The sequence below is a fragment of the Microtus oregoni genome, unplaced genomic scaffold, assembly GCF_018167655.1.
Source record: "Microtus oregoni isolate MIOR12 unplaced genomic scaffold, Mior012 000098F_ref0000018, whole genome shotgun sequence".
In the NCBI taxonomy this organism is placed as follows: domain Eukaryota; kingdom Metazoa; phylum Chordata; class Mammalia; order Rodentia; family Cricetidae; genus Microtus; species Microtus oregoni.
This window is the reverse complement of record NW_024544711.1, coordinates 2,150,509-2,220,927: the sequence shown is the minus strand read 5'-3', so window position 1 is coordinate 2,220,927 and position 70,419 is coordinate 2,150,509. Positions and strand designations below refer to the sequence as shown.

Here is a 70,419-nt window from a genome sequence, read left to right as displayed (position 1 = left end):
TGCTCTTCTGGCCTCCCAAGGCACATACACATACATGCCTCCCAAAATGCACATAATTAAAATTTTTAATTAATATTTTCGTTTGGGTGATGGTAGTGCACAATTTTAATCCCAGCACGTGGGAGGCAGTGGCAGGTGGATCTCTGAGCTCAAGGACAGCCTGAACTACAGAGTGAGTTCCAGGATAGTCAGGACTACACAGAGAAATTCTGTCTCCCAAAATCAAAATAAACTATTTTTGAGATAGGGTCTCACTACATAGCCTGGGGCGCGCTATGACCACAAACTCTTAAAGATATGCTTATCTTTCCCTCCCAACTATGGGAACTAAGGGGGTATACCACCATGACCTACTAAAAAAATCTTATTTCTAAGATTTATTTCTATGTTCTGTAAATAATATTTTTATTTTGTGTATGAATGGTGCCTGATATATGTGCATTAAGAGCCTGTATGACGCCCTCTGAGGTCAAGAGTACCAGATCTCCTGGAATCATAGTTATAGATGGCTATGAGCTGCCGTTTGCATGCTGGGAATCGAACCTGCCAGAGCAGCCAGTGTTTTTTTTTTTTTTCCTTCTTTCTTTTTTTTTTCAAGACAGGATTTCTCTGTGTAGCTTTGGAGTCTGTGCTGGAACTTGCTGCATAGACAGACCAGGCTGGCTTCGAACTCACAGAGATCCACCTGCCTCTGCCTCCCGAGTGCTGGGATTAAAGACATGCACCAGCACCACCTGACTGCAGTCAGTGTTCTTAACCCTTGAGCTGTCTCCCCAGCCCTATTTCCCATTTTGTGGGTCTTTGCAAGTAAGTGCAGGTATTCAAAGAAGCCAAAGGCACTGGATCTCCCTGAAGTTAAAGTTACAAGTGTTTGTGAGTCACCAAACGCAGGTACTGGGGAATAGACTTGGGTCTTCTGGGAAAAGCGGGAAACAAAGCATTCTTACGCTGGTCGGTGGTGTCACACACCTGTAATCCAGCCCTTAGGAGACAGAGGCAGGTGGATCTTTGTGAGTTCGAGGCCAGCCTTTTAACCACTGAATCTTTCCAGGCCCCTTTTTAATTTTACTTGTGTGTTTGTGCAGGGGTGCGTGTGTGTGCAATGGCACACCCATGTGGAGGTCAGGGGACAACTTGGTGGGGTTGCTTTTTTTTTCCCTCTGCCTCTTTTTTTTTCTTTTGAGTTGGGGTCTCACTATGTAGACCAAACTGTCCTTGAATTCTCAGAGACGTCTGCCTCTGCCTTGTGTGCACTTGAACACACCTGGCTCTTGCAGGGCAAGATCCTGTCTTTTAAGAAATAAAGTTTGGGGCTGGAGAGATGGCTCAGCGGTTAAGAGCATTGCCTGCTCTTCCAAAGGTCCTGAGTTTAAATCCCAGCAACCACATGGTGGCTGACAACCATCTGTAATGAGGTCCGGTGCCCTCTTCAGGCCTTCAGGCATATACACAGACAGAATATTGTATGCATAATAAATAAATAAATATTTAAAAAAAGAAATCAAGTTTGTTGGGTAGTGGTAGCTCATGCCTTTAATCCTTAATCCCAGCACTCAGGAGGCAGAGGCAGACAGATCTCTGTGAGTTCGGTGTCAGCCTGGTCTCGAACTCCCATAGATCCACCTGCCTCTGCCTCCCGAATGCTGGGATTAAAGGCGTGTGCCACCACTGCCCGGCTGACTGCTCTTGTTTATAAATAATAAGTATATGAGTGAATCACTTAATAAATAACAATGATAATCCTCATCCCAGCATTTAGATTGAGAGTTCAAACTCAAACTCAAGGCCAAGGGCCATCAAGATGGCCCAACAAGAAAAGGTGTTTGCTGCCAAGCCTAATGACCTGAGTTCAATCCCCAGACCCACATGGTAGGAGAGAACCAACTCTCACAAATCGTCCTCTGGATTTCACACGTGCCATGGCACATGGATACACAGACACAGACACACAATAAATAAACAAGTTCAAATGACTGTACTTTTTTTTTGTTTTAGGGTTTTTTGTTTGTTTTCTCTGTAGCTTTTCTTTTTTTAAAATATTTATTTATTATGTATACAATATTCTGTCTGTATGTCTGCACCAGACCTCATTACAGATGGTTGTGAGCCACCATGTGGTTGCCGGGAATTGAACTCAGGACCTTTGGAAGAGTAGGCAATGCTCTTAACCACTGAGCCATCTCTCCAGCCCCCTCTCTGTAGCTTTTGAAGCCTGTCCTGGAACTCGCTCTGTAGACCAGGCTGGCCTCAAACACACTGTCTTTGCTTCCTGAGTGCTGAGATTAAACGCGTGCACCACCACTGCCCAGCTGACTGTACACGTTTAATTCCAGCACTTGGGAGAGAGCAGAAGGTAGATCTCTGAATTTGAGACCATTTTGGTCTACACAGCAAGTGCCTGGGCAGCCAGGGCTACATAGTAAGACCGAAGTCTCAGAGAAAGAGAGACACAGTGTGTGTTTGAGTCAGGCTTGGGCTACACAGTTCGGTGCTACATTTCAAGGTTCTATGTCAAAATCAACAGGGTTTGAGAGACAGTTCAGTGGCTAAACGTGCTCGATGCTCTTGCAGAAGACCAGAACTCAATTCATAGCATCCACACTGGGCGGTTCACAACCACCTGTCACCCCAGCTCCGAGGGATCTGACAAATTTTCTTGGCCTTTCTTGGACACACATACACACCACTCCCCAGTGCACATACACAGAAGCACACATACACATAAATAAAAAAAGGTTTTGAAATAGGATCACATTCAGTACATAGACCAGACTGACCTTGAACTCAGAGACACTATTTGCCTCTGGCTTCTAACTGCCGGAACTAAAGCTGTGAGACGCCAAACTTGGCCTAAACCTGGCTTTTTATTATGTGAATGCTGAAGACCCAAGCTGGGGTCCTCATGCTTGTCCAACAAGTGCTTTTCATACGAAGCCGTCTGTCTCTGACCCTGAGCCCGCTCCCCCTAGCACCGCTCTTTTGGTAGTACTAGGATTTATTAGGATGTACTCTAAGACAGGCGTTGGGGCTCCACCACGGTGCTCTTGACTCACAAAGCCCAGACTCTGCCAGTTCTTCTGCAGCAGTGACAGCAAGAATCTGACAGGCAGGCGGACACTGGAGAGGAGTTCATCATGTGTCATCCTCACACGATGACAAGCAACAGGGACGGGACTTTGCTCACCTGAAACTTGAGTGTAGACTTCACCAACTTAGACCACCATGTTCTCACTGTGTGTAGCAGGAAGGGAACTTATTTAGGACATGGCCCAGGATTCACAGGATCACCTCGGCTCCATCAAAAGTCACAGGCCAAAAAGACATTGCCCCTTGGCCATCATCTTCGGTGCCTCCTGAGCCCACACTTTTCCATGTGCCTTGGTGCTACGGGTGTCAGGTTCCCTGGAACTGGAACTGCAGACACGTGTGAGCTGCCATGTAGGTGGTGGGAACTGAACCTGGTTCCTCTGGAAGAGCAGTCAGTGCTCTTCACCACAGAGCCTTCTCTCCAGCCAGAGTCCCTAACTTAAGGAGAGATCCTCAACAGTCTGTTCGTTAGCTCAGTTCCCTGATTTATGCAATAATGTGCTTGATCCCGGAACCATTGATCTCGAGTACTCCCAGCATGCCTCTCAGAAAACACTAGGACCACCGCAGGACCAACCCATATCAGCAGGCTCATAAGGGTGGCCTCTTGGGAGATGCTGAAACAGTCCCAGGGAGTCCTGATGTGTGGGAGGACTTAAAGCAGAAGGTGCTCTGAGATTTGGGTACCACCAAATCTCAGTACTAAACCAAAGATCTATGGGTTCCAGACACGTTCCCAATTAGAAGAATAGGGGCGGGAAGGAAAAGATAGGAGCTTCCCACCTCTACTGCCATCTCCCTGAGCCAAACAGACACAAGGTTCTGAAGACTCACTCCCCTGAGCCACACTTGAGGGAAGCAACCTGCAGAGTTTTCGGAGAGTGGACAGGGGCAGGCTGACCGGCAGGAAGGTGTGAAGACAAAGGCTGACCTCAGCCAGGCCGACTGGGCAGCTGCCTACCCCCTCCCAACTGCGGCAAGCAGCTCCACAGGGCTGGGCGCCAGCTTCTCGCTCCAAACCAAGTTCCCGCCGGGCGTGCTTAAAGCAGCAGCGGTGACATTTCTGTCATCAGAAGCAAAAACAGGAACCCGGCCATTTTGAGCCATAATGAGCGACACTAGATTGGGTAGAGTCGGTTGTTGAGGGACACTAGATGGGAGAGTTGGTTCAGAAGCCTGCAGTTTCTTAACTGCCAAAGGCCCGAGGCAGATTATCCCCAAACGAGGGTTCCTGACAAGAAAGCTGGAAAATAAAAACGAAAACACCGCTTTCTTGTTAAAGTAGGGAAACTGAGGTAACAGCGTTGACACTAGCCGAATCTGGAAAAGGAAAAAACGGAAATATTGAGAAAAGCATTCAAGATGATGTCTGGAGGAATGTCCAGGTGGGAGCGCCAGTCTGAGGAGTCAGAGAGCTGACCTAGCAAGGACCCCATGCCAAAGGGTTCTGCACCCTGACCCCGACCCTGATCGCCCTCAGGAGGGCGCTTGCACCGAGTCTCCTGCTCCAAGCAGCGACAGGGTTAAGCTTCCTCGCGGTACTTGCCGCAGTAAGTGGAAAGGAAAGAAGTGTCAACTCCGTTCTCACCACAGCGGGGCTGTCGGATGGCACCTCCCCCCGCCCCGCGCACCCCGCCCGGCCTGCTTCCCCGCCCTCCCCTCGGAACGCGCGCGCACACACCTCCCACCGCTTTGCCCAAATTATTTTCGATCCCGGGAGACTCCGGATGCCAGACGCGCTCGGCGGCGGCGGCGGCGGCGGCCGTGCCTGATTCATTGCGCCAAAGCTGCAGATGCGACCTCCCGCCTGCGCCCCGTGCCCCGGCCCGCGCTGGGCTGAGCGCGCGCCTTAGAGAGATGGGGGGGGGGCAATTTGTAGGCGCTTTCCCCTCCCCACAAAAGGCGGGCCCTGCCTCCCCGGGGCCAGGTCCCCTGTCTCCAGCTCCCCGGGCTGCGCTAATTAGCTTCCTCCGGGGGCGCCACGCGGCGTGAGGGGCGGCAATTTCCCGGCTGGGCTGCGGGGGAAGCGCTCCTGCCGCCTGGGAAGGTGAAATGGGAAACTCGATTCAAAGAGACCTCCCCCACCCCTCCCGCCAAGCTCCGTAGAAAACGGGTTTGAAATTCCTCCTCTTTTTTTTTTTTTATTTATAGTGCACGGTCACCATGGCAACCGCGGAGGAGGTCACGGTAGCTGGGCCCCCGCGCGTCACCCCGCGCCTCGCCGGCTGCAGGCTCCCGGATTGCGGCCTCCCAGGCGCCGTGGCCCTCGTGGACTCAGCTCCGAGCTCTCCGCCCCCGCTCCGCCCTGCCCGCAGCTCAGGCCCCTCCACAGGACTGCCGAGTCCCAACCCGGAATATAGCACCTGGGCGCCAGTGCGCTCAGCTACGCTCTGCGCCCCCCCCCCCCCCCCGCGTTTGGCACGCGGGACTGCGCCATGAAACACGTGCCCAACACCAAGATAGGAACATGTGCGGCTCTTGCCGAGGGGCTCACCGCACTTACGGATGCCCTGGGGAATCGACCTATATTTGGTGCACAACTCCGCAGTCCTTGCCAAGAGAGCTCAAAGGACCAGATCTGGCGTCAGAGCCTAGCTCTGCCTAGCTGATTTAGGAGCTGTGTCACTGGTCAAGTCCTGGCCTTTCCGTGCCTCAGCTTGCTCATCAGCAAAATGGATCTGTGCAGTTTAAATACTTTTCAAAGTCCGTTTAATTGCTTAACGCGGTGTTTGCCAAGTGGTTCTAAAAATTTGCCGTTGGGGTCATTTTCCTACAGGCTGGAACTGCAAAGGTTCTGATTAGGGGAGCGCGCTCAGGTTGGAGGCTGCGAGGGAATCCTGAGGTCTCCAGCAGCCCTGCCTAGGCGCACAGGCGGCAGGTGAGGGAACCCGAGCAGGCTGCACACAGCGCCCGGGCCTGCCTGGGGATTGGCGGGCCAGACCGAGCTGTGGACGTTCGCGACATCCGCACCCGGAACCCTGGAAACGTGTCCCCAGTGGTGTCTTTTCCCGTCCACCCGCTGCAGCACCATTAGCAACAGGCCCGCCTGCCCTCCGTCGCAGGACTGAGGCCGCACCTGCCCCACCGGATGACTGCCGGGAGTCGGGCGGTGCCCCCCACTGCGCACACTTCCTCCCGGACCCCTGCGCCCCGTCGAGCGCACAGGGGGAGGGGACCGGGTCACCCCGGCCCCAACAGCTTCCCACAGTTTAAGCTGCCCGCAGCCGGGGAGGCAGGAAGTCTCAGAGCCGGGGCGTGGAGGCGGGGTGGGGGCAGGAAGTTGGGGGTGACTCTCCCAGAGACCCCAGACGGGCCCCGCCGTGGGAGCAGGGTGGGCGGGCGCGCAGGGATTAAGGGCGCCCCCTCCTCTGTAGCCCTAAGCCACGTGACTCTGGCTGGAGCGCCCCGCAGGCTGAGGGCGAAGGCCGCTACCTCCGACGACCCCCAGCAGTGCGCGCGAGGAGGGAGGGGCCGCCTTTGTCTACTTTGCCGCAGAAGCAGCCCCCCCACAACCCCTCCCCCCGCGCCCCGTCGGCCCTGCACAGCCCGGGTTTTCCATCCGGCCTGGCTCGGCTCGGCAGCTGTCAGGGGACCGAGCTGACCTTCGCGAGCAGGGAGTTTCAATTAGCTGCAGATCAGATAAGCGGGCGGGCCCGTCTCTCTGGGCACCGCGGGGGCGCAGCCCCGCCCCCGCCACGCCGCGCCAAACGCGCTCCAGATGGGAACAAAGATGAGGACGCAGCTCCACCTGCCTCCCCAGGGAGGGGAGGGGAGAGGAGGCCCCGCCGGGAGAAGCTTCCCACCCGAAGCAGGGTTGCGCACCCTCCCCAGCGGATCTGGGATCCTGGGTCGGGCCAGGTCAGGGCTTTGGCCAAGATGATCTTTGAGGTTCTTGCCTCCTGCGCTGACCTCATCTTCAGTTGGGCATCGTGCCCTCTCTCCCCCGGAAGGAGCATTTTGCCATCTCTGATCTCATGCCGACCTTCTCTGTGTGGCTAAAGGAATGAGTGGAAGGCCAACAACAAAAAGAAACTGAGGCACTCCGTGCTTCCTTGGTCCATGTCACGCAGCAAGCACACATCTTGAGTTTATTGAGTGCCTACTAAATGCCAGACACTGCGTAAACTCTGTGGGCACCAAGACAACAGCCTTGTCCCAGCTTCACAGAACTTAGATTCTTTTTCAAGGAAACACCATAATCAAATAAATCGCTGAAGAGCTAAGAAGATATTAAAATAGGTCGTGTGAAACTTACTTCAGGGAGGGTATACACCTCTCAGAGGAGATGACATCTGACCTGAAGCCTGAAAGACCAGGAAAAGCCAGTTAGCAAAGGAGAGGGTAAGGTATTCTGGTTCGGAGGATCATTTAAAGCAAAGGTCCCAAGACTCAAAAAGAACTGGCCTTGTGGAAGGTAGGGGAAGGCTTTTATGAGCATGGTCATAGGCCCAAAGTGGTCTTGGAGGTCTTAAACTCACAGAGATCCTCCTGCTTCTGCCTCTGGAATCCTGGGATGTGTGCTACTACACTTGGCACTGACTTTAAACTTTGTTTTAAGATTTTTTATTTTATGTGCATTGGCATTTTGCCTGCATGTATGTCTGTGAAGGTGCCAGGTCCCCTGGAACTGGAGCTACAGAGAGTTGTGAGCTTCTATGTGTGTGCTGGGAATTGAACTCAAAAGTCCTCTGGAAGATCAACCAGTGCTCTTAAAGATTGAGCCATCTCTCCAGCTCCAAATTAAAAGTTTGAAAGGTCCCTCTGCCACCAAAGGCAAACATTTTGGCAGGGGAGAGAAGGAGATTTAGGTTTGGCAGAAGGTCTGAGGAAGAGGGGGAGAGGCAGGTGAATTGGATTCCAGGTAAGGTAAACTGAGTGTAGGCTGTCCCCAGAGAGCATGGAGAATCTATGTAGGTCAGAGGCTGAAGGCACAGCTATACTAGGGTACTCCTGGTGTGTGACTGAGCTAGCGTCTTGTTCAGTTTCCTCAAGGGTTTAAGAAGAAAGGGAAATCTGGCAGGTTACTCAGTTAACAGAATGCTTGTAGCATTCACAGAGACCTGCCCAAACAAGATGTAATATAATAACATACATCCAGCACTTGAATCACACACACACACACATACACATAAACTAAAGACTGGAGGGTCGTCACAAGTTCAAGATCATCCTCAGCTATAAAGCCAGTCAGAGCTATATAAGATCCTGTTTCAGGCCATTGAAAGGGTCACTGTTGCCGGGCGGTGGTGGCGCACGCCTTTAATCCCAGCACTCGGGAGGCAAAGGCAGGCGGATCTCTGTGAGTTCGAGACCAGCCTGGTCTACAAGAGCTAGTTCCAGGACAGGCTCCAAAACCGCAGAGAAACCCTGTCTCGAAAAACCAAAAAAAAAAAAAAAAAAAGAAAAAAAGAAAGGGTCACTGTTAAGGATAAATAGGATGCAACCTGTGAAGTATTTCGCACAGCCTGGTAAAGAGCTACTATGTGACAGACATTTCCTGGGGAGACACAAGACACAAACACTCACACCTACACACCTCGATTAGGGGCCTGACAACAGACCAAAGTACCACCAAAGTTCAGCTTGGTGACCCAATTAGTTTTATTGGGATTCCTTACAGGAATAGGAGTGAAGGGTTATGTACAGGAGTGGAAATGACTCAGACAGCTGCATCACCAAAGGCCCCTCCTGCGTGGATTACAAATAACATTGCATAATCTGGCAGCTCACAGGTTAGAGTGTCCTTTCCTGGTTGCTCAGTTGGTCTGAGCTGATGACTGTGTTTCTGTTTCTTCTAGGAGGCTGGACTTGTCTGAAATCAACTGTGATGAAGTTTTCCTATTTATATATTCTCGAAGAGGGAGGGGCCTAGTGAATCTGCTCAGTTTCGGGGACTTCCTGAAGCTATTTTGAGTTCTTCCTTCCTTAATGGATTTCCCTGCAGGATGAAATATTTCAATCTGAGGAAAACTGCTACAGATAAGGACATGCTCTTGGGGCCGGAGAGATGGCTCTGCAGTTAAGAGCACTGACTGTTCTTCTAGAGGACCCAGGCTTGATTCCCAGAACTTACATGGCAGCTCACAGCTGTCTGTAACTCCATTTCCAGAGGATCTGATGCCTTCTTTTGGCCTCAGGCATCAACCATTTACTTTGTGTATAGACCTGTACAAAGGCAAAATACCCATAGACTTAAAATAAAAGTAGTAGTGATAACAATGATGATGTAAAAACACTGGTCATAAAATAGCACACATGGATTATCCCTGAAGAATGCACTCTGGAGAATGGGCACGAGGATTTGAGGCCTGTTTTTGTGTGTGTGTGTTTTCTGTGTAGCCCTGATTGTCCTGGAACTCATATAGACCAGGCTGGCCTCGAACTCAGAGATCCACCTGCCTCTATCTCCCAAGTGCTAGGGGTTAAAGGCATGGATCACAAGGCCCAGCCAAAAGTCTTAACATGCTCATAAATGTTGACTCTTACTGGGAGAATTGTTGTATCACCCACCTCTACAGACCTCCCTCTGCACCAAAATTTCCCCAGTATCCTGCCTGGCCTTCTACTCTACTGAGATCTTGTTTTCAGTTGACTGGAAGCAGAAAGTCCTCCCATTGACATTGTCTCCATCTTTGCAAGGTGAAGGTCAGTGCATGGGACAAAGAGTATCACTGGATGGTCTCTGAGGGAGCTCTTCCTCACTTCCTGCTACCCAAAAGAGATGAGTAAGCCCTTTTCAGGCAGACGTGGGAGAATTGAGAAAGTAATCCCAGGTCCTACCCAGCCCCTGGCAGATGCCTGGAACTCAACAGTCATTGCTGTTGGGTGTGCAATTTTGTCTTCTGGGAGCTCCCAGAAAATCACAAAGTTTAGGTTTTTTTGTTAAGATTTATTTATTTATTATGTATACAACATTCTGCCTCCATGTATGCCTGCACACCAGAAGAGGGCTCCAGATCTCATTACAGATGGTTGTGAGCCACCCTATGGTTGCTGGGAACTGAACTCAGGACCTCTGGAAGAGCAGCCAGTGCTCTTAACCAATGAGCCATCTCTCCAGCCCCCAAAGTTCAGTTTTGATGTTGAAAATCAAACTTAAAAAAAAAAAAAAGATTGATTATGCGCACAGTGTTCTGTCTGCATCTATGCCTGCAGGCCAGAAGAGGGCACCAAATCTCATTACAGATGGTTGTGAGCCACCATGTGGTTGCTGGGAACTGAACTCAGGACCTCTGCAAGAGCAGTCAAGTGCTCTTAACATCTAAGCCATCTCTCCAGCCCCTGAAAAGTCAAACTTAAAGAAGGCCTTACATCACATATGCTAGGCATGCATTTTACCTCTGAGCTACAAGTCTGTAAATATCAGTTATAACTGTAGTATACTTCTCCAAGGGTGTGTGCATGTTCACATACAGAGAGGCACAAGTGCACCACCCTCCCTTCTTCCCCTGATCCTGTGTTTTTCTGGGAGCTCCCAGTTAGTGATTAATCAGATCTGCCATCTCAGCTATTCCAGAGGGAGGAAGACGGTAAAGTCAAGGTGAGCTTGAACCACAGACGAAGCTATCCTCATCTTTGTTACTGAGTCTTAAAAGGTAAAAAGAGGGTTGAAGGTTGAAGATGACGTTCAGTGATAGAGGCCTTGCTTAGCATGTGGAAGGCCCTGGTTTCAGTCCGCAGTGCTGGGTGTGTGGGAGGAAAAACAAGCCATTTATAGAGCCTTTACCCAGGGCCGGGCACTTGCCCTGGTCCACCCATACCACATAGGTCACTGAGAGAGTCTTTACAAACACTCCACAAGAGCTTTGTCCAATTATTGTTTCTAATTTATGAGCAAATAAACAGAAGTTTCAGAGACATCTTGGGGACTTGCCTTGCCCAAGGACACAGGATTAAGTGGTGGTGCTGGGAATCAAACCCAGGTCTGGCAGAGGCCAGGACAGAAGAATTTAGCTAGTCTGTGATCTGTCTCACACACCATTAAATGGATGGATGGCTCTGAAAGGTCCCCGAAGCATTGGAGATAGATCAGCCCAGTGCCCTCTCCACCTGCAGAGCCGCTGGAATCAAGGACAGGCGCTTCACCTGCATTCCAGAGCCTGGAGCTATGGCAGCAGGGAACCTGCGTGATCTCTAGCCCACAAAGCATCCATGATACCTGTCCACATCTCCCCTTGGGTTCTGCAGTCCATTTCAGAACACCGCAGAACAGGTGACGAGAAAAAGAAAATTCTATTTTGCATAATATTTGTATCTGCTTTTTGTGTCATTCACACAACATCAAAATGAACAGAGGCCCTGGTACCCTACTTCCTGGCCTCCCTACCTGTCCTTCTGCTGACCCTCAACATGGTTGGAGGTTCTTAGGACTCTTGGCAGCTTCTCATCTGTCTCCCCCACCCTACCCCTATTCCATCTTGAGAGGGCTGAAGCAACGGGAGAGCTAAGGGACCTAGCAGGCATGCATACCTGCAGTAATTCATGCACACGGGCATGCAAGAAGAGCGTATGGGGTCTGCAGCTCTGGACAGAGGGTAAGAAGGGAACAGGTGTTGCCAGTCTGCTTCTCCCCACCTCCCACCAATAGCACCTTCTGATAGGCTGGCCTGGGAGAAGAGGGGAAGGCAGGAAGAAAGGGGGTGGGTGGTATCAAGGTCTAGAAAGGAGGAAGCTGGCTGCAATCCGGGGGAGAATGGGGGAAAGTTAGTGTATAGCTTGGACTTTTAACCAGGTCAAGACCTCCTAAAACATTCTGACATGTTTTTATTTATTTGTTTGTTTGTTTTGAGACAGAGTTTCTCTGTAAGAACACTGAGATCCACCTGCCTCTGCCTCCTAAATGCTGGGATTAAAGGCGTGCACCACCACCGCCCGGCTTCCACATGGAGATTTTAGGCTTGGATACCTGGAGGGAAATTAGAGATCCAGAGCCCCAAAACCATGGGTTCACCTGCATTCATGAAGGGACAGGAGGCTTAATGAGTGACTTTGCACCAACCATGTGATGGGTAACATAGAGCACTTGACTGCTCGGCAGGATGCCACCACACCAACAGCAGCCTGGGAGACTTTCGAGCGGAGGCAGTATAGATGCTAGGCTTTAAAGGATGGGTCTGAGCGACTTAGGCACAGTGGGCAGGGAGCCTCAGTGTGGTAGGAACAGCATGGGAGAAAAGAGAAAGGTGTCAAGGGCTGGATTGCACCAGGTCAGGAGGCAGCATTTCGCCAGGTAAAAAGGACCAGGAAAGGAAGATGTGGACCCCTGCCTGGCCCCTCCCTCCTGGACTGTGTGAAGGCCCCTTAGGACTCATCCATCCATTTTGCCCAGAGCATATTGGGATTGGTTTCAAACCCAAGGAGCAACTCCCTAGGCTGCCAAATGAAGCGCCCAAGAAACCTGCCAGCCTGGCGTTGGCCCAAGTCATTGCCCCATTGCCTCAGCCTCCAAAGAACTGGTCAGGTGGTCAGGAACATAGTCCTAACATACATAAGGCCCCTAGTTTTGAGGCTCCTTCCCAATTATCAGAATTCATAATCTCCTTCATCAATTTCCTCACCTCAGAATGGGGACGGAGAGATGGCCCAGTGGCACTAGTGGTGTTTGTAGAGGACTCGGGTTCAGATCCTGGCACCCACATGGTGGTTCACAACCATCCATAGCTACAGTTCCAGTGTTGATGCTCTCTTCTGACCTCCATGGGCATCAGGCGTGAAGGTGGTGAAGATGAATGTGGTACACATTCCTACAGGCAAAATACTCATGCACATAAACAAACCTATTAGAAGGGGGAACTAACAAGTTTTTTAGATTTCTGTGAGAAATTATACTTATTTAATTACTATTTATGGGTCTCCATAAACAAAGCCTCGTTTGAAGTGCTGAGGTTCCAACAGTTAATCACAGACAAATATGTAAATGAATAGTTTCCCATTATGTCTGTCAGTGTATGGAACCGGCTAATCTAACAGGGTGATGTTGCAGGGTAACCAGAGGTAAGTGATTTGGGATAAGGTGGTTCAGGACCTGGTAGAGGCAAATGTTCCAGAGAGCAGAAAGGGAAGTGCAAAGGCCCTGAGGCGGGAAGCACTTAGCAGTAGTGAGGCTGGAGGGTCTGGACCAGGGGGATCATGGAGGATGGAGGCATTTGGGAGAGGTAAAAGAGGGTGCTTGGGTGCTTGGGAATAGTGTGGCTAGAATTCTAATTGCTATAAAAATCCCATTGGAGGTTTTCAATAGGCATATTGATCTACGCAACAACTCTCTGTAAAGGCTTACTGTTATTATTATTAATATAGAGCTTAGTGAGGAATAGCAATTTGTCCAAGATCAGAGCCCTGTCCCACAGCTCATTCTTCTCTGCTTTCTTTTCCCCCTAAGGAGCCATGTGCATCAGCTCCAAGCCGGCTGCGAGGAGGTGAGGACGGCTTCCTTTCCCTCCTTCCCCCTCCTTCCCTCCGGCCATTTCCCGTGCTCTGGGCGCCCGCGCCCCAATTAGCCAGCCAGGCTGACTGCCTCGGCTCCGAATGACAGACACCTCCTGTCACCCCCTGACGGGCGAGGAGATTAACTCGGAGAGGCGCCGGCTGGAAGGGACGACAGGGAAGGGAGGAAGGGGAGAGAATGACCAAGGGCTCTTTGTAAGGAAGGGATGTGGGCTAAGGGGATCTGGACCTCTGAGGAGAGCTCAGGCAGGCTGGGGAGAGCCACCCCACTCTCCTAATTGGCTGCTCCAAGCTGCAGTCACCACTGCCTCAACTTCCATTTTGCACTCCTCCCAGGGCCGGGACTTCGACGTTTCACGGCTGAGTCCTCAGCTCCATGTACGTGTGGAAGCCCAATAATATCTGCGGGCTTTGAGCAGGGTGTGATGGATCACGCCTGTAATCCCAGCGCGGGGGGGGAAAAGTAGGCAGGAAGATCAGGCGTTAAAGGTCATCCGAGGCTACATAGGGAGTTTGAGTCCAGCCTTGGCTATGAGATCCTGCCTCAAAACAAGAAGAAGAAAACACAAAAGAAAATCCGTGTACTTATCATGATGTATTTATCATGATGGTTTATTCAATCCTTTTTTATTTTTCAAGAAGGGTTCCTTTGTGTAGCCCTGACTGTCCTCGAACTCGCTCTTAACACCCCCGTTTTTTCCAGGTTTGGGGGTATGTGGTGTTGGGGGTTGACCCCAGAGCCCTGGGTAAGCTGGGCAACAGCTCCTTTCCAATGAGCTGCGTCCTCAGGCCCAATACTTTGCGTTTTTCAGTTTTAAATTTAGGAAATGTGTATGGGGCAGGCTGTGTTGAGGAGCAAACAGCCAGGTCTGGCCTGGACCTATGTAGCTGAGGCTGGCCTCGAACTCCTGATCACCCTGCTTCTACCTCCTAGTGCTAGGATTACAGGAATCCATGACTTATTTATATGATGGGCTCCCAATGTTGCCCAGGCTGACTTCAAAATACTTTGCTCATGGGATCTTCTGCCTCACGTCTCTTAGTACCACTGTAGGCCTGCAAAGTAAGGCCTAGCTACAGCATCTTCAAACAAGACCAATAGTGCCTGCTCTCAGGAGGCTGAGGGAAGCCCAGCCTGGACCACAAAGGGAGATCTTTCCTTAGAATACTGTAAAGGACAGAACACTAGAAGCAGGGACCGGTTTCAAAGATTCATTTATTCATTCATTTTTGTTTGCTTATTTATTTATTTTGGATTTTTCGAGACAGGGTTTCTCCGTAGCTTTTGGTTCCTGTCCTGGAACTAGCTCTTGTAGACCAGGCTGGCCTCGAACTCACAGAGATCTGCCTGCCTCTGCCTCCCGAGTGCTGGGATTAAAGGCGTGCGCCACCACCGCTCGGCATTGTTTGTTTATTTTTGAGGCAGAGTTTTTCTCTGTGTAGCCCTAGCTGTCCTGGAACTCCTGTAGACCAGGCTGGCCTTGAACTCTGTTTCAAAGATCTTATGATTACAAAGAAGATGCTCAATAAAGGTGCTTGTCCACCAAGCCTGACATCTTAAGTTTTACTCCCATGACCAAGTCCCAGAAGTGGTCCCCAGAGCTGGGCATGGACCGGGATGTGAACCAAGCCTGGTTAACGCCGACACTCAGCTTCTTTTTTTTTTTTTAAATATTTATTTATTTATCATGTATACAATATTCTGTTTGCGTGTATGTCTCCAGGCCAGAAGAGGGCACCAGACCTCATTACAGATGGTTGTGAGCCACCATGTGGTTGCTGGGAATTGAACTCAGGACCTTTGGAAGAGCAGGCGATGCTCTTAACCACTGAGCCATCTCTCCAGCCCCGACACTCAGCTTCTTTTGACTGTGGGACAGCATCATTTGTGCTCCCTCCGGAGAGAAAACTGCTCATGCCATTTAGGGATCACAGTCCACGCTGGGACTATGATGTGGGAGGCCAGAAAAGGTAATATATTTTGTTTGTTTGTTTGTCTTGAGGACAGGGTCTTATTCTGTAGTCATGCTGCTCTGGAACTTATAGGTGCTCTTCCTAATTCTCCTGAGCGCTGGGACAGAGAGGGAAATTTGCAAAGCCCTTGTATGCACAGACCGCAAGTGGCTTGTGTGAGAAGTCCCAGGTCTTCCAGAAGAGTGAAGTCAGAGAGAAGGCACAGAGGGCAGTAAGCTTCCCAGAGAAGGGGTGACAAGATGGCTCCCACACCAATGTCTGGCTGGTCAGTGAGAATGAGAGGAAGGCACTCTGCTTCCAGGCAAAAGCAAAGAACAAAGACTTGGAGACAAAACCGGGCAAAGCCTATACCATCTTGGCAAGACCTCGGATGCAAGTGCGGAACCCAGCACACACAGCTCGAGCAAAAAGCTAACCGACTGACTTACTGCAAGGCTAAACAATATTTCTAGAGGCACTGCGGATGCAACCTTTAAAGCCTTCTGCACGTGCTCTCCCGTGGAGCTGCACTCTCAGCCCCAAGGTCAGTGCTCTTCCAAGGCCACGATGATGATGATGGATCCCGATGTTCTGGCTCGTGCCTGTGATAGCAGCACTTGTTGGGTAGAGTCACGAGGATGAATATTTAGTTTTTTAATTTTTTAAATGATTTATTTATTTTTATTTTATGTGTATTGTTACTTTGCCTGCATGTATATATGTTTCAGGGATCCCCTGCAACTGGAATTACAGACAGTTGTGAATGTCTGTGTGACATGTGACTGCTGGGAATTGAACCTGGGTCCTCTGAAAAAGCAGACAGTGCTCTTAACTGCTGAGCCGTCTTCCCGGCCCTGAGGGTGAGTATTTCAAGGACATCCTTGGCTCTGCCTTAAGTTTGAGGCCAGCCTGGCCAGCATGAGATCCTGTCTGGAAAAAATAAAAAATAAATAAAAGTAATGGTCCCCAAATCCATAACTGCCAGGTCAGAGAACTCCCCCAATCAAATCCTTGGGATTCAGCCTAATTGGCTAGATCCAAGTCACACATCGATTTCAGAACCAATCAATGTGGCCCAGAATCAGGGCACAAAGAATCCCCTAAAGCCCTAAGGTAGCTGGGGTGAGGAAGGTCCTTTTTCTGGTGCTTCCCCTCCTAGTTCCAAAGTGGATTATAATTCCAAAATGAGATGGGTTGTGTGTCCCTTCCCCCAGAGTAACCAAGGTTGATGCCCCAAGAGTAACCAAGGTTGATGACATACAGAAGTGAGAAGTTGGGTAGTGTCAGGCATTCTCAGCTCATATTCTAGCCTATCCGTAAGACTGTTTGTACCAGGCTTGGTGGTGCATGCCTTTAATCCCAGCACTCAGGAGGCAGAGGCTGGCTGATCTCTGTGAGTTCAAGGCCAGCCTGGTCTACAGAGAAAGTTCCAGGACAGCCAGGAATGTTACACAGAGAAATGCTGTCTCAAAAAAATAAAAAATAAAAAAAATTGTATGAACATGGATATATGTTGGTATATATGCATGCATGTACGTATGTGTGTGCATGTGGAGGCAGTGGAGGCAACCTAGTCTGGGCCTTACAGAACTCCTCCACCAGCTAGTACTTTCAGAGCTCAGTTGCTGGACAGCATCCTTAGCTCAGCTCTGCTAGCTGAGAGAAGGCTCCACGAAGGTTCCCTAGTAAGGCAGTGTGGTGAGGGCTCCTTGGGTGTGTCCATGGGCCCACCTAATGGTTTCATTCACTTCTAGTCTTAGTTCAGCTCTTTTCCTTCCATGTGTGCCTTTTACAGAGTTAGAGCCCAAGAAAGCCAGTCTTCCAAAAGGAAGATTATGGCCAAGTGCACCCCACCTTTTAGCCAGGAGTTAGGTGTGGTTGTTACCTTTCTTAAGCAAAGAGAACCACAGGGCCAGCTCCAGGATAGGGGACAGCTTGCAGGCCCATCCAGAGCTGACGACCTTCAGTTAGGTTCACCAGGACAGCAGTAACCTTTCTGTAATTCTGCTCTTCCTTAGCATCTGGAGCAGGTACTTGGAGTCAAAATGACAGAGGTTTGAATTCTGAGTTAGCTGGGCAGACTTAGCTCGCTCTCTCCAGTCTTGGCATTCCCATCTGTAAAACAGGGACAAGGCAAGGGTGGCCAGACCTCAAAGGGTAGTGCCATAGTGATGAGATAGTGCACACCAGGTGCTGGCCACGCTACAGCAGCAGCTCCTCCATAGAGAGGCAGCTGTTGCTACTCTTTTTCAACCTCTGAGCCTAGCCCTTAGCCTGGAGCTCAAGGTGGACCTTTCTGGACCTCCGTTTCTCCATTTGTCCTTCCAGCTTTTACACTCATGGAGTGGGTGACTAGGATGATCTCACGGAAGGGAGGACCCCTCCCACATGGGTCAGTCCATGGGGGGGGCATGCGACAGTGCCCAACCAACATTTTCACCAGGCTGGGCAGGCAGCGCCAGGCAGGCGGGAGCTGGTCAGGTTTTTAATTGAACGCGATGCAAATGAAATGTAAATACCATGCAAATAAGCTCTTGCCAGGAGGTGCTGGGCTGAGAGCAGAGGGAGCAGGGAGGGGACTGCTGAGCAGGGATCCCTTCTTGGGTGGGGGGTCTCTTTCCCCTGACCGTCCACACCCACCCGCCGTGTTGATTACCCAGCCTGGCCATTTCAGAAAGGCAACAGTGGTACTTTATTCCCCCCTACAGCTCCTTCCCAGACTCCCTTCCCTAACCCTACTGCTCTTGGTGATAGTGGGGTGCTCTAAGGAAAAGCAAGGGATAGGGCGAGGTTGACACAGTCACACAGAAAGACACACCAATAAACACAGAGACAAGCATGCGGAAACACATTCCAGCCCCAGACCTTGCAACACCCAGGCCCACTTGGACGCAGTCAGCCACACATAAATATACTCAAGTGCACATTTAGTCATACACACAGTGACAGAGACAGACAACCCAGTCACAGAGGCATGGATGCACACACACTGCCGTGTCATGAGAGCTGCAAACGGTCCGAGAGAGCCGGGTGTGGGGGTGTAAGACAGACACCCTGTGTGGTCAGAGCCTGGTTGTCAGCCAGGAGGGGGATTTTCAGGGTGGCCTGGGCCCTTTGCCCAGCCCCCATCCCAACACAGGACCAAACCCCCGGACTCACAGTTAGGAGATTCCCAGGTGCTAGTCCATCCCTAAGCACTCTGGGCCCCATCCTGGAATCGGCAGTTTCTCGACTGCCCCACAGCCCCTACTTCTTTTGGGGGAAGAGAGTGACAGGGTCATCCTGCCAAGGGCTAAGGGATGTGGTGCAGGGGAAGAGGGTGTGGGGTGGGGATGGGCAGTGTGGCAAACTCTTATTCCACCCTTCACATCTGAGGGTGGTCCCATCCCCCTCCGAGGTGACTCACGCCCTACATTTAACTCTCATTAAGAGCTTCTGGGCCCAGCTGGAGGGACAACCGCCAACTTCCCCCAACAGACAGGGAGCTCTGGGTGGGCCGCCCTCGCAGCCTCAGTTTCCCCCTAGGGGCCTGGCCCAGGGACAACAACTGCGTGGGAAGCAGAGCTCACAGTCCCGTTGGCCTTGGCAAGGGCTGTCCTCCAACCCAAGGAATGAGGGACTGGGTGTGGCTTCTTCCAGGAACCACCCTCCCCAGACCCTTCCGGATGCGTTGCAGCCTCATTCAGCCTCAGAGCTTGGCCCACACGACACGACGGGAAGAAGAGGAGGAGGTGACGGCGTGGGTCCCAGGGGACCGAAGTTACTGGTGATCTCGCCAACAGTGCTTCTCTGACACGCCCACCCCCACCCCACCCCACCCTCCCGTGTGCAGGCTGGGACAGGGTGGACTGAGACTGGCGAAGGATCCACGGCGGTCCCTCCCGTCCTCGGTAGCTCCCAGGGAGCCCGGCACCGTGCGAGGGTCCCGGCCACCTCGGGAGACCCAGTTGCGCTCGCCTCGCCACCGCCCTCCCCCTCCGCGGTTCTGTGGGAAGAAGGCAGCTGGGGCGGGGGTGGCCGCGGGAGCGTCTTGCCCGTGTGATCGTGCCGAGCAGGGAACTCTGGGCCATGTGGGAAAGACATTAGTGCCGGCCGCCCTGCCAGCCAGGAATGCGCCCCCTGCTCCGCAGTCACCGCCTGCCTGGCCCAGAAACGGTGACTCACACGCTCCGTGTTCCCACCCCCTCGGCGCGCACCCTGCACGGCCCACTAAGGGCCTGGCCCGCGCTCCCATCCTTCCTGCCTCGGCTGCTGCGGGCCCGCTACCTGCCTCGCCCAGCTTCCACTGTGCCAGCGTCGGGGATTGGGGAATCTGGAGCCACAAAGTAGCTCTGGAGTGTCCTGGGACGTCCATGCTTCCCCCTCCACACAGGCTTGCCTGTTCTGGGCTTGCTCGGAATAGCCACCCCTTTGGGACTTATTACCCGAGGCTGCCTCCCCCACTGCGGAAACATTCACCTCGGGATCCCCACACTCAGCACAAGGCCAAGAACTCAGGGCAGATTAAAAATAATAACAAGGAGCCAGGGCAACATCTTGAGGCAGGAAACAGGACCTTTGCGTGGGAGGGTTGTCCCAGGGTCACTTACGTCAGAAGGCATGTGACTGTGGACCCTTACTCTCCTGTTTCATCTTTGCTTAGATCCACCCGAAGTACCCATCCCTTGGCTAACAGGGCAGCCTATGCGGAAAGTGCCGTCTTTAGTTGTCAGCTAGGGACCAGCTCCTGAGGCCCGTCTTGAAGATTTGGGGATACTACTATTAATCAGGGTTATTTAACAAACACAACGTGCCCTACCTTTGACAGGCTCCAACCTTATTTGTTTGTGTGCTGCGATTCAAGGCCTGAAGCAACCCAGGCCTTCCTGGAACTAGCAGAGAATGTCCTTGAATTTTTTTGATTTTCCTGGCCTCCACCTCTGCCTCCTCCACCCCTGCCTCCACGTCCAGAGCGCTGGGATTACAGACTTGGGCCATTAAGTCTGGTTTTAGTGTTGGGGATCGAATCCAGGGTTTCTGGCAGGGCATGCACTCTACCAACTGACCGCATCTCCAGTCCCTTGTTTTGTCTTCTGGACAGGCTGGCCTGGAATCCACGGTCCTCCCCAGTGCTGCGAGCACCTTGTTACTGTCATCCTTTCACAGATGAAGAAACTGAGGCTTGGTGAGCAGCAGGTGACGGCCTAAGAGACAGAAGTGGGTCCATACCCCAGACTCCCTAACTCTGCAGATTAGATACAGGAGCATCCGTTTGCCTACCTGCTGGACCTGCAAAACCAAACTGGGTTCCAGTAGGCAACAGCCCCTTGCCTCTGCTGCCCTCCTCGGGAACCCTGCAACCAGCCTCCACCCAAGGCTACCTCTCATAACGTTTAATAAGAGGCAATAGCACCAACCAGCAGGCATCAGCTTCATTTTTAATTATCTAATTTACATTTAATTTTCCCCACCAATGTGATGCAGTTTATTAATGTTTTACCTAAGAGCACCCTTTCACAGTCTGAAAATGCCTTCACCAAACTAATGGGCACTGGATTGGTTCTCTTGGAAGAATGATCTGGTGCACAGTAGACCCCAGCAGGGGTCTCAGGCCACAACATCCAACAACCTGTTTTTGAGACAGGGTTTTTCAGTGTAGCCCTCTCTTTTCTGGAACTTATTCAGAGATCCACCTGCCTCTGCCTCCCTCGCACTGGAGTGCCGAGATTAAAGGTATGTACCACCACTGCCCAGCTTGCACTAGAATATTTAATGGACAAATATCCCAGAATTCTTTCGGAACGTGTCTCTTCCCAACTAGCCTCCAGAAATAAAGATCGTGCTGCCGTGTTTATGGGACTTGAATCTATATACCTATTTCTCTTTTCTTCCTTCCTTTCTTCCTTTCTTTTTTGTCTAGACAGGGTCTTTATTGTGTAGACAAGGTTTAAAGAGATCCTCTTGCCTCTGCTTCCTTACTGTGGGTTTTCAAGCACTCTTCCTCCCCTGTTCAGTAAGAATGCTAGAGAAGGGTTGCTCTGATTCAGGGCATAGCCACTTAAGAAGAGTGAGAACAGCCCAGCACTCAGGAGGTAGAGATAGGCAGATCTCTGTGAGTTCCAAGCTGTTACACAGAGAAACCCTGTATTGAAAAAAACAAGAGTGAGAGCTTCCGAGGGCCTTAGAGGTAGTCAGCCAGGGCCCTGACCTCTCATCCCTGGGCCTCTGTGTTTCTATGCAGCTTCTTTATTTCATAAAAAGGGAAAGTGAGGCTCAGAGAAGCCAGGAGACTATCCCAAGATCACACAGCAAACTGGGGTCAGAGGAGGGAGTAGAACCCATATTTTGGCCTTACACAGAGTGGGGACTTTGGGAAGTTCAGACAGCACCTTGGAATAAGGTCCATGCCGGGCCTGGGTGAGTACAAGTTTATTCCCGTGTGTGTGTGTGTGTGTGTGTGTGTGTTGCTGGGAGCGAGGGGCGGGTGGATGGGGTGTCTAGAGAGCTGCTGCTGCCGCCTTCCTGGTATTTTTAGCCTTGAGAATGAGCTGAGCTCAGGGCTCTGAGATCTGGTTGTTGTTGGCAGTGAGGGAAATGGGAAGGTCCCCACCAACCTAAAGCTAAGTCAAGAGAAGGTGGGCACAGAGAGGAACAAGACTCAGGGACCCCAGGTCCTGACTATCTGCACTGTAGTCCACCCATATTCATTCTTTTTCTTTGAATCTTAAGTACACTTATTTATTTATTGAGGAGTGTGGTGTGAATGCCACAGCACCTTTGTGAAGGTCAGAGAACTTGCCAGGATTGGTTCCCTCCACTATGTGGGTCCTAAGGGCCAAACTGTTAGACTTAGTGGCAAGCGCCTTTACCTGCTGAGCCATTTTGCTGGCCCCAGGTCATGCATTTTTTCTAATGCCCTCTTCCCAACAAGAAAGCCTAAACTAGTAGGAACAGAAGCCCCAACTCTCCTACCCCAGTATCATCAGATTTTCCTTGCAATGAGCTCTAGGCCTGCTCTTGCCTGGGCTAGATCAGAACTGTAGGGTTCCCATGACAACAAATGATAGCAACAGAGGCAGCTGGCCCCAAGGTCAGAGGTGGGTGAAAGGGGAGTGGCTAGAAGAGCAGAAGGTAGTCTATGTGGGCATGGACAAGGCTGAAGCACTCACCCAGGAAAGGACTAGCACCAAGGCTGTTTGCAGGCCTAGCACCAAGGCTGCTTGCTGCTATATGATATTCTCCCACTTCAGTGAAGAAAGCTGGGCACTGGAAAGGCAAGCTGACTATGCCTGTGTTTGAAATCATGAAGCCAGTCTGAGTTGGGCTCAGATGGAAATCCTAGACCCTACCTCCCAACCCAGCACCATGCCAGTTCTAGGTTAGGGTCTCTTGGGATCCAGATGTTTCCTTATTTCCATGTCCAGGAAGTAAGAATCCTAAAGCCAGTCTGTAACTTGGATCCATTCTGTCCAGGTTCCTAAGAGGACAGGTCACTTCCTGAACACCTCACCTTAAGGCTTCTGACGTGAAATGGAGTGTTTCTGCTATCTCACAAAGAGCTAGGTCTCTCTTAGCAGGGGTCTTGACCTCTGACAAGCTCCAGGAGCCCGGAGTGAAGCTGGAAGTTGCTCCGCACACCCAAGTGGACTGAAGGGTAACAACACCCTGCTGCAGTGCCTCCAAATGTTGCTGAGTCCTGAGAACACTCACTGGCTCCCACTGTCCCAAGGTGAAGGACAAGCACTTAACCTTGCAGTTGCCTGGCTCCCATCAGCATGGCTTTACTGCCCAAGGAGTTCCTGTGGCTCTCTTTGCTTCTTGTTTTTTTTTTTCTTCTTCTTTTTCTTTTCTTTTTTGGCTTTTCAAAACAGCATTTCTCTGTCGCTTTGGCGCATGTCCTGGAATTTGCTCTGTAGACCAGGCTAGCCTCAAACTCACAGAGATTTACTGCCTCCCAAGTGCTGGAGTGCTGGGATTAAATGCGTGCGCCACCATACCAGACCCTAAAGCTCTTATGAAAACAGTATGGCTGGCAGGGCCGTGGTGGCGCACGCCTTTAATCCCAGCACTCGGGAGGCAGAGGCAGGCGGATCTCTGTGAGTTCGAGACCAGCCTGGTCTACAAGAGCTAGTTCCAGGACAGGCTCCAAAACCACAGAGAAACCCTGTCTCGAAAAACCAAAAAAAAAAAAAAAAAAGAAAAGAAAAGAAAACAGTATGGCTGGGAGTGGTGGGCGCAGGCCTTTGGATGCCAGCTCTCCAGACAAAGTCAGGCAGATCTCTGAGTTTGAGGCCACCATGGTCAACCTGTCTTGAAAAAAAGTTTGTGGGTTTTGTTTGTTTATTTTTGTTTGTTTGTTTTGAGACAGGGTTTCTCTGTAGCTTTGGAGCCTGTCCTGGAACTAGCTCTTGTAGACCAGGCTGGTCTCGAACTCACAGAGATCCGCCTGCCTCTGCCTCCCGAGTGCTGGGATTAAAGGCATGCGCCACCACTGCCCGGTGGAAAAAAGTTTTTTAATTAAAGAAAAAAAAGCAAGCAAGTAATATGATTGGTGCTGAGGAGATGGCATAGTGGTTTAGGCACTGCTTGCTTTTCCAGAAACATCTATAATGCTAGTCCCAGGGGATCAGATGTCCTCTTCAGTCCTCCACAGACACTGACATACAATGAAGGCAAACACTGATGCATATAAAATAAATAAAAACCTGAATGGGTGCATACATTTGTAATTCTGGGCCTGGGGAGGTGGAAATAGGTGAATCCCTGGGGTTTGCCAGCCAGCCAACCTAGACAAATTGATGAGCCTCGGGTCCCAGTGAGACTCTGTCTCAAAACAAAATAAAAAATAGGTGTTAATGGCTCCTGAGGAATGATACCTGAGGCTGACCTTTGACCTTCATCTGGACAAACATGCACGGATACATATAAACATGGATGCATGCTTACATGTAAACCTCACTCCCACACAAAAAGAAGCTGGTCCTTCACTTATGTCCAGAAAACCGTCTTTGTTCTTGGCTTTGCCTCTTCCCACCCGCTCACCTCTCTTGTGCACTGTGGTTCTGAGGAATGAGGGGTGGTGCTCCCTGTCTCTCTCTCTCTCTCTCTCTGTGTGTGTCTCAGCAGAGTCATGCTATGCTACAGCCCAAGCAGCTGACCTCAAACTCGCAGCCACCTCTTATTTACCGGCATGCAGCCCCGCACACAGCTAGTTGAGGGAGTTCTCGAGAATGTTTTACACAGGCTTCTCATATTACCCTCATGGGATCTTGGAGACGTGATGCCAGTAACAGATGAGTAAACTGAGGCGGGGAGGGGGGAGGTGACGAGCAGCCCCTTGCTCGTCTAAGAGCCTGCATACGGACACAATTCAGATCCAGGAGTGCCCACTATGTCTGGTTAGGTTCTTCTCCTCTGTCTTCTTGGAGTCCCTTCTTGGTTCCCTTTGCTGTACCAACCCTTGGTAGTCGCCAGCTTGTGGCACTGAAGTTGGGATCCTCACGCTCAGATCTAACAGTTTTTCCACAGCATCTTGTTTGCAACAGGCCGCCCATGCAGCCACTCCAACACCACTTAGCAGCTGACATTCACCAGAGACCAGGCCTCCCCCCTTACCACCCTGCTCTTTACCCAGGAGGCCCAAGCAAGTACACGGGTTAGTTCACCCAATGGGACCTCTGCGGGGCCAGGGGTGTCTCTTGTTTGGAGGAAGATAAGCAGAGGAAAGCAGACGGCAACTCATCTATTTTCCGGTCTAACCTGAGCCCCACCTACTGCAACTTGTTGAAGATTAAAGTGGGGTGTCTGGCTGAGGAGCCTGAACTTTGTTTCCTCACCTTAGGGCTTTCCTAACAGGCGCTTGTCCTGTTTCTACTTAGGATGTCAGGGTGAGCAGGAGGGGCAGGTCAGGGAGCATGACATTTGAATTCACCACACCTCTCTCTGAGTTTCCCATATAAACAGGTCCTGGGGGTGTCTCTCACCAGCTTTACTTTTAGGGCCAGGATGTCAGGCAAGCCAGGGCCTCCTCCTCCAACTCCTCTCAGGGCTGCTGAGTTAGACTAAAACCAAGGAGACCACGGGATTGCTGCTTGATCCTCAGGGTCCCTGAGACCACCAGGAAAGAGCCAGAAAAGGCAAAAGGAACTTGGCCTTAGCTCCCAAAAATCCTCCCACAAGTTAGATTGGCCACTGTAGGGACTTTGAAAGGCAGGGAAGATTCCCAACACAGAGCCCCTCCTGGGGGTGTTTGGGAGGTGGGTGAAGGGTACTGGGTGCCCTGTGATGAGGCCAGCTGCAGGGTGATTAATCTTGTGAGGCTTGAGCGTTAACGCCAACCCCCCCCCTCCCAGCCTCCCAGGGCCAACCCCACTCGCACCGCCCCCCAGGAGTTAATCTCTGCTCTGGGGACTTCTCAGCCCTCTCATTGATGCATTAATTTTGAGGAACACAGGAAGCAGGAACACAGTGTGTGTGTGGGGGGGGTATAGTGGGGTTGTTAGACTCTCTGGAAAGGTTTTGTGCCTAGCAGCCAGTGAGGAAGGACCCCAAAAGATGAACCTAGAGTTCCCTTCAAGACCCAGCCCTTTCTGGTTATAAGCTCCCATGCACTCCTGGTCTGTATCCCGATCATCCACAAGATGAGCCCCAAATGCAGTTTGCAGTTTTGACAGCAGATGTCTCTGCTATTATGATTTATCAAAATGCTTAAGGTAAATAATACACACATATTTATAGTAGAGAAGTGGGTAGCACACTAGGAGGAGCTAAATAGGGAAGCCGGCTTTGGTGGAGCACCCTGCCTACCCTTGGTGTTCCCTACCGATGCCTAAAGACTGTCCCCAGTCCGACCCTAGAAGAGCAGGCTGGGGTGGGTGATACGTCCAGCCACCAGCCCAGGCTGGCCCCTGGGAGGGCAGGAAGACACATAGCTTGTGGCTGGACTTGTCTTGCTGGGTCCCTGCCAGGCCTGGGAGGCGGCCACCTGGGGAAGTGGCTGAGCCAGCCTCACACTTCAGCCGTGTTTCCATGGCTTCACCGTGTCCCCGCTCCCGAGGGCTCTGTCGCCTTATCAACGGCTGCAGAGCGGGCACTGCCCTTGCCCTCACTTTCACGGCGGCCAGTGTTCTGGGCCCCCAGCAGCTGCCTGTCAATCCTATTGTTGCAGGAGGCCCTGGGAGCTGGGGTGGGTTCTCCCGGGTGGGGAAAGGGAGGAGCTGATGAACTCAGGCTGTGTCCACTTTGCACCCCCAGAATTTCTACGCTTGCTGCTCTAGGTTAAGCCCTTACTCCCTATACAGCAGTTCTGTTCAGGTATTTTTTCCTAAACCTTGCTGGACTTGCGAATATTCGGTTAAAGGACTTTATGGGCTGGGTGTGGTAATACATGTCTGTAATCACAACACTCAGAGGCTGAGGCAGGAGGATCCCATGTGGGATATAGCGAAACCTTGTCTCAAACAAACAAATCGGCTCCACTGGGTTTAGGTCTGTCAGGAGGGGGAAGGTTTGTTTCCAGACAAAGTCTGAAGCATAAGCAAGTGTTTACAAAATCAGCTGTGTGGTCTTGTATCTCTCTCTCTTGCCCTATTTTTGTCATCTATAAGGAGGGGATAATTGATCAATGCTCTCCTCATGGTTTTCTGGGCATATGGATGCAATGAACTGGCCCAGTGCTTGATTTACCAGTCACAAGCTCACTGGAAGGCAGGAGAGTTTCACTGGTACCTCTAATCCAAGTGCTATGGATGCTTTTGGGGGTTTGCAGTACTGGGGGACCCAGCCCAGTGCATTGTAGGCACTGAGTCATACTCTCTGCCTAGGGAGGCCGAGGCTCTTTTTAGTAAGTTTTCCTCATTTATGGACAGTGCCTCAATTATGATAAAAAAAAATGCTCACAGAAAAAAAAAAGTGTCAAAGAAGGGAAGATTTTTATTTAGCTCACAGGTTTCTTGTGAGACAGTCTTTGATGTGTAGCTCAGGCTGTCCTTGAACTCCTGATCCTCTTGCTTCCACCTTCCCAGTACTGAATATAGGCCTGGTCCACACATCTGACTCTACAGATGTTTCTTAGCACAGTTCTTGTGACAGGTGCCAATGACGCCTTTCATGAACTCACGACCATGGTCTTGACAGCATGTGATGTCACGCAGAGTGACAAGGGAGAGCTACTGGGGGCACCTGAGCTACTGGGAGTCAGGGGGTGGATGTGTGTGTGTGAAGAGGAGAGGGTCAGTCAGAAAGGACAGGAAACAGATGTGAGCTCCTAAAGCCTGGCATCTGAGGCAGGGTTAGTGGTTAGTGACCATCCTTAGCAGAGGACCTGGTCCACCTCCTCTTCACACCCCCTGCTGCCTCTGAATCCTGCCCTTGTTCTCTGGAAGAGGGGAATTGTAATGCTTCTGGGAGATGGGAGGTGGCAGGCAGAGAAATGAGTGTCTGCTTCGCCAGAAGCGTCTTGCTTGGCCAGCAGTCTCTCAGATCCTCCCACCCTTCCCAGCAAGCAGAGACCTCACAGCAGATGTGGCACTGAGGAGCAGGGCACACTGCAGAGCTATATGACATGGGGACAACAAGGCCCAATTCCCATCTGCAGGGGATTAGGATCTCTCTTTCTTAATTTTATGTGCATTGGTGTTTTGCCTGTATGTCTGTCTGTGTGAGAGTGGAACCGGACTTACAGACAGTTGTGAGCTGCCATGTGGGTACAGGGAACTAAACCCGGGTCCTTTGGAAGAGCAGTTAGTGCTCTTAACCACTGAGCCATTTCTCCAGCCCTGGGTTAGGATCTCTTTTACTGTGGCCTGCTCATTCCAGATATACTTGTCACAGCAGCAGCCCGTTGGGGGGTGGGGGGAACGACGGGACAGGGAGGGCTGTGCAAGTGACCTCCATCTGTGTATCTCTGGCACCTGGGAGGGAGTGGGAGCAGGCAGTGCAATCAGGTCAGACCCAAAAGGCCTTGATAGGCTGAGCCATGTGGATATCCCGACCTTCTTCTTAGTAGTGTGAGCTGGGCTGGGCTGGGAGTGGAGGCTCCACACCTAAATCTGCCCCAGAGTTACCAGTGTCATGTCCTTGCTGTGGATCTCGGCACTAACTGTGAGGTGACCTTGTCGCTTCGCAAAGCACCTTGTCAAGTCCTTACTCTACAAGCCCTAGCTGTGTTGCCCTTCTTTCCAGAACAGAGGCAAGGGTACTTGGCCAAGGTCATCCAACAAGGAGAAACACACACACAACATGGTGCCTGACTCACTATGACCAGTACATGGGGAGGAACCCATATGTCCAGAGTCCCAGGCCCCCTCCCAACTCTGTTGGAGGCAGCTGGTCCTCTTCCCAAGGGAGTAAGGAGCCTGGGTGCTAATCAGCATCTTGCTTTTGGTGAGTCATGCACGTTCCTTATCTACAAAGTGGGTCATAATCCCAGTCCTGACAGTTGACCTGAGCCAAACCAAAACCAACTCAAACGGAAACCAGTCTGGACTGAAGGCTGAGCTTCCAACTTGGCGACGTGCCAAGGGGAAGTTGTACCCTTCCAGAGCCCAGGTGTTGGCCTGCAATCACCCAGTACAGCCCCAGGAACTGCTGTTTCCTTCTTCCTGCACACCAAGCAGGCTCACAGACTGGAATCCTGTGTTAGATCTGGAGCATGGGACAGAGACATGGAGTGTGTGTGTGTGTGTGTGTGTGTGTGTGTGTGTGGTGATGGTTTCTGTGGGTAAGCCTGGCTGCGCCATGGGGGAAGGGTCGCTTGCCTGGCAGGCGCTGGACAGTATGGGGTTGAAGTGGGAGGCCTTTGGCGGCCACAGAGAACAAAGGAGTCAGAGTTGCCAGGGTATTCTGTGGAGCTGAAGCCAGCAGTGGAAGGTCTGGGAGAGGGGCATTTCAACTGTGGGAAAAGCCTCTGCTGTCCCATGCCAACACCCGATGCAGCCTGAGCCTCTGGACCCATGCTGGGAATGAGATGCCCCAGAACCCTGTGCTCTCCCTAGAACTGCACAGCTGTCGGGAGGGGAGCAGGAGATGCTGGAGGCAGACACACACAGGGCAATGGGCCTGCAACCCCTGGGATCCCATGGGCACACTGACAAATTTATATCGCGCCCCCCCCCCCAGCATTGTGCAGGCAATATGCAGGGACCCAGCACGGTCACTACTTACATCACAAATACTCTCTGGTGTCTCAGGGCCACATCGATGACAGTCATGGACACTTAGTATTATGAAGTTTTGTCCCAGGGTCAACGTAGTTGTATATTCAATACCATAAACTAAGTATCGCCCAATGTTACGCACTCAGTTGTACAACTTGATGTCACACTGGGTTTGCTACCGGACTGTACAAGGTCACAGGACCACACAAACATTACTGAACGTCCCAATGACATCATTCATATATGAACCCATGGCCACATGAGGTCTTAGATGTCTTCCACATCGTTTCAAACCCACTTTCATGTCACACTCAATGGTACAAGTAGTCATATTCCGGGACATGACCTCGCAAGGTTTTGCTAGGCCTTAAGAGCCCCGGCCCTCACCGTCCACCTTTCTCACACACACACACACACAAGGTCCCTGTGTTGCTCTTCTTGTCTCTAGCAGTGTGAGACACACACACACACTGGACTTGACTCCAGCAGTGTGTCCAGCCTCTCATACCTTGCAACCCTCAAAGCTGGTTCTGAATGCCGGACCCCCAGGAGGGCTACAGGATGCTGGGTGAAGGCTCCTAAATCACCACAAGGCCTTATTTACTGTCCTGGCAGGGAAAGGGCTACCCCCACCCCCCACCCCAGGGTCCATTGTCAGCAGGAGAGGTGCAAGACGGGGATAAAGGTGACAAGGAGACCCACAGGTATGCGAAGGCTAGGTCACAGGAGTTGAAGACCCTACAACCTTATGGCCAGAAAGCAGGAAGACTGGCTGGCTGGTGAGCAGCGGTCAGGACTGCATGTGGGCTGGACTGCATGTGGGCTGTGTCAGGACTCGGCCTTAGGGAGAATGTCAAGGTCAGGTCCAGCCAAAAGGGCTTTTTTTGGAGAGGTCTAGTGAATGATTTATTTTAAAGAAATACAGTTTTGGGGCTGGGAAGATGGCTTAGCAGTTTCAAGTACTGACTGCTCTTCTAGAGGACCAGAGTTCAGTCTCTAGCATCTATACAGTGGCTTAAAGTTGCCTGTGGCAACAGTCTCCTGGAATCTGACCTCCACAGGTACCAAGCATCCATGTGGAGCACAAAGACCACATACAGGCAAAACACCCACACACTAAATTAAAGTTCAATGGAAAGATATTCTCAAGAATAAAGTGGGCTGGTGAGTTGGGGAAAAGCCCGCACTCAAGTTTCTTTTGAGACAAGGTCTCCCTACATAGTCCTGGCTGTCCTGGAACCCACTCTATAGTCCTCTTGAGCTACATCAAGTTCTGCCTCGGGAAGAAAAGCTGAGTGTAGTGAGGCACACCTCTAGTTCCAGCACCCAGGAGGCAGAGGCCAACTTCAAACTCACTACGTAACTAAGGTTTTCCTTATCTCCCAACTCCATCTCCTCAATGCTGGGACACAGTGCTCTTGACACGAGGCCTCTGTAGTCCAGGTTGTCCTGTCTCAGCCTCCCCACAGCTGAGGTTACAGGTATGCACCTAAACGTTTGTTCTAACATCTTCCACATCGTTTCAAACCCACTTTCATGTCACACTCAATGGTACAAGTAGTCATATGCTGGTGACTGAGGCCAGAAGAGGCTGTCAGCTCCTCCAGAGTGGGAGTTACAGGTGGCTGTGAGCCGTGTGCTGCAATCTCCAGTGCTTTGCGAAAGCAGTGAACAGTCTTAGCATGGAACCATTTCCTCAGCCCTGAGAACAGCCACCGACCAGAGCTTACTATGCACCGGGCCCGCCTTCATGATGGCGGTTCTCCTTAGGCCATCTTCTGGGAGTAATAACTTTCCAGGGCAAGATCTGGCCCCACAGCCATCTTCCTTCAGAGACACTGTGGCTGGCCTTTGGGTACATTAAGACGCAGAAACTGGAATGAGGGTCTCTGAACTTTGGGTGCCTCTGTACTGTGGGGTGGGGTCCAGGCCAGCCGAGTCACAGTCCCCTCCCATTAAGGCTGCCACTGGAGCCACCCACCCCACACCTGGAGGTGTGCCAGAGGGCCGGCCTAGGCCATCTGCAGCCTGTATGCTGCCAGCAAAGGCCTCTAGCCCAGTGCCCCCTGCTGGCCAGCATCCCCCATGCCCTCTTAGACCCCCCTTCCCACAAGTTTCTGGAGGTGCTGCAGTTTGCCTTGTACTGGAGTGAGGGTGCCCCCAGCTGCAACACCTCCCCCTACTCCCTGCTGGACACCCCCCTTTGGCAGAGCCGCCTGGAGAGATCACAGGCAGCCACATGAAAGGGAATTTTCCCAGGCAGAGATGAAGTTGAAAGCTACCTCCCCCGCCCCTGCCTACCCCTGCTGTGCCAGGCCAGGCTGCTGAGCCCCTGGTGCTCCAAGGGAGCCTGTGACACAGGGAACAGGGTTGGGGGTCAGGATACCTCCTCCCAGCTTTCCCCTTCCTGGAACAATCGCAGGGACAGCCCATCTCCCCCACCTCACCACCCATTCAGCTTCAGAAAACCCCACCTTCCTTTGTTCTCAAAGTCCTCACCCACCTGAAACCTTGTCAGGAAGTCCTTCTTCAAGTCTAGCTTCCACCTCCACCAGGCCCAGCAGCTGTGGGGGGGGGGGGGGGCGGCGGCGCACTCCTCCAGCGGTAGGCTAGGCCTCACCGTTAGGTTAGCCTACAGGAGTACAGGGAGGGGCATGCAAATGACACCTCTTTCTGCCTGGCCGGTGGGGCCCTGCAATGATTTCCCCAGACACCCGGCTTCTGAGGTTCTAGACCACCTGGAGGCCAGAGCAGATGATGCCCTTCTTGAATTCAGGCTGGAATGGAAGGGGTCCAAGGACAGGGCACACAGAGGGCAGTCACATTCCAGAAACCTGGGAGGAAACTACCCCATGTGTGAGTAGCTGGGTGAGTTCACGCTCACTTGTGGCTGCCATGCAAAAAGACCCAGATAGACAGCCTGCCCAACAACGCAGGCTGCCTGACACTGAAAAGCTGGGGAGCAGTATGGCCAAAGTGGGTGACACCCCTAGTGGTCTAGGTCCCAAGGCCTGGGATGCAGACTTCCCATATAAACATGGTTCCATGCTGTTTCCAGGATGGCTCTCACCCTCCCCATACCCCACCCTCAGTCCAAAAGACTTCTCTTTTCCAAGAGACTCAACTCTAAGTATCCTCAGGGTACCCTTCTCTCAAGATAGTCCCACACAAACCCTAGCCCCAAGCCAGCCCTCCGAAAACCCAAGAAGCCAGCGGTGTATCAGGACACAAACATGCATTCAATTTTATTCACAAAACAGCCTGGTCTCCTAAAACAATACAAACAGCATGTTCCTCAGTAGGGAGCTGGCCACGGGTAGGGAGCCCCCTGGGCACCCACCCCTACCGGGAGGTAGGCGAGGGACCACGAAGAAGCCCTTTCTTCTGTTGCTGAGAGCAAGGCTGAGAAAAGAGGGTTTGTTTTCTCTAGGGGAAGTAGCCAGGACTGAGATGCGGGCTCCCCAGATCTTAGTGGATCAACAAATGAATAGAATCCTCATCTCTCCAAAATCTGTCACTGTTGGGGTAGGGGGTCCCAGCCAGGGGACAGTGGGTGCAACAAGGCTGGGCCTGGGACAGGAACTCCAGTCCCAGTGGGCTCTGGCTGTAGCTCTGCACACGTGGATGGATACAGAGGGGCTTCTACACGGTGCCATCAACATTCTCTTTATAAACGTGAGTGGATTCTCCAGGCAAACTATGCACTATTTCATGGTTGGAAAGAATCAAAGGAAGTTTAAAACGAGAGTGGAGTTAAACTGTGCTAAATTACAGTAGTGCTTATTAGTAACTAGATTGCAAAAGGTTACAGAAAATTTACATTCTCTACACAAAAACGGCATCTCCTGCACAGACAACATTGACACTGACACAGGAAGGAGACTGATTGTCCATTCTTTGCCCAGGAAGTCTCGGACCTTTGTAGATTTGCTTTACCTCTTTTGTTGTTCTTCTTCTGAAAAAGCAGTTAAATTTTTTCTTTTTATACTAGGGACGTGGAGATGTTAAAATGACAACAAAAAATATATATATATAAAAACAGGAATGAAATCTGTGAGAGAATATTTTTGGTTCTAAAGACGGGTGTATCCGTTTGTCTTCGCCCGAATCCCTTGCCGGAGACCACGCGAGCAGTGACATTGCACGGAGAGGGCAGCTTTGGGTTCCCGGCCGTCACTGAAACCACCGGAAGGCGGCTCCCGTCGGAAGCATCACCTTCTGGCGGGGCAGGAGACAAAAACAAGGAGAAAGTTCAGTCAGGGTCCCGGTGGACCTGGTGCAAGAAGCTCCCCGAGGCCGGCTCAATGGCGGAGGGACGAGCACGGAGGACGGGCAGTTACCCCGAAGAGTTCCTGTTATCCTGGCCAGGACAGGCCAGCCAAAGAAGGAGCCATGACCTGCTGGGCTACCCAAGGGCCCAGAGGCCTCCTGAGCCACTGCACTCAGAAGCCTTCTGGACCCCTTTTTCCCTTGGCCCAGAGCACCAGATGGCCATTCCTGGGGCCACAGCTGTGTCCTGTCACACGAGCCTGCACCGTGTCAGACTGTGTGTTGTACACGGGACTGTGATGGGGAGGCCAATATCTGGCGCTCAGTGAGCAGAGAGCGCTAGGATGAGAGGAGCAGGTGTACATGTGGGTGTCTACACTGGCGTGGGTGCAGTCAGAGAGGTGGCAAGAGGCCATGGCTAGGACACCATTACTATGGAATCAAGTCTACTTCCAAGAGGGGTGGGAACGAGTGGCAGGGACAGCAAACTGCAAAGTCGCTTTTGAACCCAGCTAGTTTACCTTATCTGGGGAGAGAGGGTCGACAGACCCCCGCAGCTATGCCAGGACCACAGTTAGGAATGAGCTGAGCTGTCTCTCCCCGTCTCCAGGCAGGGCAGCCAGCACTGAAGCTGTTCTATTTTGCATGTGCACTGTGTGTGTTGGGGGAGGGAGGGACAGGACTCTGGGAGGCAAGTCGTAGGGCTCACTCTCAAGGCCACAGGGTCCACAGACAGAACCTTTCGGATGGGGCTAACACACAACCAGAGTCTTGGGTTACTGCTTTAGAACATGTCTATGAGACAGAAACTTGGTACCTATGTGGAAATACCTGACCCAGGCCCTAGGAGGGGGCATCAGAGAACCAGGGCCTAACTGGGAATGCCAAGCCCCTACCTGCAAACCATGCCTTGCTGGCATCTCAGGATGTGGCTCTGCTTTTTAGGGCAGTGAACAGGTACCTTGCAGCCAGACCTTCAGGCCCTAGGACTGGCTGGATATGCCCCACACTTGCAGGCAGGAAAGGTGGGCTCCAGGACTTGGGGGTAGGTTTGGACTGCCAGACAAATGGGAGAGCCCGCACACCTCCCTCTACGGTGCTGTTACCTCCAAAGCAGCGGAAGGCTTCTTTTTGAGTTCCTCACACTTTCTGAATTTGCAAATCTGATGGCCAGTCTTTCGGTTCCTACAACTGCTGCACTGCTCGCAGTTGATGCGCCGCCGGCAGGGCGCACACATGCCGCAGCGTTTCCGCTTCTTCTTGCCTGAGCTGATGGCGGAAGCCAGCTCTCCCTGCATGGGGTACTCGGCCAGGCCGGCCATGTGCAGAGCACTCTCAGCCAGGAACACACCAGCTGGGGTCATGATGAAGAGGCCTGGGTTGATGGGGAACGCGCCCAGATAGGGGAAGTCGGACTGGCCGTTGAGGGCCTCGGCACCAGCCACAGCCTCCATGTCAGGCAGGCCAGCACCCGCCTCGCTCATCAGGGGCAGGTGTTCCTGCACCACGCGCTTTAGCATCTCCGTGGACTGTGCGAACTGCTGCAGCGTCAGCTGTCCCTCGGCTGCCAGCTCCGTGGCCCGCTCCGCCTTGCTCAGCAGGCTGGCCACAGCACCGCTTTTGTGCTTTGAGGTAGGGTTGCTTTTGTCCATGGCCATGGCCGCAGCCAGGTCATGACCATTGGCCAATAGGGAGGCTGCGGCTGCAGCTGCAGCTGCCTTGTCAGCAGACTCCCCCCCTATCATGCTTCCGCTGCCACCACTGCTACCAAAGGAAGAGTAGTGGGAGAGTGGGCGGGACCGACGCAGGCTCTTGTTGAGGGGTTCACTGATGATGCCACTCTTGTTCCTTCGCTCAGGGGGCGGGGCATCATCTGCTACTGAGGTTGGTGCGGTCGCAGCCACTGCGGTACTTTTGTCTGTTCCTCCTGCCTTTGGGCCACTGCCACTGCTGCTATTGGTGCTACTGTTGCCGCTGCTACTGCCACCGGTGTCCTGGGAGCCACCGCCGAGGCTCGACATGGTGGGGCCGAGGCCCAGACCCCACTGCTGGGAGAGCCTGCAAACTGCTGGGGGCTCACAGATGAGTGTGTAGCCCTGTTGCCCACAATCGAGATGTCTGGTGGGGCTCACTCAGGGCAGGCACATGGTCAGGTGTCCGCGTGGGAACGTCTGTACTCTGTTGGGAAAGGTGGGGACAAGGTCAGTAAACCCTCTTCCTTCAGGACCACTACCCATATTGCCATGGTAACAACCAGAAGCCCGATAAGGCATTAAGTGCCAAGCCGATCTTGGTGAAGAATTTATTTGGGCTATCTTAAGATTCAGCAGAACTCTACAAAGTGGTAGGGTAATCCTCTATTTCCCAGTCAGGGAGAACAAGGCTTATGAGAGCTACTAGCCCATAGATACACGGCCACTGAGAGGCACAGGGAGGTTGAGGCCCTGTGGAGATCTAGACCTAAGAGTGAAGGAAAGTGGCTGCTGGCCTTGGGGTAGGAGACCTGGAGAGGCTAACTCTGGAGGATTAATGACCTCCACGCTCTTTGGTCCCCACTCATCTAAAGAGAGAAGGAAAGATATTGACCACAACACCGGAATGCTTGTTTGGAGATTGCAGGTAAAGGATCCAGGCTCCTCTGTTTAATCCAAAGTCTGACAGAGTACAGCACCCTTGTCTGAAGGAACATCCACCCTTCTACAAAGCAAGGGAGAAGCACAGAGCCTGAAGTGCCCCTCTTGCAAGAGTGGGAAGACATGCATAAATTCCACACACTCCCTTCTCTGTTCCCAAACCACAGCCATCACCTCAGCCCCTGCTGTGCCCTGGCCTGGCTTCCAGGGGTGCAGTGAAAACCCAGAGGGCTGGGATAGAGAAGGTGGAGGCAAGTGAGAGCCTGTCCTCTGGCTGTCTCCACAGTTCTGAGGCCCAGGGCCTTTCCCAGGACAGGGGCTTCTGAACTCCAGCCTTGAGCAGGGCATGTGAGTGGCCAATGCCCCTGTCACAGGTACAGATGGGAGCGGGGTGGCGATTTCCTCCTGGGTCCTGGCTCTCTGGTATCCCTTCCCTGTAGCCCCCTTCAGTCTGGCATCCCAAGTGGAGGAGTGAGAGCATAAGGCCCAGCCCCTGAGCAGCTGGTGGCTCAAGGGGCAGTGGAACATCTGGCAAACCCCACCCTGCCCTGGGCTTGAGAGTTGGGAACACATCAGATCTTTGTCCCCGGACAACCCCATCACACCCACCAGGCTGCCCTGGATACTCAGCCTGGACCAGGTCATGTAGTCCGACTGTCTGCTCCAGGGCTGCCAACAAGTAGCCACAAGGAGTGGTCAGTGCACCCAACTGCAGTGCTCCAGGGGAGGCAACTGAAGCCTCACTCTGTAAGCAGGTCCTCCTCAGATCTCCATGGAGCTGAATCCACCCGGACAATCCCAGGAAGGCATGGTCAGAGGTCAGGGCCGTAAGGAGACCATTCTGAGGATTTTGTGCTATCTCACCTCCAATGGGTCAGCCTAAATCACCTTTCCAGGTCTTCTTCCTTAGAGACCAGTGACCTCAGGTGTGCAGAGAGACGGGTGTGCTGATGGACAAGAGTGAGAAAGCACCAAGCCACCTCTTCTAGCTCTTGCTCATTGAACTCAACTTCCTTGCCCAGGGCCACAACCCAGCAGCCCAACTACAGAGACAGGGAAGAAGGTCTATGGGCTAGAGTGACAGGAGAAAAGCCCGTGTGTCCCCCGCCTCTAAGGCCCGCTGGCCGGTGGCAGAAATCGATAGTCGCATTAACGCTGCTCTTGCTTGCTCAGGCTCTCCCTCCCTCCCTCCCTCCACCAGCTCCAGGAGCTGGCGCTGCGTGCAGGGCCGGCAGGTCAATTAGAAGTCAGCTCCCTTCAACACTGCAAGCAGCATGGTTCAGGGCTGGTGCTACTTGCTCAGGCTGAGCTCCTGCTTTTGTCCCCATCCCCAGTCTTTGTATGTTGCGAACAGGCCTTGTGTTCCGTTCATCTCTGGTCCCCTCCTAGAATTTTCCTCATCTCTCACTTCGGTTCTCCCAGGAACCACCTGCTCTCAGTCCCTCAGGTCCTAAGGCATACTGAGCTTGGGACAGAAAACGTGATATGTCACCGAACAGGTGCTGCAGGCAGAACACTGTGGTCTGTCAACCCTGGAAACTGAAGGTGGGGGAGGGAGGATATGGACGGGGCCTGGTCACAGGGGCGACAGCCCTCAGACAGCAGATATGCAAAACTAGTCTTCGTGGCTTAGGCCTAGTCCCCAAGCTGCTTCTATACCTGCCTTTGTGGCTGTGTTATCCCTTTCAGACCTAGGGAAAGGCTGATGTCCTCCCTGGTCCCTATGGACCCCTGACTACAGGCCCCCATCTAACCTACTCACAGGAGGAGAAAACAGAAGGGACGTTTTCCTAGGCCCCGGCCTTTTACAGCAGGGCACACAGCAACCCCTCCCAGGCCAGGAAGGGCCTGGCAATACCCAGGCAGCAGGGGAAGAGAGCTGGGGTTGCGTTGAAGCGGAGCGGGAATGAGCGGGAGGGAAAGCTGGCGGGCAGGCAGGCGGCAGCGGCGGGCGCATCCATCATCCGCCCTGCCAGGAACGCATCCAGCCCCCAAAAAGAAATACTGCGCCTGAGGAGGGGACAACAAAGGGCTCCGTTTCATCAGCAATGCGGAGCCAGCGCCCCACCGCCCTGCCAGCCGCGGTCAGCCCACAAAGGACCCCTTTGTCCAGGCAGGAGCCCGACGGCCTGGAGCTGGGACCAGGGGCTGACGGGTGGGGATAGGGCCTAGGGGCGAAGGAACCAGTCCCGAGAGCTGGGCCTGAGAGGGAGACAGGTGGTTAAGGTCAGAGAACACTGACAATAGAACTCAGGAATAGGTCAGAGACTCGGTGGGATGCAGCAGAGTCGTGATTGGAGGTCAGAGGGTTTTATTAGGGGATCAGGGATGGGAATGACAGAGCCCATCATAGAGGGAGGAGCCCAAGAGTGAGAATCGGGGACACCTGATGAGGCCATGTCTAACCTGAGCTCTGGAAGAAGAGATGGAAGGAGGGCCTGCGGTCACAGCAGGCCATGGAGGTTGAGACCTTGGCTGTTGGAAGGGAAGTCAGAGATGAGAGCATCTGCTAGCACAGGGGTTACTCCTGTCTCTACCCTCTGCAGGCACAGACCTTGCTCTCTTCAAACTCAACTAGTGTTTAACGATGAACCCCTCGCTAGCTGCTCACACTTATTGAGCAACTTCTGTGCTGCAGTGTGTGTGTGCTTCATGTTAGGATAGTAACCATGAGACAGGAACTTCTAACCGGCTTCAGAGATGAAGAGAACAAGGTTCACAAAAGTTCAGGCTGCTGGCTTGATGTCAACAGCTAGTGCCTCGCAGTGGTAGAACTTGAACCCAGAGCTAAATGCTGGTCACCTGCTCTCTGACCGCCTTTGTTCTATTTGGGCAATAACAGAACAGCCCAAGGCAAAGCAGCCCAGTTATACTACTGCCCTCCCACCAAATTGTTACCATGCCTGTCACCTCTTCGTGGTCAGGGGTGAGCTGTCACCGGCCCCCAGGGGAGTGCCCCACCTGGAAGCTTAGAGATACACATGCGGGAACTCAACTCAGAATGCTAGGCCAGTGACATCATAATGCCAGCTGGCAATGAGGTCACCGGAGGTAGTGGCAGTGGCCTCACCCCACCCTCGGCCCCAGAAGGGACTGACTGCATGGGGGAGGAGTTTACATCTTGGGAGGGGCTGATGCTGTGTTCCTAGGAGGCCTGCAGCTAGATCTTGTGCATGTTTAGTAGTACCCCCTTCCCTGCTTATGCCAGTAGTGGCTCCATGCACTGCTACTGCGGAGGAAGGGGCAGGGAGGTCACAGACCGGGAGCACAGGGGACCTGAGTGAGGCTGGAGGGCCTGCTCGGAGGAAGAGGCTGCCAAGGAAATAGCGAAGGATAGGGAGAAGCTACCAGAGGACATACAGCTAAAAGCCTTAGGAAGAGCTGGGTGGAAGCAGGTGCCAGGTATGGCTGAGTTTTTGCAGGGTCCCAGCTGGACAGAGAGAGCCTTGAGATCAGGGACAGGACCTTACAGTATAATTCAATGTCTCTTCCGGGGAGGAAGCCTCCGACAACCCCGGCCTCCTGGGTGCTGAGGTTACAAGTGTTAGCCACCATTCCTGTCACTGGTTCGATGATTTTTTTTAGACCGATCCAAGTACCATCCTGCCTGAGGGCAGGTTTCCCAGGGTGTCAGGCCTCCTGCACTAACCCCAGGGCTCTGGCTAAGCACAGTTCAGCATGGCTTTGTGGGACTAGCTCTGCAGAGCACACAGACTGGCTTACTACTTCTACCTACCTGGGGTATAGAGGAGAGCAGCGCTGAAGAATAGTATAAGGACAGACAGACAGACAGACATGTTGGCAGAGAGCCCAGACCACGGGTTCCAGGGACTGAACTGAGCTGACCCACTCATGCTGAGGAGGGGGTTCTGTCTCTGAGCTTCATAATTCAGTCTGGGAAGTTCACAGAGGTTGGGAGCCCTCTTGGGCCCAAGAGACACAGGTGTGCTGATCTTGGTGGCAGGAAGCGCAGCTACAGCCTGAGGTCATCAGGACATACACCCAGAATGGAGGGACAGATCTGTATGGCCATTATAACCACCCAGGGACCTAGAAATTGGCTGGGGTGAGACACACCCTTGACACCACTAGGGGATTTTCAGTAAGACTTAACATTCCCAGACAGTACAAAACAAAACAACACACACACACAAACACAAAACAAAAAAGGAAGCAGGGTTTGATGGCACACACCTGTAATCAGCACTTGAGACAGAGGCAGGTGGATATATGAATTTGGGGCCAGCCTGGTCTACACAGAGCTGCATGGCAGCCAAGGCTACAAAGTGAGACCTGCCCCTCCTGTGGCAGTCAGATCTGTGACTTAAACGTTCAGCTTCAGATAAACAAAGCTCTGAACAAAGCGACAAGGCCTGTTCTTGCCTATAGAATTCCCTAGACTACCTCCGAGGACCTTTCTTACTTTTTTTTTGGTTTTTCGAGACAGGGTTTCCTCTGTAGCTTTAGGAGCCTGTCCTGGAACTAGCTCTTGTAGACCAGGCTAACCTCGAACTCACAGAGATCCACCTGCCTCTGCCTCCTGAGTGCTGGGATTAAAGGCATGCACCACCACCGCCGGGCTGCGAGGACCTTCTTGGAATGGCACAGAGGCCCTGGCCAGAGGTGTGCTTTGACCTGGCTCCAGGCAGTGAAACACAGACTTCCTCTCTCAGAACCTCCCCTAGGTTCCTACCCCAAAGGCAGCAAAGGCACAGGAATGCCCTTCCTCATTTTGTGACTTCAGCACATGGGACCCCACGGACCAAAGCTAATATGGGCTTAGTCTTTCTTCTGCATGCTTCAGCGCCTACACTCCTCATAGACACCCCGTGTATTGCCCTACCGAGGGTAGGCAAATGGTCAGCGGGCTAGGATGGACAAAATGACACTCTCCCCTGGGGTGTCATTGAATCTTGAACTAAATGTTTCACAGAGTGATGCCTGCAGACACCCACCTGAGACCTTAGCCCACATCCCTGCTTAGCCCCTCTACCCTGATGAGTTTCAGCACAGGACAGGCAGAGAAAGCCAAAGGTGTGCACTGGAGTCCTAAGGTCTGAGCTGTGGCTCTGATCTGGCCTTCCTCCCCATGGACTTTGAACTAGCCCCTTCCCTACATAGAGCATCCATTTCCTATCTGTAGAATAGAAACTTATTCTATTTCGTATGTATGTATGAGTACCTACGTGTGAGCATATGCACTGTGTGCACTTCTGCTGACCAAGAAGATGGTGCCAGGAACCAATCCTGGGTCCTCTGCAAAAGCAGCCAGTGCTCTTAACCACTGAACCACCTCTCCAGCCCTGGAGAAGGTTCGTGATCTCACTCTCAATGCTCCTGGGCTTGAATGGGAAGAGGACAGATACACAAGAGGTCTGGAGAGCTGTCTCCCCATCAGCTACCCACAGAGGGTTAGTGACCTAGAGGTCGACAGGAGGCCAGAGCTGGTGACAGGATTTGCAGGCGGGAAAGGCTCTGAGGAAGCCACAGAGGGAATTTGGCTTCTGGGGACAAGAAGCTAAAGAAGTCTCCTTCAGCTCTGGTGGCCTAAGGCACTGTGCTAAGCATTTTCCTGTACTTTGTTTTTGTTGTTGCTGTTTTGAGACAGGTCTCTCCTCTAGCTCTAGAGACCTGCCTGCTTCTGCTTCCCAATACTGGGGTAATAGGCGTGTGCCACCACACCCAGCCCCTGTAGTTTATTATTAGGTTCTCACTACATCCGTTTAGCTGGTGTGAAATACCTGCCTAGGGTTACAAGGTCAGTAGATGGCAGAGTCAGGGTTTGAACCCGTGTCTCCAGGCTTGGCTTTCCAATACTGGCCAGGGGCTTCAAGGCACATGGAGGTTTTGGAGAAGGCTCAGTTCCCAGGAGTCGTTCTGGTGGCTTTGGGGCTCTAGGCATCTCACACCAAGCACCACTGCCAGGATAGCTCCAGCTAGATCCCAAGCTCAGGCAAAGTCAAGGTAAGGGGCTACGGGTGGGCCGGACGGGCCTGGCTGGGCAAGAGCTCCGGGCATTCCGGCAGCCTCCGCAGGAAGCAGAACGGGGACGGAAACCGACTCTTGCTGCCTCCCCCAGAATCCTGTGGGCAGCCCAGTCAGGCTGCACAGAGGCCTTCTTTGTGCTGGCCCCAACCCGCCACCCGGCTGGCCCAGGGTTTTGAGTTTCCTGGGGGGTGGGGGGTGTCCTGCAACCGCTAAGCCTCCAGCTTCTCCCCCTCCCAGGGACAACCACAGCAGTTCACAGCTGGAGGAGGAAGTGAGCGGACGGATGGCTGTGGCTGCCCCAGAAACTCTAGGGGATCTGGACCAGGCCCACATCCTACTCACACCCCCAGACCCCCATATTTACAGACCCTAAACTAGAGGCCGGCACCTAAACGGGCATAGTCCCCACCCGTCCTGCTGGAAGCCCCCCACCCTACTGCACCAGGGTGCTCTCGGGCCAGGCGGGTGGGGCAGTGCATCTGCCAAACCACCCCTTTCCCAGCTCTGGACATACAGGACACACCGAGCAGAGGCCTCTTCTTAACGTTTCAGGGGACCAAAGCCAAACCTGGGAGGAAGGGAGTGTGACAGAGTGTGTATCCTGAGGAGGGGGCTATGTGGTCACCAGGGGAAGCATGTCAGACATTTATGCTGGGAGCCTGTGTCTGGAGGGCTGTGGGTGTGCCCAGGCGCAGATGAACTCCAAGGCCAACCCTTGTGAACTGGAGCGCTACTGTGCACACAGTTATACACCAACAAAGGTGGGAGTACCTGGACCCTAAGCTCCCAGTGCGCAAGGCGGCGGGGTGTGTGTTCCACACCTCTGAACACACAGCCACCAGCGTTGTGTGCAAGTAGAGCATTAACTATGGTGGGTGCCTGTCTGCAGGTTCTTCAGGTCTGTGTGTTAACCTGTCTTAGCCGTTGAGAGGGCAGTGTGCGCGCTGTGAGCCTTGGCGGGGCCTAAGTGTGCCAGGCTGGTGCAGATGGGAACTGGTGCGGGCTGCTAGGGCCCCTATGGAAACAGGAAGCTGCCCACAGGTGTGCCTGGGGTGGGTGGGGGCTGGGTGGCACCCAGGTTCAGTTTGTCCCTCTGAGAAACTAATTCACTGTTTTGGCAGAGATGCTCAGCCATGAGGGAGGCACCTGTCTGCCGTTCCAGGTCCAACAGCTCTGGTCAGCTTCTAGCCACCTGCCCGCCTGCCTGGCCTGAGCTTTGTAAAAACTGGAAAACAAAAGCCCCGAGACCGCAGGCCCTCCCTGCAGAGGCGTAGGGGAGGAAGGCAAGAGGCAGGAGACTGAGGGGGGGGAGGGAAGGAGGGAGGTGTCGTTGCAACCCCGGAACACAAAAATAATGAGGCGAGAGGGGCCGTGGGGCCAAGCTGGCTGGTTCCGGAGTCGCTATCTGACCTTGACAGATGCCACAGCTGGGCGCCTGGAGAGGAGCCGCAGCCACCCCGGCCACTGTGCTGCAGTCTGCCCCCCAACTCCTCCCAGGCCAGGGTCGATCGAGGCTCTTACAGGCCAACCATGGGCAGAAGGGAGAGAGCCTTGGGTGACTGGGGGAGACCCGAGCCCTCAGGTGTGGCTGAGTGTGAGCAGCACAGAACGTGTCACCGCTGCAGCTTAGCTGTGTGTCTGAGTGTGTGTGGACGTGAAGCAGAGGATGACTCGTAGGTGTGACAGGGACAAAGACAGTGCTTGGACGCGTATGTCCTTGGGGTCACACAGGACAGGAGGGATGGGCACTGATCACACCCCTACCCTTTTCCAGAGACACAGCTGTCCTGGTCAACACAAGCAAGGTTGGGACCAGGGCTGGGGTGGGAGACAAAGAGATCGGCATCCCCAAGCCCGTCTCTTGCAGAGGGGGGAAAGGCACCCCATGCCTCTTTCTGGGCACTCTTCCCCCACTGGAGCCGGTGTGTCCCTCAGCATGCAGCAATGGGTATAGAGCTGGGCACTGCCCTTCGGGGGTTGGCAGCAAGGGGCTGGGGTGTAAACTGCAGCAGGGGACGCTGGGCTAGAGGTGGATTAGCAATTCCGAGCACTGGCTGCATAATTAAAAAATCATTAAGGCAGGCAGGCGGGCTGAGCTGAGTGTGAGCTCACGCTTGGAGCAGGCGGGGACACAGCCACAGCGCTCCCCCTCAAAGTGCTTCCCCGAGGAAAAATCCCACCTGCTAATATAATTATGGAAAAACACAAGCACGGAAATTCTGTTTCAGCAAACAGTGTGCCTGAGTGCCCAGGGCCTGCACGGCCCCCAGCACAGCTAGCAGGACTTAAGACTGGCACTTCTGGTTCACTGCAGTGAGGTAGGTCCTGCTGGATCCAGACTCTGACCCTCCACCTGCCTGCTTCCCCAAACCCAAGATTTTGCACAGGGTCACTGCTGCCAGTCCTGGCAGTGTTGACAGGCACTGGGTAGCCCTACTCATCAACGCAACAACCCACAAGCTCAACTGCCAGCCACTCCCCTGTCCCCAGCTTGCCCTTCATCAATTTCTTCCCAGCCCCTCTGGTTTGCAGTGTGGACCCCAGGCTCCACAACACAGTGCACCCTGGGCTTGCTTGGGTTAAGCCAGGCAGGCAGCCATTCAGCCTGGGAAAGGCGGCCAGCTTTGGGGCACATGCCCCAGAAGGGCAGGCTGAGCCGCCATCACCTCGGGCCTGGAGCGGGCAGCGCAGGAGGGAGCCGGGCCTAATTAGTCGGCCTAGGAGGATGGGGCGGGCGCCAGGCGGCTGCCCAGAGCAGCGCAGGCACGTCCGTGAGCGGCCAGGAGGTGGTGGCGCCCGGAGACGGCCTGGAAAGGCAAGGCTGGGGCCAAGGAGATTCCACAGCGAGCAGAACTGCCACCCCTCACTCCTCCATGCCACCAGGCGCGGCAATTAGAGGCTTTCAAAGTTTGTCCTTAATTGGTTTCATTTTTGCCTCATAAATGATTCATGGCCCCAGAGGTCTGGGAGGCGGAGGGAGTGGCAGGGGAAATTTGGGGAGGCTTTCGCCTGGGGCCAGTCCCTCTACCTGAGACTGGGAGAGAAGTCTAAACCCAGTACAGTGGAGAAGGACTGGGGAAGCATTTGGCGGATGGGATCCTGCAGCAAAAATTAAATACCCAGGCCCTCTCTTTGGAGCACTAATTAGGAGCTGCAACATCTCTTCTGTGGACTCGGCTCTAAGTCCAGGCATAGGCACAGCAGCTGCTGGGGCCCAGGAAGAATGAATAACGCCAAGATAACAACCTAACAGCATCAATGGTAATAGCTGTGGACGTGTAAGATCGTTTTAACTGGCAACAGCCAGGGGCTCTTTAACCACCCCCTGCCCCAACACCAGAGGGTGAAGAAGTACTAAAGATCCCTGCGTTCAAAGAAACCGAAGCCCAGCAAGATTAGAACCTCTCACTCCCAAGCTCTCAGGGCTCAAGTGGCCTTGACCTCGCGGGGCTTTGGCACACACATAAAATAGGAACAGAGAAGCCCAAAGTGTCTATGGAGTACTGGGTCCTAGGATACCGGAAGATGCTATGGACACCATCCTTTGGGAGCTCCCAGTCCCCGGGAGACACGGTGACATTTAACAGTTTATACAGAACTTCTGCACAGATCCCATAGGCTAACATGGCGGGTGGTAGCGGGTCTTGGAGCAAGTGGGGACCTCTTTCCCTCTGGCTAGCCCGCAGGATGCTCAGGGAAGGGATGTGGCCCATTTAACCCAAGCCTGGGATCAGAACTCTTAAGAAACTTAGAACTACAAATCACACCAGACTGACAAGAGATGAAAATGGCTACTGAATGAATACACGGCTTAGAGATGTTTTCCTTCCACCCGAGACGGGTCTTATGACATCTCAGAGCTCACTATGCAGGCCAGGCTGGTCTCAAACCCAAGAGACCTGCTGGGACGAAAGCACTATGCCCAGCATGATTTTAAAGATTTGGAGTGTGTGTGTGCATGCGTGCGTGCACCCTTGGAGGCCAGAGGGTTTGGATCCCTTGGGCCTGGAGTTATACAGGTGGTTGTTAGCTGATATGGGCCCTGAGAATTGAACCCAGGTCTTCTGGAAGAGAGAGGAATGCCCCTAATTACAGAGCCATCTCTCAACACTAAAGTCACTGCAGGCCCCTAGAAATTCTAGAAATGAAGGAGTACATACCAGGCTAACCACCTCCCGGGTTCAGGACTGTGGCCTAGTTGCTTGGTCTGGGACCCCTTCCAGCTCACAGACATCATCTCCTCTTGCACCATGCATACCAGGTTCTGCTCCAAAACTCTGCGTGCGTGCGTGCGCATGTGTTCGTGTGTGAGCAGCAGAGCCCCGGAGGACTCCCTGCTCCCCCACTTAGCCTGCCTCTAGGAGGCAGAGAAAACACTTCTGGCTGATTACACCTGTCTAGACCCTTCCACAGCTTTCAGAATATGCAACCAGATGAGGGAAGTAAGGCTTAGGGAGAACAAGGGGCTCGCCCAAGATTATACAGCTCGGGGGTACACTCCGGTAATAGGGGCAGGGCAAGGAGTATCCTCAATTTCTCACATGTCCCATCCCTGATCATTCTCTTTTCCAGGCAAAGAGGCCCCACATGTCCTCAGAAACTAGAATTCAGTCCAACCGAAGCATGTGGTCAGTGGCCTGACAGGAGACCTGAAGATGTAGGGAGATTTCTATTATGGCGCGCACAGGGCTGCCGGCCGCCTGGCTCATTCCAACTGTGTCCTTTGACAAGTAGATGGGACAGCAGCAGAAAGTAAAATGGCATTGGGGTGACAGGCTGTGGGGGGGAGGTGACTTTGTTCTGCGTACTACTCACCCACTCTCCCAGGACAGGTGCTGAGGTATTCATTCCTTGGGACAAGACTAGGCTAGTCTCTGCTCTATCTTGCTGGAGTTCTAGCTTAACATTCTGGTTACTAGATGGTACAACCATGCCACTCTTGGAGGAAGTGGACACTTGTGGAACTGAGATCGGTGTCCCATGGAAGCAGACAAAGGCCACTACTGCACAGACAAGCGGGAGTCCTTAGGACAGAGTTACCCTCAGCAGCCCAGGGACCCACCATGGGCCAGGACACAAGTGCCCTTTGCTCCCATCCACCTACCTGTCACAGGGCTGTCTAGTGGGGTCACTGGGGTCCCTTTTCCCAGCTTGCCCAGCAAGCTGCATGTCTCCAGTGGGTCAGCACTGACGTAAGCAAGGCCAGCCGGGCGTGGAGCTTGCCACCTCCGGAACCACCAATTAATTAACTTTTTCAAATTAATTTCCCAAGCAAAATTCCATAATTACATCTGTCTCCATCAGCCTCCTAGCTGGGAAAGGAAGAGAATGACCCCACGCTGAGGTAGAACCCAGGGTAAGGATGGCCATGACAACCTGGAGCCAGGTTGAAAAGGACACAGGCTTTGGTTTCATTGTAACAGGGAGTTTGCCTGCTGTCCTTACAAAAACTGTTCTGAGAAGGGAGGAACTAAGGCCAGAGACCCTCACCAAAAGTGAAGGGTTCTCAGAGACCCGTGTCCTGCTGAGTTCATCCTGCTGCTGCCACCCCCACCTCCACCTCAGTGCCCCAAACATAGCAGGTCTTGGCCCAGTAGCAGCACAGGCTCCATGAGGCTGAGAAGGCGGCTGCGGTCTAATTTCCCAAAGGGGCTGAGATTAATTAGCTCACACACAGGCGCAGAGAGGGAGAGAGGAGTGTGGGAGCAGGGGCGGGTGGCGTCAGGCAAGGAAGGAGCTGGCTGGCGTTCCCCGCCACCCAACCGACAGGCAGTCAGGCAGCCTTGACAGCCTGGGCGCTCTGAAGGTCAGTGGCCAAGCCGGCTGAGCCAGCAGACTGGCACCATACCCTTCCCAGAATCCTCAAGATCAAGGCTGGAGGGACAGAAACCAGGGCTGGGGGAGGGAGCTGAGTTACCACCAATTATGAGAGTCTAGCAAGGTACTCTGTTAACACCATCTTGTTCAGCTTCACGGGGGCCCAAAGACAAGGGCTCTCCCACTTCACAGGTAGGGATACTGAGGCTCTGACAAGGGTAGTGACTGGCCGAGGCCACCCAAGCTTGGGCAGCAAAGGTGAAGGTTTTTATAAATATTGGTTGGCCAATGCTAGAGTCCACTCTGCTGCCCCAGGTCTCTTTGACAACATGAGGAAAGCAGCAGCTCTGGAAACTGAGGTGGCACAGGGCACCCGAGAGGGTCTTCCGCTTCAAAATGGGCAGGAAGAGTCAGGCCTTTCAGAGGAACACCGACCAAAAGCAGGAAATGATCTGAGGTGGGGACCAGGTCAACCTAACTTAGGGAAGCTTTAGGGAGCCCCCAATGGTCATGTGGAGTCTGGGGCACTGTTTGGTTAAGTGGTAAACCAAACAAGAGGATGGGGGACAGGGTCGTGTTTTCATGACTGCCCCTGTATACACAAATGGAAATGTTTGCTTAAAGGACCTCGCGACCACTCTCTGAGTTTCCCAGAGAAAAGGACCCCCTAGGTGGTTCAAGTGTAGTGCTGACATTTCTCAGAACCTGTCAGCAGGGACACCCTGTGGGGGTGCACACTCTACTTAGGTCCAAAGGGTCACCAGCAAGCATTACTCGATACCTGTGATTCTGAGGCGGAGAAGGGTACCTCCTCTTGAAGGCACAAGTACAGGCTGGGCTTAGGAGTCAGGATTCCTGACCCTGTTCTGTCTAGATCTAGTCTGGGAGATCCCAGATAAGCGGCTGAGGCTTGCTGAGCTCAAACCCTAGTCTGGAATACAGCAAATCACAGGCCCAACGCCCTGGGGCCTGCAGACCACATACCTGAAGTCCTGATATGGGGCCGCCTTGTTATTTTTGCAGCTATCACTTGCTCAGGCCATGGGTATTGGATGACCAAGGCCCTAGACTTCCTCTGAGCTGCCAATTCCCTCATACCTATCTTCTGCTCCTCCCACCCCAGCAGTTCCTGTCCTCTACCTGCAAACCCCAGGAGATAGATAAGCATGTGGTTTAGTCTGAAAGTTACTAGGAGGGCAGTACCAGCTGGCTGGGCCCATGCCTCTTTTGACCACAGGGAAAGCCCACCTACACTTATGGTCACCCTTTCCATGCCCACCCTATGCTGGCACTTCTATATCAGTGGTTGTGGGACTACAGCCTCATGTTCTCCTGCTCTGAACCCAACCCTCACGTCCCCGCCTCCGGCCACTCAGCTGCCTTCATCTGAGGAGAGCTCCAGACAGGGCCTGTGTCCAAGGCAATCTAAGGATGTTTCTTGAGGAGTGCAACCTCCAGAAAAGTGCTAGCTTTTGGAGGAGCAGACGGGCTCACTGGCCCCAGCATGGCTCAATGGAGCCAGGCATGAGCTGTGTTCGCGACCTTAGCTCTCGCGTCACTAAAGCTTTAATACACAGATGGGACTTGGTTTGTGTTATAGATGACAAAGATGAAGCCAGGAAACTTGGCAGGCTAGGTGTGGTGGTGCACACCTTTAACCCCGGGTCTTGGGAAGCAGAAGTAGGCAGATCTCTGTGAGTTTGGGGACAGCCTGGTCTACATACTTGAGTTCAAGACCAGCCAAGATCTCAAGAAAAACAAAACAAATAAAGCTGGGACATGACACCGCACATATTAGCCAAAATCCAAGCCTCCAGCTTAGGGAGAAATCCAGTTCTCTAGGTGATCACTGCTGCTGTTTCTTCTCAGACTTATATAGACCATCCAATATAGAGGAGACTGGGAGGTGGGAGCCTGCTGCACCCCAAATGATTTGTAGAAGTACTGGACAGTGGTGTCGATGCCCTCATGATTACTAGGCCACATCCACCCAAGCTCAATTCTCTCACTTCTCGTATGGAAAATGGTTGTCTCTAGTTCTATGTGGGAGGGACGGCAAGCTCTGGCCCCAACGGAGCTAAGGCTTAGACACCACCGCAGGCACACTGCCAACCTCACAGCCCAGGCCCTCTTGTCAGCCCAGTACCATGCAGACTAAGAGGTGTGGCTAAATACCAAATCTCGGAGTGCTAGCAGGGGGAGCACCGTATGAAGAGTCTTAGGAACCCAGGGGACAGAGTAAAGTGAATGCCAGGATAGCAGAAGGACAGACTCTCTGGACACAGCTCACTGTGCCAGGTGTCCTTCCTCCACCAGCTCCTGGGATGCTCCCATCTCTCACAGACCCCACTGTGAATGGGGAGAGAGCTGGCCACTCAGTGCTCCTGGAAAAATGGGTTTTCCACAGCACTCCTTCTCCAGCCTTTCCTCCTCCCAGCTGTTTTGCCTCTTTTCCTAGCCTACCTCTCCTGGTATCTTCGGCTTGAGCTGCAGCTCTCTATGATGAGGGTAACTGGACCCCCGAATAGGACCACAGCAGCCTAATGATGGAGAGAGCACTCCTTCACCCCTACCTCACAGACTCGGAAGACAACAGGACCTAGGGGAGGTCTTCCCCACCCCCCCACCCCCACCCTGAGACAGAGTTTCTCTGAAGCTTGGGAGCCTGTCCTGGAACTGGCTTTTGTAGACCAGGCTGGCCTTGAACTCACAGAGATCCACCAGCCTCTGCCTCCCGAGTGCTGGGATTAAAGGCCTCGAGTGTAAGCCTCAACAGGGATGAGCAGTCTTGTGTGTGTGCAGGTGTACGGAACAGGCAATGCTGCTGGTGGTCTTGGTTTAGCCCTGCAGCCTCAGAAAGGTGTGAGCCAGGCCTACAGACCACTGCCTGAGCCTGAACGGCATGCATGTGCACCAGAACTGACCAGGACTGGGTGTTACTGAGCTCCCCACACATATGTAACTGAGTCTGGAGCATGTGTGGCTGTGGGTCATGCTGAGGCACGCGGCATTAGGTGTGCTGAAGCTGTACACACCATGTCCCTGGCTGTGTTGTGTGTGTCTGCCTGCTGCTGGGGATGGGGTGACTCACGTCTCCTGAGCTAATCTCGCCACCCGCCCGCCCAGCTCACCCTGCTCTGCTGGGCTCATGGCCGCCAGCACAAGAGTGGGGAGGAGGCGCGGGCAGGCGCGCGGCGGGGAGGCTGGCTTGATAAATAACCTGCTGCTTCCCCAGGCCTCTGAGAAGGGGAGGGCTGCATCAGCAGAGGAGCTGGAGAGGGAGGCCAGAGAGGCGTTCTTGGCCCCCCAGGCTTTGGCTGCCCTGGCCCCCACGGTCCAGTCTCCGGCTGCGGTTCCTGTTTCATAGAAACCTGATCTGGGAAAAGCCTATCGGGTCATCTTGCCTGCCCTGCAGGGTCGCCAGGCCCAGGCAAGCTGCCCCTCAGGGAAAAAGCCCACAGCCTGGCTGCCCAAGCCGTGGGTGGGTGGGTGATAGGATATTTCTGTCCAGACTAAATGCAGCTTCAGGCCTCTGTCTCTGCACTAACAGCTGCTCCCAGAGGCTACGCAGCGATGACTAAATTTAGTCCCACCCCACCCCAGCAAACCCCAAAGCTCACCTCTTCTCATTGGCTCCACCCCCATGGGGACAGAGGGTAGGATAGATGGGAAGGCAGTCACCTTGGGCCAGTGAATGCTTCTCTGGGTCTTAGTTGTGAAAAAAAAAAAATCAAGTATTTACTCAGCTCTGGGCTCCATCCTGCCTTGCAGGATTTATTGAGGAGATTTCACAAAAGCAACTAAGTTGGGGTCTTAGCACAGTGGTTACAAAGCCTGAGAGGTTCCTTCCCCATAATATAAACTTTAAGCTTCTAAAGACTACTCCCCAATCTGCCTTTTCCTTGCTCAGACTGGGCAATACTAATCTCTTCCAATCTACCCAACCGGACTTTGGCGAGAAGACAAGTTGTGCCAGGCTGTGTGTGTGTGTGTGTGTGTGTGTGTGTGTGTGTGAGAGAGAGAGAGAGAGAGAGAGAGAGAGAGAGAGAGAGAGCGAGCGTGCTATTTCCTGGAGGCGACAGTCGGGCACAACCCAAATTCCTGTCTGGATCTTAACTTCAGCTGGAGAGCCTTTCCCATCTTGGACCCTGGATAGGATCAGCACATCACCAAACCCACACTGCTCTGGTATTGGGGTGGGGGGGTCAGTCATCGCCACAGGGTTCAGCAGGCCGGGAGGCAGCTCCCCTCTGCCCACCCGCTGCTTCCCCCAGCCCCACAAGCACTGAATTCCCCACGTGCCTGTCTGTCTCTGACAGCTCCTGCAAAATACTTGGCTGAGCAGGCGCCCGCTGTTCTGAGCCCGCTGTGCCTCCTCCCCATCTTCCCAGGGGGTTCTGCAGACGTAGCCAGGGATGGGAAGAGACCAGAGCCTACAGTCTGGTGGACAGTTGGGGAAAAGAAAGGGCAGGAGAGACCAGTGTCAATTCTCACAACATTAACCCCAGTCCCCGGCCCTGGCCATGGGAGACAGGGAGGCTACTTCAAGCAAGCCAGTCTGTTTGGGTGGCAACTGCCTACATCCCTACTGCCTCCCCAACATCCCAGGAGGCCCTTCCAGGGGTTTCCCATTCTCCTGGGCCAACGAAAGAGCACCTGCCAGCCCCCCACCCCCACCCCAGGTAGTAGCTCAGGACAGAGCTGAGGGCATCAGAAGCTTTGAAATCTGGATGAGGGCCCAACCCCTCTTGGCAGTCATAGCCCCCCTTACAGAGCATGGAAGGGTGCGTTCCAGCTCTCCTGCAGTGAGAGGCACACCCACCCAGCTGCCAGGCTGGGATGACTCCATGTAGACCTGAGGGGGGCCAGAGGGAGGCCAAGTCTGCCCCCTACTGCCTCCCATCCAGCTCCCTGGGTCTTCCTGGGAGGGCAGCTGGGATTTTCCTCTAGCCACAGCCTAGCTGCCAAGCTCCTTCTACTCTCCCTGTGACCCAGTCACCCCCCTCCCTGCCATTTCTGCTGCCAAGAATCCCCTTCTCCCTGGGATATGTGCCACTTGACTTAAGAGTCCCCAGCACCCAACACATATCCAGTGGAGATGCTGACTTGGCCCTTGTGGGATAACATGTGCTCCATTTTACAGATGGACATACCGGTCAGGAGGGGCTCCTCCCACCTAGCGGGAGGGGCAGGTTTACCATCCAATCTCATCCTGAAAGATATTCAGGAGTGGGGGGAGTCGGGGGGGGGGAGGGACATGCCTTTAATCCCAGCACTTGGGAGGCAGAGGCAGGTGGGTCTCTGTGAGTTCGAGGCCAGCCTGGTCTGCAAGAGCTAGTTCCAGGACAAGCTCCAAAGCTCCAAAGAAACCCTGTCTCGAAAAACAAAACAAACAGAGAGAGAGAGAGAGAGAGAGAGAGAGAGAAAGAAAGAGAGAGAGAATCCTCCCTTATCTACCCCATAAACCTACATTTTCTGCTCAGGAACCCTGTCACCTCTTCCCCAGGCTGCTGGGGAGCCCAGAGTAAACTCCAAGGAATCCTCTCAGTGCTGGAAGGCCTTCTGGACCACGCTGCCACCTAACAGTGCCCGTTGTTGCTGTGAACCATACTGTGGGACACAGTCTCCTCTCCCCATTGCACAGATGGAGTTGCTGAGGACCCCAGGGGAGGGGAGCTGCAGGCAGTCATGAGTCAGAGGGGGAGCTGGGAAGCCGCCCGGCCCTGCCTGCTGTCACTGGAAGCAACAGCCTGCATTTCCTCCTCACGCTGGTGCCTCGGGAAGCGTGGGCAGCAGGCGGCAGGCTGCCACAGGGAGGACCCCTCCTGTGCCTGAAGGCCAGCCACAGCCCCTTGCTGCCTGACTGGGCCCGAAGCCCACTACATGCGGATCTGGACTTTCAGTCCCAGGAATAGGCTCATGTCACTTGAGGTCTCCAGGCTCTGTGACCTCAGGAAAGCCCTCAGCCCCACACCCGTGTTCTCTATCATCAAACAAGAGATTGAAGCACGGCCGTTCTGCTTCCTTCCTGCAGCAAAACCCACTCCTTGGTGATTCTAGAATCCCAACACGACATAAATCCCGACTTAAAACATCCTTTCGTTGCAAGCAGCCTATGATTCTAGACTCCTATCACTAAAAATTCTAGACTGCCAAGATCTGGCAGCCCTTGGGAGGGGCTGTATCCAGCCCACCTCTATCTCCTATGCTGGGCCAGTTAACCAATCTCCTACCTAGCTTTTGGAGAGGGGACTGAGTTTCTTGTATCAGGGTCAACAGGAAATGACATAAAGCTGGGGCATACTATGGGCTGGGGGAGGAACCAGTCTAACCCCAAGGGGACAGGCCACCTCCTGGCACACAGGGCCACTAACGACACAGATGTCAGGAAATGAGCTTGTGGAGGAGCAAGAGTTGGTGGCTGGTGTGTGTGTGTGTGTGTGTGTGTGTGTGTGTGTGTGTTCGCGCACGTGCACACGCGCGCCTGGGCTCCCTCCTCCAAAGGAGGGCCCAGCCCACATCAGGTCAACACTGGCCTCTCTGCTTCTCAGGTTCCAAGCCAAGCTCCTGGCTTTATCTCCCTGTCTTCGCCACCCACTGGTTCCTGCTTCCCACCACAGTCCCTTCACCTCCTGGGGCTGGCCGCAGTCGAGGCCAGCTGGTAGGTAGCCAAAAAAAGACTCCAAGTTGGAGCCCAGTTGACAGATAGAAACAGTGAGGTCCAAGGAGAAGATAGGACTTGCCCACTGGTTCTGCCCAGCAGGTCCCTGGTCTGCGGCCGCTCAGCACCTCACATACCACTATGCTTCACAGAGCCAGTAGGGGTCTACACACCAGCCTGTCTACCCCCACATCGCAGTGTACTCTGAGAAAGTTCACTCACACCGCCGGTTCATTCATTCATTTACCCAAGGGTCAGCCCCCCCACACTGCTGGGATGATGGGATTGGGGGAGGGGCGGTGGGGTGGGAGAAACCCAGACCTATGTTTGGTAAACATTTAGGCAGAGTGGAAAGGGCAGAAAACCACCACACACTGACGACTCTAGCTGTCCTTAGGGTCCTCACAGCCTGTCACGAACTCACTTTCCTCAGAAAGCAGAAAAGGGCCAGAAAGATGCATCGCTCAGTGGGGCTCAAGGTGGGTTCGTCATTCTCATATTCACTGGGAGCAGAGCCTGACCCAGTGTCATCCTGGGATTCCTGGAGGCAGGATCGCAGTTTCCAACGGAGGTAGAGGTAAGAAGAGCCAGTGGCTGTTTTGCTTTTCTGACCTTCAGATTGAACCCCAGTTTCTGTCTCTGGGTTTTTATTAATCATGTGACAATAGCTACCCCCTTGAACACTCACACGGTGCCAGGCACTGGGGTACTGGGGTACGGAAGAGTCACCGCCACATCCCACTTGCAAGCCCAGCAACGAGCAGGCTCAGAAACCTTGCAAGCAACTGATGAATGAGGGAGCCGAGGACCGGAAGTACAACCTAGCACGTGCTTGTGACTAAGCAGGTCTCACCACATACGCTGCGTGTGCACACACCTGAGTGTGTGAGCGCCGTGAGGGATCCGGCCACTCTGGCTCGGCACCTCCTCACTCCTGCCCATGATCTAAGCCGAGGAACTACGGCATGGACAGGGACTAGGCCCAGTGCAGGGAGAGGCTGGAAAGATGTTTCTCATAGCTCTGGCCAGGAGACTACGGGCCTAGGTTAGGCTCCTTGGTAGAAGATAGAGTGGCTGCTGAGTACTAGGCCTCTGGTACCCTCACTGTAGGCTCATTCCAGCACGGCAGACCAAGAGAGCCTGAGAAGGTCAGGAGAGGTCAGAGGCAAGGGAGGGATTGGTCTCCCCAAAAGCCACATGGGGTCTGCCAGACAGGACAGAGTGAGTCCAAGGCTCCCCAGGGGCCACTGGGCAGGTCTGGCTCTGCCCTGCTGAACACAGCAGCTGGAGAGGAGTAAATACGGCGTCCCAGTCGCATTCTTGGGAGGCCAGCACGGCGGCCTGCCCGCGGTTCTAAGCGGAGCACTGCAGCCAGGCCCAGGGCTGCCACTGCCCTCTTCCCAAACAAACAGAAAAATAAATAAAACCAGCTCTCACGCCAGCCAGCCAGCCAGCCAGCCAGAGGAGGGGGCAGGAAGGGGCGGAGGGCGCAAGGACAGGCAGGCAGACCAGTTGCCACGGTTTCTGTTCCACTGGGAAGGGGGGGACCAACAAAAGGGAAAATGGAGAAAAAGCAGATGAGACGGCCAGAGATGTCCTGGGAAGGGGTGGGTGTAGGTGTCACCCGTAGAGGTGCAGAAGGAAAGACAGGGGTAGTCGCAGTGGTCACAGCCAGAGAAGGTAGGGGCAGCGGCTGGGTCAATAACTCAGTGACAGAGATGTTTGGGCTGCAGACAATGGGGGCCCTGTGGGCTGGGGCAGGGGTCGACTTGAAGGGCCATGAAATATTAAAGAGCCCAGGCCAGTGAGTGACAGAGGTCAGAGAATTCAGAAGACTAGCCAGTAAGAGATAGGGGAGCCTGAGGCTGAAAGCAGCCCCCACCTCTGTCACAGCCTGTCCAACAGAGGACATGCAGAGGGTGGGAGGGACCATGGGGATTAATGACAGGAGAGAGCCCTCTGCAGTTCACTCCCCCCTCGGGCTGAGTTGGGTATGGCCAGCCTTCCTGAGCTGCTAACCACCCCAATAAGAAAGCCAGGAGGCCTGTCAACACAGTGGCTGCCATGGTGCCTCCTGGGGGAAGAGGGGTAGACACCTCTTCCCTGGGGGGCACGAGGGGGGGGGGTCCAAGCAAGTCACCATGCAGCAACCAGCAGGCCATTCCCTGGCCCCACTACCAGCCTCACGACCTTGGCCAGTCCCTTGCCCTCTATGTCCATGTTGTTCTACCCATGCCAGGCTTCATGTGCGGAAAGAAAGGAAGGAAAAAAATAACATAAAATAACGTGGCAACCTGCTGGGGCTCAGCATCCTGAGTCCTGTACACCAATCCCCTCGGTCCACTTTGCAGACAGGGAACATGATGCATCCAGGGTGAGACATCCCTGGATATTAGAGATCCCTATAATACAAAAAAAAAAAAAAAAAAAAAAGAGATCCCTATGCTCCCGCCCATTCACTAGGAGTAGTTCTTGATGCTGTAAAAGACAACTTCTAAACCAAATCTGATGCGGCATTATTGCGTCTTTAATCCCAGAAAAGGCAGGTGGATTTCTGTGACTTCAACGCCAGCCTGGTCTATCTATATGGTGAATTACAGGACAGCCAAGGCTATATAGAGAGACTCAGTCTCAAAAATAAAAAAAAAAAACAAAATCCAACCCAACCAACAGCAAAAGAGCCAATTTCAGCCAGGCAGCGGTAGCACATTCCTTTAATCCCAGCACTCAGGAGGCAGAGGTGTGGGGGGGGGGATCTCTGTGAGTTCAAGGTCAACCTGGTTTACAGAGTTGAGTTCCAGAACAGGCTCCAAAGCTACAGAGAAACCCTGTCTCAACAACAACAACAACAACAACAACAACAAAACCCACAAAAAACAAAACAAAAAAAAAATAAAGACAAAAACCCAACTTATGTTGACTGCTGACTGTCTGAGGTCCCCCCTCATGCTGAGTCCTTGTATTCAATCTGAAACTGGTCTCAGTGAGGTAGCCACTTATTGTCCTACCTCAGAGGTAAGAAAACAGGTTAGCAGAAATTGTCACACAGTCAGTCACAATGGCCAGGACTCACAGCCAGGTCTAATGATCTCTCTGTAGTCCTGCCATTCATGTGTACTTGTCTGGGTGAAGTCCAGGGATGGTACTGGGGATCCAGTAGAAGGCCTTGGGGGTCCCATGAGCCCCCCAAAGCATTATGGCTGGGAACAGTTATCAGGAAAGAGAAAAACAAGGCTATGGCTAGAAGCGCTGGAACGTACATCCCAGTATGTGGAAAAGCAGAGGAAGCAGGGGCTCGGCAAGTCTGAGGTTGGCCTGAACTGTATAGCCAAGATCAAGATGCTGTCTGGAAAAAGAAAAAACACAGACTAAAAGGTAACTTCTGTGCTAAGTGAGCAGTAACTGCGACAGGCAGGAGCTGCGCGCAGCCTACGGAGGCCATGGTCAAGGTATGGCCTACGGGCCTGGCTAAAGGGACCCGCCTATTCTACACAGAGCCCTGTACCCGCTAAAAGACAACCTATTTCTGGACAGAGGGATAGTAGAGTTGGCTCAAAAGGGCTGGTGGAACCCTGTCTTGCTGGTCTCCAGGGTCCTGACTTTAGCTCTAGGGTCACTGTACCAGGAACTAATCACCCTCCCAGAGTCCCTAGAGCTAGTAGAAGGGAAGTTGGGATTGCCCACCACCCCCCAATCCCTGCAAGCCCAGAGGGAGGCCAGCATCAAGAGGCAGGAAATGAAGAAGAATTTGCAATCTAATTGAGCTGGCGGGGGATTAGGCAGCAGAATGCAATTACAGAGGCTGGAGCAGGGCCAGGGGCACTGACACCCCAAGATGTAGCCTTGCCCAGGTAACTGGGTCCAGCTACTCTCGAAGCAAGAAATATTCAACTAGGCGAGGGGAAAACAGGTGAGCAAGGCTTGAGGCTAGCCCACTCTTCCTTAGAAGACTGTCCAAGTTTCAGCTCTGAGGGACGCAGGAAGTTTAACAGGGACACACACACCCTGGAGAATCCAGGACAAGCCCACGGTCTCTCATGAGAGGTCAAGGCAGACAGGCAGGCACTCTCACAGGCTCTGCTCATGCGTGTGCACACGTGATTGTGATCCCAGGTAAGTCACACACACTGCTGTTTACCTGCATAGGGACACACTCTAACCTGCAGATACACAACCAAAGACCTCTGCTGCCACCGGCTCCAGCAAAGGGGAGAAGCATAAAAAACACCCATGACCTTAAAATCCTTTTATTCTTATAATCACAGGCTGCCATCGCCGTGGATATGCGCTGTCACCCCGGCCCCAGCCTGTCTCCCTCCAAGGCTTCCAAAACTCCCAGCAGGCAGGCCGACCGGGAGGCTGCCCAGTTACTGCGGGGAGGGGGAGGGGCACAACTGAGCAGAAAAGGTTTTAAGCTTCACAAGCAGGGAGGGAGGAACTCAGAAAGTCAGAATGGCAGACAGAGTAATATAGAAAGAAAAAAGAAGACAGACACCAGCCACTAACTACTGCCCCCCCCCAGCTCAAATATGCCTACCGCTTCAATAGTCACACCACTTAAGGCGTGAACACGTCTGGATTTATAAAACCCATATAAAACAGACACACACCAGAAGCCAGGAGTGGTAGGGCACACCCTTAATCCTAGAACTAGGGAGGCAGACAGATCTGAGTTCAAGGCTAACCTGGTTTACAAAGTAAGTTCCAGGTCAGACCCTGTCTCAAAACAAACACATACAAACACGAAACTCTACAAAATTCCAAGTACTTGAAACATAAAGAATATGCACACATGCACACACAAGCAAACGTGCGTGCCCACAAACACACACGTAGTATGTAGGGGACATGGCCAACATTCAGACATGCCATTTCAGACTTAAGCGCATGAGGTGTATGTATGTACACGTACAATGCAGATACACATAACCATTCGCAAAATAACCCATCTTAGACTTCCACATTCTCAGGCAGATACACTCTGCACACAGATCAAAGATATAGACATACCATCCAGGTTCTCACACGGGAGATCCACACCGTGCCACACAACCCCATCGTAGTCAGCTGGCACTGCCTCTGGGTCTCTAAAGGGGCAGTCCTTTCTCACTGCCAGCCTGGGAAGGTGGGCTCAGCACCGAGGAGGCCGACAGAGTAAGGGGGAAGTTCCAGAATGCAGAAAAAAAAAAACTTTACTGGGATATTCTTGTTGGGCAGCAGTGCGTGAGTAACGGGGGAGGCTTTTTGTGGTCTGGTGAGTTCCAGCTATGAGTGAGAGTTTAACTATTAATATACTTAAGCGGCAAGGACACTTCGTACGCGCGCGCACACACACACAGCCACACACAGCCCCAGGATGAGATCAAGCGGCATGGGTAAGAGGGTAGCGGGAAGGTAGAGCTTCCACCCAGCTGCACCTCTAGACCACAGAGGCAGAATGAATAGGTACCCCCAGAATGGCAAAGTGACCAGCAACTTCTATTCCCCATCAGAGAATGAACAAACGAATCACATGTAATAACAGCGGGTAAATCAGCCCAGGACCAGTGAAAGCAAACGCTGCAGAGTTAGCTGTGACTAAAGGATCACATCCCAGAATTCTAAGAGCAGGACCAGGTCTGTCCCACCTGTATCCCTCCGGTTCTCTACTTCACCATACACCCTTGGAAATCAATGGGCTTTAGCTCAGTCCAAAGCTCTCTCACTCCTTCTGGGGATGTCTTCCAGATCATTGCATGCTCTCATGAGTAACTAGGTGGGGACCTTAAAAAGATGGGGTACTTCATCTACAGAGACAATCATGCCCCACATTCCTATGGGCCCCAATTTTGTACTTGCCAAACGGGTATCAGAAAAGAAACAGCAAAACTGAGAGGTCACCATGGGAGCCCGGGGCACATATCAGGCGAGGGGTTTGAGCCATGGATTCAGAACCCTCCCCTTCCCTTCCCCCATGCAGCCTAGCTCAGCCCAGCCGGGTGGACATTCCAGGCCTCACGTGATAAAGGGGAGGCCATTGGCCCTCCGGTAAGTCAACAGGGGAGATAGGAGGCCCAGGCCAGGGTCACCTGCTGAGCTGGGAAAACGGGCCCAAAGACACATAAATAAGGCACTAACAAGCCAGCCAGCCAAGGGCCTAGCCGCAGAGGGCCCTCTGTACCACCTTGGAAAAGGGGGGGGGGGGACTTAAGCTTGGCTAGGGGCTTCCCCTAGAGAACCCAGCTCCAGCCAGGAGTGGGGGGGGGGGGGGCTACAGAGCCATCCGGGCTGCCTGGGAATCCAGAGGCCAACCTCCCTCAGCTGTTCCCACCCCTCTCCGGGGCAAAAATCAAACTGTCACCCCCTCCCTCCTCCCTGAGGAGAAGGACAATTTCCGTTCTGAGTGGGGAGGTGACAGCTGCAAAGCGAGCCACTACCCCCCCCCCCAACAAGCTCCAGCTTGACTCTCATCTAAGGAACTGCTAAATCAACACCATGCAGTTACAGGCAAAGTAGCCGCGGACAGCCTCCTCGCACTGCTCTCAAAAAGGGGATGGGAAGGCTTTCCAGCTAAAGCCAGGACACAGGAGTCTTTCGGTAAAGGGTCAGGCCAAGCGTAGGCCCCCAGGCGACCCCTAACCATCTCATTTAAATGCTTCCCAACACTAGGACCGTACACCCCGAAGCCGAGGGCGGGGGCAGCTGAGGTGGCGCCGGGGCGTTCAAACCGCGCTCCAAACAAGTCCGCAGCGACCGTGCTCGCAGCCCCCGCCAGGCGGCCCCAGCGGAAAACTTGAAAGGGACTCTGTTTGCCGGCGGCCCTGGGGCGGCTCCGGCGGGGGCGGGGGCGAGGGCCAGCGATCACACGCCCCCTTCCCCAGCGCTTCCTGGGCAAACCCGCCGGGCAAGGGAGGGCTCCGCACACTACAAAACCAAGGGCTGCAAACTATGCGGGGGCACAGGGAAAGGTGGGGATCAAGGGCCTAATCCGCATCTCGTTTTGGGCACCCCCAACTGGAGGACCCAACTCTCAGACCACCCAGGGTCCCGGGGAGCAAAGTAGGGTGCGGCTGCCAAACCTTCATTTCCCCCTTTCTCAGGAGACTAGGGGGATCAAGTCTTTCAAGATGAGTCATTACAGAACCCCCAAATCTAATGGTACCTCCTTGTAACCCGTGGCACTAACCCAACTCTGCGCACCCCTTACGATTCCCTCAGGAGAAAAAAAAAGGAAATTTTTCTTGCTTCCTTCCGTTGCACACTAGCTCTTGTGACAGGTTCCCTACTTAAAAATCGGGGTCCCTCACTTTTGGTCGGACCTATATATAAACAAAGCCAGGCGCACCCCGCGCTCCCCGCCGGAAAACAGCCCATTCCGGGCGAGGACAACTTCCCCCCAGTCAGAAAATTAACACATTCCTCTCGCGGCGGCTCAGCCCCCGGCTCCAGGGATGGGCTCCAGGGATGCGAAAGGGAGGGGGCTCGGGCGGGACTTCGGGGGTAAATTCGGGGCCAAAGCAGCGTGGCAGGAGCCTGGGATGCCCGCCCCCTGCAGCCTTGCAGCTGAGGAACACCCCCCCATTCTGCGTCCCCGGCTTTGCACGCAGCTGGGCACACGCGGAGAGGCAGTCCGAGACTCCCCAAGGCCGTAGAGGACAGAAGAGAGGCCGCCTGGCCAGCGGAGGTGGGGGTAATATACTTTGACGGGGAAAAAAAAAAGGTCAAACTTGATCAGCCCGCCAGGCACCCTGCAGGCAGCGGGGGCGAGGAGCCGAGGAGAAACACACAGAAGTGGCCGCCGCCTCTTCCAAGTCGAAGGCACGGCCACGAGTGGTCCGTGGCGCTCGGGGCAGTTACGGTCGCCCACAAACACAGGGTAGCGAGCGGGGTCTGATGCGGGGAGTACGCGCCGCAGATCTGCAAGCAGCCGCCCCCGCAGGCGCAGCACCCGCCCTGCACTGCGAGGTGAGGACCCCCAGGCGCCCGCGAGCACCAGTGATTGGGAAGGAAGCGTCCCCCGCAGAGAGAGCTCCAGCCTCGCTCCTCCGCTCCCAGCCCGCCGTCCTCGACCCTAAAACCCCTCTTTTTGTCTGAACTCAGTGATCTGCGACCGAGCACACTGCGGCTTGGGAAGGCTTGGATATAGCAGCGGCCACCGAGCGATCACCGGAGCTAGGTCTCCCAGGCCCCGCGGTTCAGGCTGCGGGCGTCCCCCGCCCCTCCCAAACACCGACCCCTCCTTCCCCATCCCTGGCTCTCCGCACCTGAACTTCGGGGGAACCCGCGCCACCAAACTTTCCGCGGACTTGGAGCGAACTCCGGCCCCGGCCGCGCACGGAGCCCCGGGGGAGGAGAGGGAGGGAGGCGGGGAAGGGGAGGGGGCTGGCCTCCCGGGGGGGGCCGAGGGAGGGCCGTGGCCCGACACCTACCGGCTCTGCGAGTCGTCCGAGCCGCCACGGTCGCCGCGAGGCCGAGGGGGAGGGGCGGGGCGGGGAGCGGCGCTCCGCTCTGGGCACCGCCGCGGTGCGCTCCGCTCCAGTCGCCCGCCGCGCCCGGGGCCAGAGCCGGAGTCGCGCCGCCGCGGCTGGCCCGAGGCGGGGAGGGGGGGGAGCCTGCAGCACCTGCCCCTCCTCCCCCTCCCCGCGGCCCAAATTAAAAAACAACAAAAAGCAACTAATCACCCCGGAGCGCAGCGCCTCGCGGCGCGGCGGGCGGAGGACTCGGCGTGCGGCGCCCGGACTCAGCAGGCGACGCGCATGGCTAGGCACAGGCTGGGGACGCGGGGTCGGGCTGTCGGGGGCGAGGCTCTCCTCTTCTGGCTCTGCTCGGACGCCTGCTCTCGCCGCCGCCTCTACATCCCAGCTCAGGCTCCGCCGCCTCTGCCGCCGCGCCGCGCGCCCGCCCGGGCAGAAGCTCCGAACGCTGCCCGGGGGCTGCCGGCAAAACCCGGACCGGACTAGCGGCTCCCTCACACACACACCCCCCCCTCCACCTCGGATTCCCTTCCTCCTCCCGCGGTCTCCCTCCCAGAGCCGCTTTGGCCACTTGGACGCCGCAGGCTGTGAAGCTGGAGCCGCAGCCCCTGCGCCTCCCGATTCCAGCGTCCTGGCGAGGTCCGCCCAGGCTCGGCTCCCCCGCGAGCCCTGTTTCACCTTTTTTCCGTGCAACTTTACAAATAAATATTTCCCCCACCCCCTTTATAAGAGATGCCTGGACATGGAGACGCACCTTCTGGGGAAAATCCACCGACCTTCTGTCCCTTATTCAGCTCTTCCCTGGGGCAGCAAGCTACAGGAATTGAGAGGGAGGGTTTGGCTGCCCACCCTCCAGCTCAGGTGTTTGTCGGTCCACCGACTCTCAGTTCAAAGACCGCACCCCTCCCAAAACCACTTTTCCTGCATGCAGTAGATACTAATTCCACCGGAAGAAAGGAGCAAGAGTCCTGTTCCCATTTCACAGATAAAGAAACTGATCAGAGAAAGGACGTTTGGCTTCTTTTTTTTTCCTAGAGCCGTGGCCTATGAACTGAGAATCTGAAATAGTACTTAAAACAAAGCAACAGATGAGCAGCTAAGAGAGCTAAATCTCAGCCCTGTGTAATAGAATAGGTACCTTGTGGGAACAGCTGATTTGAGCCCCCATGTCTCTGCACCGATTCCATCTGTGCCTCTGCCCTTTGACAACGTCCCCTCCTGTATCTGCCCAGCTTGGGCTAATCCTACAGCTGATGTCTTCTCAGAGAACTATAGAATGAGCCCTGGACTCCTGTCGTCCCGGAGTGATAGTTATGCAGTCTTCAGGGATTCAAGCAGTTAGAACGCAGAGAAAGCACAGACCCTAGACCCACGAAGGAGAAGGGGCGGTGAGGTTGGGGGCGTCAGCTTGGTGCTAAGTATTACAGTCTGATATCAAGTGGGGTCCAGATAACAGGGAGTTAACTGCAACCACCAGGGTGCCTCAAGCCACAGGCCCTGGCCTCTATGGGAGAAGCGAAATCGCCTCGCACAGCTGCTTCCTCTCTCTGGTTGTGGGTCTCCCTAGAGCTGGGACTAATACCCACCCTCCGGGCCATCTGTGTATGGACTTAAGGCTTTAACCCAGTTGGGGTCGGGGTGGAATGTCAAAGGGCAGAGCTCATCTGGAATGTGTTACCTGTCCCGCACTCTTGACTCCCCGGGCACTGGGGACACCTCCTCATCAATTCTTTCCTACCTAGTGTCTAGTGGATGCCTTAGCTGGTTTCTTCACAGTCAACCCGAACAAGCCTGTTGGCTAAGTAAGAAGGTGTTTGCTATAGAACCAGAACCATTCTTTTTTTTTTTTAATATTTATTTATTTTATGTATATGAGTGACCTGTCTTCAGGCACACCAGAAGAGGGCATCAGATCCTATTGCAGATGGCTGTGAGCCACCATGTGGTTGATGGAATTGAACTTAGGACCTCTGGAAAACCAGCAACTGCTCTTAAGCGCCTGCTCTCTGGAACTAGGAGCTAGAAGATCCTGACCCAAGAAGAAAAAGGACCCGCAGGTAGGTGCTTGAAGGGTAGAGCCAGGACAGAGTCAAACCCTGCACACTGGGAAATGGCTTTGTGCTGGAAGTCTGGCTCACTCAGTAAATAAAAATGCTTTCCTTTCCAGTAGGAAGACCTGAATTTGATACCCAGAATCCGGACTTGTAAACCCAGCCTTGAAGAGGCCAAGACACAAGGATTCCTGGGGCTTACTGGCCAGCTACCCTCAACTAACTGGGAGCTCCATGCCACTGAGAAGCCCTAACTCAGAGGAGGTGGACAGCACTGTCCTCCAGCTCACACATACCTGTGTGCCTCAGTATTTGCACATATGCACCCATACACTTTAAAAAGGAAGATCTCTAAACCGGGATCTATGGGGGTTTGAGCGGAGCTTCATCTTAGGAATTTGCACTTTTTTTTTGACCCCCCCCCCCCCCCCCCCGGCCTCCAACAAACTCAAGAAACCAAAGGCTAAGGGTCTGCAGTGGAGAGAGCCAGGTCTCTCCTCAGGGAAATGAGAACCAATGCCTGGACTCAGTCTTCCCACCTCAACAACTGGGAGGGGCCCAGGTCCTCACTTGGCCAAGCTACTTGGGAAGCTGTTCCCATGGAAAACACACTATGAACAGGGAATGTTACATGGCTGCCATCTACTTATATTTCTATCATGAGTGTGAGCACAGGGGAAGACATCTAGGCAGGGGGAGGCAAGAAAGACCACATTTCTCAAGACTGAGGGAAGCCACCTTGGGTCTGTCCCTAACAAAATATTTTGGTTTACATTGTTACTAAGATTTCTACTGAGTTTTTCAAACAACCATCCTGCAAGTCTCCAGGACCTGTGTGGAGGGAGGGCCCCGCATTCTCCAGAGGGGAATGCAGCCGTCTAGGACCCTAGATTATTGTGTTCCTGCCACCCCCACCCCACCACGTCTAGGTACATCTTTCTCTCCCTCTCTCCTTTCCTGATCTCCTTTCCTTTCCACTAGCTACCCCAGCCTGATCATGCCCTCTTGAATCCCACAGATAATATTTGTCACCAGCATGAACTAAGCTCTTGCCCATCTCACTCTTTTTCTTGCTATCTTCTCCCTTTCTCAGATGAAGACATTAAAAAGTTGATGCTGAAGTTGTTCTCTAACACTGTGATTTGCTGTCTCTGTGAAGCCTCTTCCATACAATCGCTCTGTGGGGCTCTTCTGCTTCACATCCTGCCTTGGCTCCCTGCACTCCATAGGATCGGCTATAATTTCCCGAACTTTACATAGACTTTTCTTCTGTGTAGAGGAGCTGATCCAAGCCTGTCACAGTAGGTCCTGATGAAGACCCAATCCTCTCCAGCTGTCACTCCCAGCCTGAGTTTGGGCCATCTCTATAAGACCAGCAGTAGTGTTTCTGATACTTGGAAATGGTGTCTCTTTGGGCCGAACACAGTCTTTTCAGTCCATGATAGGTAATTAAAAAAAAAAAAACTTTAAATTTTTTGTTTTATATGTGTGGATGTTTTTTCTGCATGTATAGTTATGTACCACGAGTGTGAGAGCCCCGAAGAGGGTGTCAGATCCTGTGGAACTGGAGTTACAGATGGTTGTGAGCCGCCATTAGAGTGCTGGGAATTGAATTCAGGTCGTCTGGCAGAGCAGTCAGTGCTTTTAGCATTTGGACCATCTCTCCAGCCCCTAACATTTATTTTAATTTTATGTATATGGGCCTTTGCCAGCATGTATATCTGTGCACCATGTATGCAGTGTCTGTGAAGGCCAGAAGAGGGCGTCAGATCCCCTGGGACTGGAGTTACAGGTGGTTGTCAGCTGCCAAGGCCACTGGAAGAGCAGCCAGTGCCCTTATCTGTCATTTCTCCAACCCCACTAGGTACCGTTTTTGTTTGTTTGTTTGTTTTTGGTTTTTTTTTTATTTTTCAAGACAAGGTTTCTCTGTAGTTTTGGTGCCTGTCCTGGAACTAGCTCTTGTAGACCAGGCTGGCCTTGAACTCACAGAGGTCCACCTGCCTCTGCCTCCTGAATGCTGGAATTAAAGGCATGCACCACCACCGCTCGGCTGAAATGTATGTTTTACCCCTATACCATGGCCTGGCTTTGTGCTATCATCGCTCATAGGCCACTGTGATCACGTCACATAGAAATGGGTTTTTTTTCTCTTTTGGCTGGGCCAGGGATAAGATTTGCTCATATATAGAAGGTATTCAACCATTGAGTTGTATCCCCAGCCCCAGAAATAGGTTTATTTGTTCATTTGGCTGCATTTAGTCATCCACTACCACCAGCCATGAAAATCTTTTGAAGGTAAGGAGTGTCTCCCCACCATCCCTACTCCTGAAGTCTGTCTTTCTGAGTGAGAGCGTATATGAATTAGACACAAGCTGATTGCTTTCAGAATCTGTGGATTAAATATGCATAGGAAGCAGTCAGCTTGGTGCCAAGTTTACAACCCTATCTGAGGCCTTCCCTACAACTTCTGTGTCTCAGCTAATGCCCACCATTAACTGCACAGCTGGGAGATGGAGATGCCCGATGGAGGGGTGAGTCTCCAATAAAGATGACCCATTCAGAGCCCGGTTTGGCAGCACATGCCTTTAACTCCAGCACTTGGGAGGCAGAGGCAGGCGGATCTCTGTGAGTTTGAGGCCAGCCTGGTCTACAAAGAGAGTTCTAGGACAACCAGGGCTAAACAGAGAAACCCTGTCAGGGAAAAAATAAATGTCCCATTCAAAACCTTGCCTAATGTCATCTCCTTTCTCCTCTAGGACAGAATTCCTTCACCAGGATCACTGAGGATGGAAGGGAGAGAGCAGGAGCGTTTGCAAGCTTGCCTTCTGGGGTAGAATACAGGCCAGACTTTGATGGAGGGCACGCTGGATTGTGATTGCAGACAAAAGCCCACTGTGGACTCAGGCTTCCACTGGACCTTAGGTCTGTGTCACCTTCACCTCATGACAGCTGACAGAATAGACAGCTGTCAAACCAAAGGGAAGCATCAAACATGGTCCAGGCTTACTCCTGGAAAATTTGTCTGGTGGCTCACCCTTGCCTGAAAAAACGAAAGGGGATGGAGGAGAAAATCAGAGGGGACCTCGGCCCAGAACAGAACAGCTCTAGAGGCGGGGACTAGCCCATTTCCCCAGCCATGCACAGTTCTGCACATGTGTAAATGACCACAGACACGGGTCTACACTCTTACACTACAGGGAGTCAAACATACATGTATGTGTGTATGGAAGGGGAGGAGAGCAACATCAGTCTGGTGACTACCATGCCCCTGACAGTATCTCTTGACTTCTCCCTAGGCAGTCATGGGTCAACTGTCTGTCTAGTGGGAATATGACTAAATACCACAGAGGCCAAACTATGGCTCCAGGGCTCCCAGGTCAGGAAGGAGTAACTGAAGGAGAGAGGCCTAGGGGAGGTGGAGGGAAAGGCAGAGTCCTGTACTGGGGGAGGATACCTTGGGGCATTGAGAAGCTCGCCTGATCTCTATTTTTTTGTTTGTTTGTTTTTGTTATTGTTGTTTTGTTTTTTGAGACAGGGGTTCCCTGTAGCTTTGGGGTTGTCCTGGAACTAGCTCTTGTAGACCAGGTTGGCCTCGAACTCACAGAGATCTGCCTGCCTCTGCCTCCCGAGTGCTGTGATTAAAGGTGTGTGCCACCACTGCCCTGGCTCACCTGGTCTCTAAGTGTCTGCTCAGGCGGTAAGGCTAGGGTGGAGTAGCAAGAGGGAAGCCTGCTGGTTGAGGGGCTGGATGACTCTTCCTCTGTCAGACAGGGCCCCAGAGGATAAAGACAGGTGTTAGGTGCCCTCCACATTGAGGTTTCCTCTCACAGGGCAAGGCAGCTCCAAGACCCACCTACCAATCTCTACACTGTCCACCTCTTCAGACTACAGAAAATGGGGCGCTCAGGTTGTGCCTGGGGTGGGGTCTGGATGAACTGCTCTTTGAACTGGTGGGACTGGTTTTGTGTCTAGCCGCCTGGGCAGTCACGGGTTGCCTACTGGGCCAAGGAGAGATGCCTCAGGATGGGGCCCCTTGTAAATCGTTAACTCCCACAGCCACCACTGGGTCCCTTGGGCCCCACTCCCAGTCATGACTCTGGCCCTGAGTGCTCACCCACAGGCCAGAAGCCAAAGGTCAGAGGTCAGAGCCAGAGGTCTCAACACCTGAGCAAATCCTTCCCCTAACTCTCAAGGGGAGGGGAAGTTTCTGTGTGGATAGCTCTTCCCTCTAAATTCCGAGAGTTGTCATTCTGGTCAGCCCTCCAGTCTGCCTGTTGCAGCCCTGACCTTTGTCTCTAAGGAATTCTGGGTGGACCTCAGGGCAAGTCCCAGGCCCAGCAGCCCCACATAATCATGCCAGTCCCACCTCCTCAAAGGAGTGTTGGCGCCTAGATAAAGAATGGGATGAGGAAACCCAGCTGACACCGAGAACTGGGATTGGCCCCTAGCGTCTTCCCAGCTCCAAGGAATACAATAATGGTTGCCTTTTTGTTTGTTTCAATCAGGGTTTCTCTGGGTAACAGCCCTGGCTGTCCTGGAACTCTCTGTAAACCAGGCTGGCTTCAAACTCACAAAGATCCGCCTGCCTCTGCCTTCCATGTGCTGGGACTAAAGGCATGCACCCCTACCCCCTACCCTTGGCTATTTTTATTTTTTAGAGATGGGGTCTGGCTGGTATAGTCCAGGATGCCCTAGAACTCACAGAGGTCCACCTGCCTCTGCATCCAGAGTGCTGGGATTAAAGGTGGTAAGTAATCTTTTAGTGTGTGCAATTATACCCAGTATATTTTATTATTTTTGTAGATTTGTTTATATGCATGAATGTTTTGCCTGCAAGTATGTATGTGCACCATGTGTGCACCTGGTGCCTACAGGGGTCAGAAGAGAGCATCAGATCCTCTGGAGCTGGAGTTATGGTTGGTTGTGACT

At 53.3% G+C, this 70,419-nt stretch overlaps 1 protein-coding gene across 3 annotated transcripts; it reads right to left on the bottom strand.

Annotated features, from left to right (window-relative positions):
- Window positions 1–32,838: 32,838 nt before the first annotated feature.
- LOC121443026 (CXXC-type zinc finger protein 5) lies at window positions 32,839–63,964 on the bottom strand. 3 transcript variants are annotated; one of them, XM_041644710.1, is made up of 3 exons: window positions 63,395–63,964; window positions 34,994–36,065; window positions 32,839–33,836 (listed from the first exon to the last, which is right to left on the bottom strand). In XM_041644710.1, the coding sequence occupies exons 2-3, from the start codon at window positions 35,906–35,908 to the stop codon at window positions 33,792–33,794; spliced, it is 960 nt and encodes a 319-aa protein (XP_041500644.1). In that variant the 5' UTR covers window positions 35,909–36,065; window positions 63,395–63,964; the 3' UTR covers window positions 32,839–33,791. The 3 variants fall into 3 exon arrangements, with proteins under 3 accessions (XP_041500644.1, XP_041500645.1, XP_041500646.1); XM_041644711.1 differs by having other exon boundaries at window positions 63,647–63,964; XM_041644712.1 differs by lacking the exon at window positions 63,395–63,964 and adding an exon at window positions 59,997–60,107.
- Between the last annotated feature and the right edge of the window lie 6,455 nt (window positions 63,965–70,419).

What these genes read in the sequence shown, in the direction of transcription:
- LOC121443026 (XM_041644710.1), bottom strand. Translation starts at nt 35,908, where the DNA reads ATGTCGAGCCTCGGCGGTGGCTCCCAGGACACCGGTGGCAGTAGCAGC. An exon ending in AGCCTTCCGCTGCTTTGGAG is followed by an intron (nt 33,837 to 34,993) that starts GTAACAGCACCG and finishes CTGCCCCGCCAG; the next exon opens with AAGGTGATGCTTCCGACGGG.